This window comes from Amblyomma mixtum, chromosome 5 (assembly GCF_055824585.1).
Source record: "Amblyomma mixtum isolate Tamu chromosome 5, ASM5582458v1, whole genome shotgun sequence".
Taxonomy (NCBI): Eukaryota; Metazoa; Arthropoda; class Arachnida; order Ixodida; family Ixodidae; genus Amblyomma; species Amblyomma mixtum.
In genome coordinates, this window is record NC_143016.1 from 34,936,911 (window position 1) to 35,008,999 (window position 72,089).

At 45.7% G+C, this 72,089-nt stretch overlaps 2 protein-coding genes across 2 annotated transcripts in view; both read right to left on the reverse strand.

Moving 5' to 3' along the window:
- LOC149341731 (corticotropin-releasing hormone receptor 1-like) overlaps nt 1-3,987 on the reverse strand; it is a 44,163-nt gene extending 40,176 nt beyond the window's left edge. Inside the window, exons 1-2 of the mRNA XM_089542017.1 lie at nt 3,837-3,987; nt 2,643-2,773 (exon numbers count right to left, since the gene is read on the reverse strand). Coding sequence (XP_089398143.1) covers nt 2,643-2,773; nt 3,837-3,948 — 243 coding nt within the window. The 5' untranslated portion in view covers nt 3,949-3,987. The remainder of the gene's footprint in view (nt 1-2,642; nt 2,774-3,836) is intronic.
- Nucleotides 3,988-6,952: 2,965 nt separating this feature from the next.
- On the reverse strand, nt 6,953-56,957 carry LOC149341732 (diuretic hormone receptor-like). The gene is made up of 5 exons (XM_089546695.1): nt 56,873-56,957; nt 54,971-55,159; nt 26,410-26,495; nt 21,260-21,366; nt 6,953-7,148 (listed from the first exon to the last, which is right to left on the reverse strand). The coding sequence occupies exons 1-5, from the start codon at nt 56,955-56,957 to the stop codon at nt 6,953-6,955; spliced, it is 663 nt and encodes a 220-aa protein (XP_089402821.1).
- Nucleotides 56,958-72,089: the final 15,132 nt, after the last annotated feature.

Genomic DNA, 72,089 nt, shown 5'->3' on the forward strand with positions numbered 1-72,089 from the left:
TAAGGTTAGGCTTTCTTGAGTGCGCAGAAAGGAATCACAATCCTGTATTTGACTTAAAGTACTGCACTAGTTGAAGAGGCGAGCTGCTCCTCGGAAGACCGCTCCATTGCAGTGTTGAAGACTGGCACAGTCGCCATAACTGCTACCTGTGAGCCTCAAGAAGGCAGTGTGTGCTCAGAGTTGCAAGCCGACGGATTAGCAGCGTGCCTCTTCGCGTCCAGGCTTTTCAAATGTGCCGAGACAAAACTACTTTTCTACGCCGTAAAACAGCTGTTTCCGCGCTGGCGCCAAGAGCAAAGAGCCGCGAACAAAGAATCATAGTTCCTAGTGCGGGCCTTGACTGGACGGTGATAATGACCACGCGGTCACTTTTAGCACTGATTGCATCTCTGCTGTTTCAATGCGACAGAGCATAAAGGGACTACGAAATGGGTTCAAAGTTGCTCACAAATGTAGACTCATAGTTAGCGTGAATGCTTTTCAGCATTTACACTAACTATGAGTCGTTAGAACGTAGCCGACAATTTATTACTAATTTTTAAATACCATGTTTTTTTTTCAAAATCCGTGGGTCGGCTAGGTAAGCAAAGTAAACTGATTGCGGTGAAAAGTAAAATGGGGGTAATTAGGTGGAATTCAACTCAGAATCGAATCAAAGACTATTTTCTTTCTAGCGAAGAAAGAGGAAGCTGAAGCAAAAGGCGTGTGACGCCTGACGCCACCTCAGCTCCCTTACCCACGACCCTTGGATTGCGAGGCTGGCACGCTACGCATAGGCCACAAACACTCGTCGGTTTATGCGGGATAAAGGTGTACCTGATGAATGCGCTGTGGTCTTTGACTTGCTATGGTGCCTTGAGGACATAATGTACTGAATCATGCATAGTTAGTTATGGCAATGCTTATTAGTGATTAGGTAATTCACCCGGTTAATCCGATTTCTGAGATTGTTCGTTGTACGTGAACGGTTTGATAGGTATTTATGTGTGATGTATCGATATGTAAGGTGTTATTCGGGCATAACTAATCGAGGAAAAGAGAGAGAGGTATAAACCCACCGTAGGGCCGCCGAGTGTGCCGCCACGTGGCGATGCGATACTGATTTGACATTAGGTCTGGCCTGTCCGGCGGAAAGTCTCTATCCGACACAGAGTCCGCCGAGGGGCGCTGAGACCCCGTTCGTCTACTGTGTCTGAAAGTTATGAATTAACCATTGCTACTGGCTAGGAAGTTGTTACAAATGCATGCTTTTCCGCGCGCGGAATGCGGAGGGAGTGCACATTGCTCAGGTGAATGAGTTGTGTCGAACTCAGTAGGTCGCGAACGGCAGTAAGGCTAATGCCATCAAATTTATGCGCGTGGCTCCGCGTGAATGCCATTAGAACGTAAGGCAGTAAGCACTTGACGGCAGTAAATTTGCCCATGTGGCACGGGTATACTTCGGCCAAAGGTGGGACAAACCATCATGTTCACACTCCGCTCTAGTGAATGAGAAGTTTCTAGACACGACAATAGCGCTGAAAACGAAAGCGAAGAGTAGAGACGCCAATGAAAATGTACACCACTTGCGGACTTTTTTCAGAGGTTACGAGGGAAGAGTCGCACCGAGACAATGATACCAGTGCGTTTATGGTCTACAGAGTACATTCAACATCAACTCGAACGTCGAACGTGACGTTCCTCGCAACCAGCTCGTCGTGGCGAACACTATTTCAAGACCTCCTGAAGTGGGACCAACCACAGTAGCACTTGCAGTAGCACGCAGTTGATATTCAAGGGGAAATCCCTACGCCCGTTTTATTTCTTTTTTTTTTTTTTGGGGGGGGGGGGGGGGGGGGGGGCTTATAGTGAAGAATCCATAGTAGCAGTCGAAGCCTGCCTCTTGAACGTGGAGTTGGTAGTAACGGCAACGCCTAAGCACGTAGCTACGTGAGTTGGTGAACCTGGGATCGCATACGTCTCAAGAAATCACGAGTGAAAAAGTAAGAAACACGGAGCCTTGGTTGCTGCTAGGATAAAAGTAAATGCGCTCGTTCGTCTCTTACCATAACCACAGAGTCTAACCATAGCGAACGCTCTCGGGGCCTGGTTCAGGAACCTCTTGAAAAATGAGCATTTTAAGCACGTCTCGCGCTCACTGGAATATGATTACTGGTAGAGAGCTTCCCTGGGAGCTGGAAAGCGAACCGTCTGCTGGTCCAAGGCTTCAGGGATCTTGCTGTGATGAAAATGCAATACAAATACCAAGTCGCTCTGTGCACGACCCGAAAGTTGGAGAATGTGACGCAGAATGCCGTAAAAGGCTACGGAAAAAAAAAAAAACCGAAACTGCACAAGAGGTTTTCATTCGATCTGTTTTATTGGCAAAAGGAATCCTTAAGTTCATGGAGAAGTGGAAGACTACAACAAAGGCGTCGAACGGAGCTCGAGCGGAAATAGCAAAAAAGCCTATTCGAAAGGACTGCAACTAAAATGTCCTTGCAACCTGCCTTAGGATACAGAATGAACTTCGCAAGTAAATACTTTTAGACATTTGTTTATTTCTCAGTGTTCACGAAGAACCTCTATTCAGATCACTAATTAGCCGGAAGCTAGTGTTAACCATAACAAGTGGCACATGGACGAGAAAAAATCGCACTTACCAGTAGTGCGCCCATCATGGGTCCGCTGATAATCCAGACGAAGACCGAGTGGCCATAGCCGCGCCAGCAGTGACTGCGCATGCGCGACTCCATGATCAGGCTCCAAGCGAGCACACACAGTGCTGGCGACCCTGCGCAAAGGTAGAACGAGCTCCTTCAAGACGCTTTTCTCAGTATACCCGCCAGTACTATCCAGCCATCGATTTTTCATTATCGCCTATTCCTCTCAGGTTTGGTGACGTGGTGCAGTGGGCTGCTCTGTGATAACACCCATTCGCAACACGCGTTTTTGTCACACAACGTGTATGATAAAGGGAATAAATTAGCGTTACTAGAGGCCCTCAGTGATAGATGATATCTTGCGAATATTAAAGGCATGCTGAAACAATATCTGTGTATACAGTGGCATCATCATCTATTGCAGAGCACGACTTGCTTAAGAAAGATCGCAGAAATCACATGCCGACATTCCGTACGGCGCGCCTGTGTCCTGCCGGCCACTCGGCCAAGTTTTGTTCTCGGTTTAATGAGCTGTAGGTGATGCAGCGATATGGATGCAGAGAATGGATCGCGATTCACACGTAGCGAATTTCCGGCGATGCTGCCGGCGCAGAAATTGTGACACCTTCGCATCTTGCAGCCACATTTGGGTCGGATATGCTGAAATGAAATCCCATCGGCCCGGCGCCGGGAACTAGTGATTATTCTATATGTCTTCCCGATAGGAGCGAATTATTGCGCTGTCTCACGAAAATTCTCTGCGAACTGCATTGCCTGGGCAAGCTGTGCTCAGAAACGCTAAGGGATGGATACAACTCTTTCATTTAGACACGGTAATAGGCGTGCAAGCTAAATGCAACTTCGTATGCTACAAACCACGGTAAATATAAAGATATGACGGAGACATCTCAAATAGATTAGAAAGACTGCCTCTTTGGCAGTACAGCCAAATGTAAGTGGAGGTCCCAGGTGCCGGCATCGGCGTGGTATGTATTTCGAGCCCACTGCAATAGATGCACATTCATCGCAACATGTGGGTCGGCGAGTATATTAAAGCTTGGTTTCCATGTAATATTTCATTCTGTGGCACCCATTTGCCGCACATAAAGCGCTATTAATACACACCAAAAAGAACGGTTCGGGCGCCGTGGAAGAAAGGTTCGGGCGCCGTGGAAGAAAGCTTCGGGTGCTCACCCCATCCGATGACGTAGTAGAGTTTGAAGGGCGCGTCATGCTGGAACACGGAGACGGCGATGCGTGAGTGAAGTAGCAGGCCCTCGACGAACATCCAGTTGATGGACGCCATGGCCGCGTACAGCTTGAGAGAGAGCACGCTCTTGCACAGCCAGTCCTGCGGGGCAGTTCATTCATTCATTCATTCATTCATTCATTCATTCATTCATTCATTCATTCATTCATTCATTCATTCATTCATTCATTCATTCATTCATTCATTGTTACCATGATGCTGTATTTGTTGTGAAGGTCTTTGCAAAGCGTATATGCCCCCGTGGGTCGGGTTTCATTCAGTTTGGAGAAGAAAACGGTTTGAGCGACGAATACGGATCTGTAGTAAATAAAGCATCGTTGGGCACAGCGCAATATTTCAGACTCGGCGTCAGGGCACGCCGGGAGTCCATATGATTAAGGCAAAAAAGTAAAAGCCGCTGAAGTACCGAGATGCCTGTCGGTCGTGATGGCACTGTGTTGCTGCCCGTACTGAGAATAGCGCGAACTGCAATTAATTAATCAAGTGCATAGTCTACCGTCGGAATAGGCAAGTTCAGCTAAGCCAGTTCAGCCAGCTCAGCCTTGAATCAACTGGTTCATCTGTACGCTATTATCTATGTGCCAAAAAGAAGTACAAAAAAGTGACATCAAGACCTTTCCTTTTTCTCGTAGTGGTGTCTCCCCGACAGCGTTAGAATTACGTCATGAAATGAAATTACCCCTCGCCACAATCTTTATCACATGAAACAACAGTATGCCACCAGAATTAATCTTCTGCGTTAGTTAAAACACATTTCGTATTTTTTTAAGTATACGCGTTTATTGCTTATAGGTTTCATTGCAAAATGTATTGCGCCCCATTTTTTTTTTTCTCGCTCGCACTTCTACGACTGTTCCCTCAGAAGACCCTTAGCAGCTGTGGTTTCTTCACCCTTAAAAGGTAGTGGAAGAAAAAGTAAAATTGGGAAATGATTTAGCCTCGTCAGGCCAAATGCAACTTAAGTGCGCGAGTAGCAGCTGCTGGGCTCAGTTTAATTTTATTATTTATTTGAATTTAATGTTTAGATTCATAGATCGCTGGTAGTCCTCACACCACTCCTGACGCAGTTGTACAGCGCCTAACGGATGCGCCAATGCCGTGCGATGGCAGGTGCTGCCACTGGCGGGACTTTTAATACCCAGGTTGCTCTTCTCGAGCAACTTCACGCGACCAATCATCAAGTGAGCTCCCTAGGTCACTAGTTGAAATCACTGAACTGACAAGGTCATTAATGAAGTCACAAGGTCACGCGACTTAGGTGGCCAACCTACCGCCTGGGTGGCTCACCCGTGTTACTTATAGTCACGTAGGCTTCAGACAGAGATCGCCGAAGTCACTGAGTGCGGCCTTAAGTAGGGAACCCAAGCTCAAGTTTGGGAGCGCGGCGCCAGCGCCGCAACGGCGAGCAGCGGAAACTCGGGGGAGCCGCCGTAGCAGACGCCCTGCTAGCTTTGTGTGCACGTGCGACGGGAGAGTCGCGCGAGGCGCAATCTTCGCGCTGACAGACGCGGTCTCGGCGAAGCAAAAAGGAGGTAGTACGAACGCCGTAATGTAAAAACCAAAGCGTATGTACACGGTGCTTTACTCTTACCCGCGAACACGCGAGTATGCGGCCGCGCTCTTCGGAGAGGCAGTGAGTCTGTCCCTACCATGCACGAAAAAAGTGGCAGACGACGCGCAGGCGAGTCGCTCACTGCTCGATTTTCCAGCCTTGCGACTGCGAGTCGCAAGCCGCTGAACTAATCGGCGAGACAGTCGAGCTGTTTGCAATGACGCCGTCCGCGGACAGTCGAGCTTTCGGCAACGACGTCGCCCGCGGCCACGCCGGGCGACGTGCTGCGCTGCTCCCTCGCTGCCGTAGTCGTCGCTAAGCTTAACCATTTCGCATCGATGTTGCAGCTGAGGGCACTTCGGAACTGGCCAGCGCTGTAATAAAGGTGCCACTCGCGTCACCGTTTTACTATGTTCCTCGTCACATAATAAAACAAAGACGTGATCGATTTCCGTGATGCCTTTACCTGCGGAGCGAGGTGACAACAGGCGAGCAGCACTGGGCATCAGCAAAGCAGCTTTGGAAAAGAAATATGCTTGTATCGCAGTTATCACTTCTACCAGCAGCTCGGTATTGGCCAAAGATCCTCAAAAATGATTCATTTTTGACGTTGCTCTACTCCAGGGCTTGGTATGAACGCGAACTAGCGTATTTTTCTGACGGCGGCGGCAGGCAAACAGGTCGGCAGGCCGGCCCTGAGAAGCGCGCCGCTGCCGATGTCATCATGACGCTTGGACGACTGCGGTGCACATCAATACCGTCACGACATCCTCCTGGTCGCCGTAGTGCATTGCGAATCGCACCGAGCGCGAGTGAGGAGACGCGGTCAAAGCAGACGGAATTCTCGAAAGCGCGCAAGCAATGTTATTCCGGAGAGTTTTCGTTTCAAGCGAGAAGGAGACCCGCAGGTCGCACTTGCAAGTGTGAACAATGGTGGTCGAATGTTTAGGGGAATCCCCCAAGGTGGAGTAGAATGTTGACGAACTGTTGCCTGCTTGCATGTCCTTTCGACTCGCACGTAAGTGGATCGCCCAGCGCATCGCATGCAACAACTGACAACTACGGCCAACAAGCGTCTCGCTTTATTTCGCAGAGCTGATAGTACTTCGCATATTTCGAGCATATAATTATACAGTGGACTTACCTCTAGTTACATGTCATACAGTACGACGTTATTACTCACTCGAGAAACGCATTTTACAGTCAAATGGGCCTCCTCGTCGTCGATCGTCTGCTAATCAGTTTCCCCCCTTTAATTAAGTTTGCATTGCTGTACTGCGCGTCAGTCTGAACGATCTTATTGTGGCTCATGCAGGCGACACATCGGGACAGCGCGGGCGCGCGCACGTGCAAGAAAGCGCGCGTGCAAAGAAGCGTGGTGAAAGCAGCGCGAGCAGCGAGCAGCGCCCCAGTTTTTACTTTTCTCCCATAGATGGCGCTGCACATCAGGCGCAGCAGCGCCACCCGGCGATGCTTTGGGAGCCTGTACTAATGCACTAAAAAAGAAAAGCACGAACGCAGCGTTCTGCGCGTGTTGTCAAGTCGAAGCCTTACCACGTCGCTGTAGGTCGTCCAACGAGGTCCTAGCACGGCGGGAAATGAGATGACAGCCAGGAGTATGGAGTGAACGATCAAGGACGCCACAAGGTTTTTGTGAACACGCAGCCTGGAACACTGCAGAGACCTGCGACAGTGAAGGAAAGGCGACATCGGCCACTTCCAGTCACTTTCCTCCGCCTCTCACTGCGTTTCTCTGTTCTTGGTGCCAACCCTGTGAGCCTAATAAAACTCTTATGTGTTCAGTGCAGACACAGGACATGAAGTGTGCTGGCTGAACTTACTTATTCCGGTTACTTTCCATCTTTCTTTTGAATCATATGTAACAAAAATGTCAGCATGTTCATTGGTGTCTAACTTACGAATAAGTAGCTTCCGTCAACAACACTGTGTTTATATATAAAGATTGCTAACATGCGCATAGGGGTGCGGATGCGTTACTCGCGAAACTGTGTATGTCCCATGTAGTCGCAATTTAACTCCAACTATAGGCACAAACGAAGCCACAGGTAAAGAGAGCGCAACTGCGTGCTGCACCTCATTGCTCGGCCGTGAGAAATTTAAAACGTTTGCACAAGAGAGCGCTGCAAACAGGTTTCATCACAAGCGCAAAGTTCCTTCTGATTTTCACAGGACTGTCTACGAGGTCTGTTAGAAAAGTATCCGACTTTATTTTTTTTTACGAACACCTGATTGATTTGAAGCAAGCACGCTTGCACCAGGCTACCTTGAGCCTTCGTGCGCATGCACAAATCTTTTCTCGCCTGCCGATAGCGTCAGTCACTGGCACGCAGCGTTTAAGTGATGCAGTGCGCAGTGCTCTCGTCGGTTTTTTATTGCAAGGACAATGGCGGAGCGACAGGAGCAGCGCTACTGCATCAAAGTTTGCCAGAAACTAGGCGACAGCCAAGTGGAAACCATTCGGAATATTCAGGCGGCTTTCGGTGACAATGCTATGAGCAGGACGCAGATTAAGCAGTGGTACAAATGGTTTAAAGACGGCCGCACATCGGTGCACAGAGAGCCACGCTCCGGTCGGCCATCAACATGCCGAAATGACCAGGTCATTGCCGAAGTGAACGCTGTGGTGACGCGGGACCATCGTGTGACTATCCGAGAAATTGTGGAAGAGGTGGACATCACCAATTTTTCTGAACATTCCATTATCACCGAAAATTTGGCCATGGAGAAAGATGCGGCGAAATTCGCGCCGAAGCTGCTCACTGTGGAGCAAAAGCAGCTTCGTGTTGAAGTCTCACAGGATATGCTGGATTCCACAAACAGTGACCCCGACTTCATCAACACCATAATCGCTGGTGACGAGTCTCGGGTGTACAGGTACGACCCGGAAACCAAATCCCAGTCGTCACAATGGCAGCATTCCACGTTACCAAGACCAAAGAAGGCCCGCCAAGTGCGCAGCAATGTCAGAGTGATGCTGACTGCTTTCTTTGACTCCCTCTGTGTGGCACACCACGAGTACGCACCCCGCAAAGTAAACATTGACTAAAAGAATACTACATGGATGTCCTCCGTCGCCTGCGTGGTGCTGTGCGGCGCAAGAGGCCGAAGTTGGGGTCAACAGGAAATTGGCGCATCCATCACGACAATGCTCCTGCACATTCCTCGCACCGAATTCACACTTTTTTCGCGAAAAACCAGACTGCTGTAGTTCAGAAGACTACTTACTCTCCTGATATGGCCTCCTGTGACTTCTGGCTGTTTTCCAAAATCAAGAGGCCATTGGAAGGAGCGCGATTTCAGACAAGAGAGGACATTATGGCTGCAACGACAGCTGAGCTAAACTCCATTCCGAAAAGAGCCTTTTCGGAATACTTCCAACAATGGCAGCACCACTGGAAGAACTATGTGGAGTCCCAAGGAGCCTACTTTGAAGATGATTAGGTTTCCAAAGCTCCAGTTATGCCAGTTTTTTTTCTTCAGCAAAAGGTCGGATACTTTTCTAACAGACCTCGTATACCAGCAGCCGTGTCTTGCTTACGACATGCATGGAATCAGCTGTGTGAGAAACTCCTTTCTTTTACAGATTTCATTTTGTTCTGCACGAATGTTGGTGTTGATGTAGCCTGTAATGCACACTCTTCTGTGTTTAAGACGAAATTTGCCAAATAGTTCTCTGTAGAATTGATTGTTAGCTTTTATATTTATTCTCCCTGCGGAAATGACCGTAACAGTTATTCATCTCAAGCACGCCATGATAACGTGGGAACAAAGAATCGCAGAAAACACGTGTGTTCACTGTATTCCATTCAGCTCTCTAAAGCTATTAGCGCTATAATTACATATCCTATGAACCGATACCGCATCTGTTCTTATTCCTTAAACATTGCTACTATGCACAGGCGGCACTTCCATTGTCTTCTACCGAAAACCACTCCAATTTCCTGCTGAACTGGCATCCTACTAGGCTCTGATAGTCTGAAAACGGATCAAATCTTTCGTGCATTTATTGCTCTTCGAGTCTTGCATTTCCGACGCTATTCGAATGAAACAATTTCCAGTTAGCATTAGTGAGTCAAGAAAAGTGAGAACCATGCTTTGGCGGGCCTTAATTAATTCATAAGTAGTCTACAGGAGCCTCATTCAAAGCCTATGTCGCAAGGCCCTTTGTGAACCTCAACTTAAGCGTGGCAGTTGTGCCCACTGTAAAAGCAGTGCCACTCCAAAAACACGTTAACAATGCAAGCATTGCAGAGACCGACAACGCCCATGCGGTGAAATGAAGGATAAAGCATAAAGCATTTATTTAAGAATATAGCATCAAGTAAATGAAACTAAATTTCGCGCTTACTGATGAAATATGTACGCATACAGACGAACTCTGGCCGAGCTATCTGTCGCACAATTTCACATGAATTCAAAGTATGCGATTTGCATGAAAAAATCAGGCAGTCTTAAATTCCTTTTTATTTTTTCGAGTGGAGCAGCGCGTTGGAAATATATGACCCTGCTCGCTTCTCCTCAATCGCCCCTGTAATGCTTACCTTTAACCAGTGCCCGACAAGAACACTACTCTAAGCAAGGATTTATTACAAAAATCACTTGCGTGGGAGATGCCTGCGCTCGAATCAACCAAAAATTTTCTGAAAATGCCCAAACTTACACTGACCTGCTCTCTCTGATGCAACAGCATCAGACAGCCAGTTACCTTGCTTCTTTCTCATTTAATTTCCTTAATTTTCTTTCAGAGTTTCAATGAGGGGATTAAAAACTCTCAGTCTTTTGAAAGGAAAAAAAGACTTTCTGATAGGCTGCGTCTCCGTTATTTTTACTAGCTCGTGTCTGTTCTATAATACGTAACAAAAATGTCAGATGGAAATGTCTCGCACTTGCTACGGATCGCGCTTTATCGTAATTTTGTCCTTTTCTTTTCGCTGTGTCCAATCCACGTTTTTTTTTTTTTAGCACACGCATTTAAGAGATTGAGCATTCCAAAAACAGACATTATTTTCAGTTGACCGATGGTGCATCGTATACAGTTTCGAATACTTCTTTCTTTCCAAAGATCATCTCCAGCGCAGCATATATGGAACTCAGACATAAGTTTTCATTAAACACTTATGATTAAAGCAGTGGAAACCTTGTAAGGAAGTAAAAAAATTGCACAGACAATTACGATATATTCGGTAGTGCGAAATTTGAGTGCAGCTCTTCAGCCGGGGCAGTCGCGGCGACTAGCACCTGACACAACTGGCAGGTGGCTTGTTACGCTGGTAGCTACCCCCCAGAATCTTCCCGTGCAGTCACCTTCCGGTTGTCCATTCCTCCGCTCCCGCCATGCCAGGTGGTGTTTCGCTCTGCTACTATGTGCCAACACAGCACCTGTCACGCGCTCACACATGACACCTGTCAGATGGCGTGTTACGGCGCCGCCTCCGACGACCACGTGGAACGCAAGAACGGGCGCCAAGAGCAGCGTTCAAAAATAATTTCGGTTTCGGTGACACAACGAATGTTTATTACGAGTACCGGCACTGAGAAAAAGCAGCCATTCAGATAGGCTCAAATATGATGCCATTTTACGCTGCCTGAATTTCCAGGCTTTTTCCAGGCGTTTCATGAGTGAAAGCCTTCGTTGCTACCGGTGTGTGCACCGTCCATCCCCAGAGTGTTCGCGCGTCGCTTAGCAGTGCATGCCTATTATTCAGTGTGGTTATGGCCCGGAGTTACTGGAAATATGGCCACATGTGTTTCTCACCCTGATACAGAACAAAAACAAGAAACGCGAGCGCTAGTTTTATGATTAACTTCGTTGAGAAAAGGGGATGGAAAGAGGTGCTCGTTATGACATACATGACGGAAGCCATCAGAAACTGAAACCATGAAGCATAGGGGATGATTTGTTTTCATCAGGGGGAGATTAATAAAAAGCAGAACAGAAACCAACTACAAAAAAAGACATGCCTATGCTTTTTGATTTCGGTGACCGTTGGCTTCTGTCATGTTCTTTGAGAAAAGCAAGGCTGTCACATCGGATTCCTCTTCCGCATTCCATGCGTCCTTCTTGAAGTTAGATTAGGGTTCCTTATACTGGAAATATCTAGTTCACTTTGTTCCAATCTCGACGCACATAGTATTTGCCATGGAGCTCTCCTCTAGTTTTGCTGCAAGTGGAATACTTCCGCAAAAATGTGAACGGTGCCATTAGTGCAGTGACACGGCAAAAGTGAAGACTGACGGCGCGTGCCTTGATGATGCCATAAGCGCTCCTATGTACGATGCGAGATGAGGTTCCCTAGAGCGGTAGTTTGACATTCCTTTTAACCTAGGGCGATTCCCGCCAAGAACGACGTTAGAAAAAAAAAATAAAGTACACTTTTGAAGTATGAATAATCTAAAAAGTTCCTTTGAAGCTTCTTAGATAGCGCGACCGGCAAGACCTTTTCTGGTCTACTCAAGATTAAACGTCAGAGCTGGCTCCTGTTTTTTGTTCCACCTGAATTTGACATTTACTGCCTTTGATTTTCGCTGCCCAGTGTTTCAGAGCAAGGCGCTGTGCTCCGAAGTGACTGCAAAGAAGCAGTAGTTCTTTAGTCTATCCTAAAGGGCTTTCTTCCATTGTCCCACTGTGGCCGTGTGCATCGATAAGGTCCAGCTCATGGTACTCATGTTTATTTGTATTTTTTTTAACACTTTCCCTTGAGACTCGCGCCTACAACATTATTTCTTCAGCATATGTTCATCTTTATTAATGTATGTTCTTTTTAAGTACTGCAGACATGGTGCTGCTACTATGCTCTGGCATATTCGATGTGCTCCCTACTCTGTGAACGCTTTTTTTTTTTAAGTGTGGCGTTTCAGCTTTCCGAGAAATGTGCCACGCTTTCATTTACTTTCTTTTTTGTTGTTGTTGGTAAGCGGAAGATCTTACGAGCGCTAGTAAAGCAGGCTTCGGATTCACGAAGTCACACGCGGTTGGTTTGGTTTGGTTTATGGGGTTTAACGTCCCAAAGCAACTAAGGCTATGAGAGACGCCGTAGTGGAGGGCTCCGGAAATTTCGACCACCTGGGGTTCTTTAACGTGCACTGACATCGCACAGTACACGGGCCTCGAATTTCTCCTCCAAAGAAATTCAGCCGCCGCGACCGGGATCGAACCCGCGTCTTTCGGGCCAGCAGCCGAGCACCATAGCCACTGAGCCACCGCGGCGGCTAAGTCACACGCGGGTTTTAACGTGACTGACAGCCACGTCTTGGGCACTTCGGGAGTACCCTGGTCTCGCATCGGATTCTCTAGAATACCACGAAAGTTTCACTCACCGGTCTGAAAGCTGCATAGAACGGGTTTGTTTTTGGCCGCTGGCTTTCCGTGGACTACCGTAGGCCGCCCGCAGGTTTCTTCTTCGAACGCCAGTAGACTCCAGCTGTCAGAAAAACTGACGTTTTGCGCTGGAGACCGTACTGAAGAGTTTTAATAAATGGATTTACCGCATGCCACGGCCATTTCCGCTACCGTCAGGGGCTAGCTGCTCATGTGGAGCAGTTGCGTGTGCAGTTTCTTGCAGGTTCGAGAATAGGAGAGATAGTGCGGTGGAGGCAAGTTTGAATATTCTACTCTCGGTGAACGCGGGCAGTGCAGTACCGATTTAACGCGTTAGTGTACGGTGACGATACATGCGTACGATATCGCTGCTCTAAAATTCTCTTTACAGTTAGACTCCGAATTTTCGTGTCGAATTTTCCTCTCCCCCCACCGCGACTACAATATGCATTTAGCCTTCACAAAATATGTATTCATCGCGATGGCTCATCGCTTTTGCGGCTATACTGACACCAAGATTCGAAGGATCGAACTCCGGCCACTGTGCAGGCATTTCGATGCAGGTGAAGCTCGTGTACTTTGCAATGTGAACGCACGCTAAAGAACCCCAGGTGGTGTAAATTTTTCTGGAACCCTAAGGGTCTCTACTGCGCTCCTAGCAGCCCACGTCACACTTCCGGACGTTAGACCCCACATGCTCCTACCACCTTCACAAAGCCTCTTTGCTGGTTTCAGAGAAATTTTAACGCTTTTTTACAAAATATTACGTTGTATCTTTTTTTGGATAAACAAAAAGAGCAATCTGAACATATTTAGCCATTGAGTACCTCAAAAAGCTCGCGCTAGATATTGTTTCTGCATGATGGGGTTAATAAAATGCCCCATTTATTGAGAAAAAGTGAGTCTCAAGCAGTGTGCATACAGACCTCAGTGCACTCACCCGTGTTCGGCCGAGAGTACTGGTCTCTGCCAAATCCGGTCGCACGAATATTCCGGCAGTCGGTCTGCATAAGCGGTGCAGTAAATGCCACGCAAATGCAAGTTGACCCGTTATTGCGCACTGCATCGCTCGCCTTCATACGAATCCAATCCCTGGGAGGATTACGCGAGAAGCGAGCGATGCGGAAGAATGATTCGTCTTCCGTCGTTGCAGCCCGTGTGATCGCACCAGGCCAGCAGAGCGGCCTAACGGGAATGGTTACCACGGTATAGTGCTGCTTTCTGCGCTCCTACTAAATAGTTAGGGAAGCTGTACGAACAACTTGAGGCACAGAACTCACGCCTACGCTTCCAGTGACCGGTGCACCCCACACGAGCAGTTGGGTCATCGCTCGTGAAACAACAAGTCGGAAGTTATCCCCTGTTTCATGCTTTCTTCCACACGATGTCCACATTCACGCTCTTTATTTCCTTTTTTTTTCTGGCGTAGAGCTCGCTCGAGTCCTTTTTTAGCTAGCACACGTGGGAAAGCGGAAGAATAGAAGATGTCCCCTGCCCAACCTATCATCAACCAGGGTAAAGGGAAGAAGATAGCTGCGGAAGAATAGAATGAAAAGCTTCTGACTTCCTCGGTAAGCGAAGAAAGAGGTGGAACACGGAATCGGGTTTCCGCTGGAGTGCTCTCTGCATTTTCCTGCCCGCTGCATATACGCTTCGCTGCCGATACTCGGGCTGGCGGGACGAGCATTCGATGCCAGAGTTCGGAAAGCAGATTGCACGAAAAGACTACCGGAAAATGGTCGCTGATTTGGATACCATATTCTCGATGCACGAGTGACGGAGAAGGAAGAAAATAAAGGCAGAAAAAAGTATAGGACAAACTCAGCGGTCAAGCTGGTGAAGGGTGCGTGGTTGGTAGAGGGGAGGACGGCGGCAGCACACCCAACGCTCTTAGTAGATCACAGCGGATCGAGGAAATTTCCAGCCATCCTGCGGGCCCGGAGGCTGCACCCGCCGTAGGGTGCTCCAGAGAAGGCACCTGCCTGCCAAATTCTGGGAGTCACGTTTCCACAGAGGCCAATGCTGGGTTCCGTTTAACGACTATCACCGAAAAGAGGAAGAAATTTCTTTTTTTTTTTTTGCTTCAGCAAGAGCCCCTGAGGCTTTTGGTCTGTTGGCTGCAGGATCGCCGGTGGTGCATATTTACCTATTCTTCCCGTTTTTCTGTTTCCTTTAACTCTTTCCCAATCTATTTGGACTTTTATTTTACAAAATAAAACCTACTTTTCTCATACCCGCTGTACTATATCGATTTGTTTCAATATATATCAATGGCTTTACTTTCTCACTGCCTGCGACACAATGGTTATGCGGGGAAGACCGCCACTTTTCTGCCCGGCGGCAATCCGCCTTCTCTCTCCCTGTCTTGGTGGACATGAGTGCCCACTGTATCATTTCGGGCCATTCAAGAAGCTTCGTAATGATACCATCATTTTTAATTGCTAATGAGCACATGTTGGGTCCACAAACCTGCTGTTCAAGTGCGAATAATTTTAATGTGAAAATTAAACATACTCCAGTAAGTTTCGCCTTAGATTCACAATAATGTTTGTGTCATCACAGAACCTCTCAGGAAGCTTCGAGAACCACTGCAATGTTCCGTCCCTGAAGCCCCGAAGGACACATGAAGAACGTGCAGACAATGCCCTTTTCATTATTATAATAAACAGAAATAGGATCACGGAGACTTGATCTCACCCTCAACACCTGTTGTGGGTCCAAGTGAAACGGATGTTGTTTAGAGCGAAGTGAAACCTGCAGAACCTCATGTATCAAATCTAATAAATCGGCTTTAAAGCGAAACAGGCGGCCACATTCTCATGCCCATCTTCTCAACGTTCTTGTTAACCTCCGCGGCTGCTATTACGGCGACAACTCTTGATAACGAGATCTTACTCTGCGAAATAAACTCAGGCGGTGCTAGACTGCTAGTATTTATTTTTTCCAGATAACATGATTCTAACCAGTACCATAATGTGGCCGTTGCTAACCGACTATTGATGTAACGTTGCCAGGATCAAGGTGCCAATAACTTTAAAGCTTATTGAAGGGGTGGGTCTATAATTTTGTCCTTCTTACAGCAGCGGTGATCTAATGGTTTGAACATCCGCGTCACATGTGGGAAGTGAGAGGTTCGATCCTGAGGCCTCGGTACCCACCGGTTATTTAATGAGTACAACTCCTCCCTTGGAGTGGTTCTCGACTTAACTTGGGTGAAGTGCCTGGAAAATGGGTCTATGACCCAACCTTGTGTAGTAGAAAAAATACTTTGTGGCATGGCTCTTTTTGGCCAAAAGCTTCCCTTACGCCATGAAATCTCATCGTCATCAATTTTGTCCCTCTCTTTCTGTACGAACGCTCTTGGCAGCGCAGTGATGACCCCGCAAAGTGCTCGCGCAGTCTGCGCAGTCAGTTCGCGCAGTGTTCATGCAGTGTGCTTTGAGCGCTTACTTCATCACATATATATGATCAAGACACTCAGCTGCAGACAGAGCAAAGTGAAGACGAAAGAACAAAGGTGATTGAAGACAGGGCATGGCGGTTTGTTAATTGGTGAAGGAACTGTACTCTCAGGATTTGGGGGGCATGAGTTGCTGCGTTGAGGGGAGCATCGTTTGTCGCAAGGTTAGTGAATAATAGTAGTAAAGCAGAGCAAAAAAGCAAAGTAAAAGTGATCGAACATGCACCGCTAGAGAAATGTTTATCGTTTTCACTGCGCTGCATGTTCTTTGTTCGGAAGCCTTGATTCTCCCGTAATGTTTTGCGCCAAGTTATCATTACGGACCAACCAAAACGCCCAAGTAGTTGTACTGTGCCAAACGTGCTCATCATTTTTGGGAAGATACGGCATATATCCCTTGAATAACAGCGATGCTTATAGTGCCTGGTCCGCACACAACACAACAAAAAGTTTATTTCAAATTAAAAGCAAGGAGCTCGGCTTTCCAGTATGGGTCCCTTGCCGATTCGTTTGTATTGGGGTTGTAAAAAGTACACGTGCAATAGAAGAAACCAGGCCGTTTTCGTTTGATTCAAATACAGAGCAAAAAGAAAAATACGCTGCAAGGACACTGGCCATGATGGCCCCGTGAAACGGAACTCTTTTTAAGAAAAAAAAGATACGGCGGTAAACTGAGGCCGAAACAAAGCTTCGTGCACCTTTACTGCCGCTTTCGATCCGCCCTTGGGTTCGATTTACGGTTTGGATGTTTTCCCGCTCGCTTTCCACAGATTTTACAGAAAGCTTTAGCTGAATGTCCGGCGTCATTGAGATCGAGCGTGCTTTATTTTCCTCTCCATAGATCGTACTTACTCTGAGAGAATGTCGGAATAAAAGAGAACATTCTGCATGCGTACTTCAGGCATTCGAAACCACAACAACGTCAAGGCTGAGCGAGAATGCGAGTTTTCGGTTGTATACCAACACTGATCTGTGACGTAAGTAAAATGCGGTGAAATTGCAGTTTTCGGGTGCGCGCAACAGCTGTGGGTACAGTCTGTAGAAATTAATGTAAACAAACGTTTCAAACTAGTTTTCTCACTGTGCAGTGCACCTATGGAGTAGTTCCTTCCTTAACAATAGCCCAGTACATCCAAAAACAGAACATCAAAATGTAGGAGATCATTTCAAAACTCATGTATTTTTTCAAGACCACAATATTATTGTGTCGGAGTGATCCTGGATGGGGGAAAGGGAGGTGAGGAGTGCGGCCTATAGAAGCAAATGTAAACATGACTTTCCGAAGAACCTATCTCATTTCACAGTGCACCTAAAAAATCCGTTCGCTCATTGATAGCTGGCGAGTGCTTTTAGAAGGAGCATGAAGCATATGCAAAGCCCATTTAGTGCTAGTACTTTGTCAAACCGTCGCCATAAATGTCTTGAAATAATGTCGTACGCCAAAAAAAAGGACGAAACATGAAGGAAACACAGAACAGGAAAGAGGCGCAACTTCCAACTTTAATAACAGGAAAGGAAACCAGGCGCTCTTTTATAGCCGCTGAGCTGCATGAGGGTGCGTGAACTAAAAAACAAATGCGCTGGTGGACGAGTGATAACTGTCTTTTGTGATGCCGGACATACCCCTCAAAACATCAAAGGCATGTGGGTGTTCCTAAGCTCCTTGTGTATTTCGATATGCTCCCTGGTGGGCTAAATTTGCTCGAATATACAGCTGTTGAAGCCGGAAGCCCAGACGGCTCTACACCGAAGGCAGTTCTCAAACGGCGTGATAAGCGGACTGTGCGCCGTAAAAGGCGACGGCACACAGATACCCCCGGCCGCTCTCAATGTCGACGAGCGCTCCTTATCTTTATAAACACAGCGTTCGTCTATATTTTGCTTCTTCCGGTGTTTTTGGGCCTGCAAGCTACAGTAACAGAGCACCGAAAAAAATTTAAGAATTGCACTTCTGTCATCGAATTTTCTTGGTTTCCAGACGCCGATGAACGAGAAAGGCGATGCGCAGTAGGGTAATGGGAAAAACCACAATACCGAATACCCAGCCATGCACGAGACGCAAGGAGACACATCGATTTTTTTTTCTTCGCTAAACATTTGCTTTCTAAGTTATGGTTACAAAAAATGCTCATGAGTTGATTCCTCGAAACTGTCCACCGGGTCAAGCGGTGATGAAAGAGAGTTAGCGCTTTAGAAAAGTTAGCGCTTGAAGAAACTAAACAACTTTTTTGTTCACCTAAAAGACTCAGCAGTCTTCTAAAGGCTGTTACAAGGTGTAAAGGTTCCCAGCCAAGAATTTTCTTTCATCTCTCTTTTATTTTCGCCATTCATCTTCAAGTTATTTGTGCATGGATGCGCTATTACAACGTACAGAAGAACGTGGCTTCTCAAGTTTCAGGTGTCAAAACGTGCATATCTGCAAAAAAATACTACTGCTTTTAGTTTCGTGCATGCGAACACGAGAAAAAGAAAGCTATTTTAACTTTGGTTCGCTTTGGTATCGTTAAATCTCGTCTGCAAAAAAAATTTTACTCTGTAAAATTGAAATATACAAGAGCTTCTATGGCAGCTTCCAAGAGTGATAGGCTTCCTTCTTATATGCATTATTTCGTTGCAAACCGCTTTTTTTTTTTTAGCGAGGCTTGACACTGGTGATGCCAGAGACTTTCTTGCAGGACGGGAAAAATGACAAGCACCTTAGCATGTATTGTATCGTAGTTCACGCGGATATTCGGCGTTTTTTTCCCCATCCCCGCCTATGAACGCCGAAAACGGTTGATCGAAATGTGTAGCTTGACAAACAGAAAGAAGTCTTAGGCAGACGCTAACCAAAAAGAGACGCACAATAAAGTCGGAAAAGTGCACATAATATACCATCGCCTTGCACGTAAGCTTGCTGCGGGACACATCATGAACAATGGGGTGGAAAGTGGAATGCTGACATGGTCCCACTTGTCTTTGGACAAGATTGAGCTTATTTTATTCTTTTTCTCTTGTGTCTGAAAAAGTATTTTCTAAAAGAAAGCCTTATTACCGTGTGCCTTACTTCTTCAACTGATCTCGATCAGAACGCTTGGATAAATCTGACAAATCCATCATCCGCAGGCTCCAAGCCGATAGGATCATCACTGAAGCGGGAAAGCGGCTTCATTTGTTTCCATAAAAATGTGCTTTCATCACACGCTACCGCTGCCGTAACCTTTGAAAGTCTTTTTCTGGTTGTGCCGTGCAGAGCTGGAGAGTAAGGCTCTCGGATGGCTGCTTCATTCACTGGTGCGCAACCCTAGAATAAATTTAAGGAATGCTGACGCTGCTATGCTGCTATTATTCTAAAGGCCGTATCTCATAGGGATCATTTGCTTTTGCTTCATTTCTATTCTGAGCCCAGTTGTTCACAGTTTAAACCTCTGCAAGGTTGCTGAATGCAGCGGGGTGCGTTTATGCACCCCGACAAAATTCTCCAACGAGAGGCACATTAGGAAATTTTTGAGTATCTTCCAAAACATTGCCGCCCAAGGAACGTCAAGTTTCGGACTTCATTTAGTCTTTGTGTGAAAGATGACTGCCTGTTTTAAAAAAATCCGGATACATCACAGTTAGTTTACTTGATTTGGTCTGACGTTACACTGGATTGTAAGTGTCATCGCAGGTGGTGCTTTATTCTGTAAAAGCACTCATGTTCAATACTTTTTGAGAGCATAGCGGCACCCTATCGCTACCAAAAGAGGCCAATGGAAAGCAAGAGCCTCTTTTCATTTCAATTTCAAAATTATTTTCTCCCAGAATAACCCTAGACTGACTCCTACCCTGAAACAGTTACTCGCTAATCTTTTTCAAGTACTTGACATAGTACGTCAATTATTGTACCGCAGCCGATAGAGCGTGACGTATTTGGAGTCCAACTCTATTTTTGCTCCAGTTGGTGATTGAACTATTAATTCCGGATCCGAAACAATTGTCAGATCACATATATTTTCTTCCATGCATCCCGTACACTGCAGTGGGTTTTCGTCTCGGCATATACAAGGGTGAATTAACCAGCACGAGGAAGTGCAGTCACCACGGTGTCCGAAGGTCTCTTTGTGAACCTCTTCCCCCCTCCCTCCACAGATGCTACGGTAACGTCTATGTCTTCCCTTCGGTCACGTCCCCATCATTTCTGCAATGACAGCGTGGCGCCACCTACAACTGGCTCTCCCAAGTACAAGTTTCGCGAACACGTAAACATAATCATCGACAATTTATGTTCTCACTTTCAGTTACACTCGTTATCGTGCGTTTTTATCTTTTTCAACAAGAAAACCGGTCAATATTAAAGCGAGACAACTATCCCGCAGTATTTTCTTTCGACTGGCTAGACAGAAGCAGCTAAATATGATGGTTGTTCGAAAGAACTGCACACTGGCCTGCGAGAACTTTGCATGGATTCATTCAAGGTATCCTAAAATAATGTTTCTTCATTTCTTTCTCGTCCACAGTTTCCGCCTTACCTGTATGCATTACTATTGTTCTGGAAGGACTGGGAGCAGCCCCGGCACATATAAATAGAACATACACGCTTCTTATTCAGCCATGCATCCCATACATCCCTGTGCAGCGTCATTCCTGCCTAATTTTTCTGCCAATATGCCGCGAGTTACAAACAAGTGCTTTGTGGCCTTTTAGAACAAAGAAGGTTAGTTTATTCCTATAACATAGCGTTCACAAAATTGCATTCTAATGTTTTAAGACAAAGCTGGAAAAATAACTAAATAGGCTTGGCAGATTTGAGCAGCCACACGCAACTGTCGCACCGATTATTCCGTGTTCCCACTCGCCGCCACAAGCAACGAGTTATGCGCTGTATGCAGGTTGTGTAAAGGAAAGTGATAAGTTCCTGAACAGAGCACTGCCAACAGTAAGCAGGCGTCATTTGTCCTGCTTGCTCAGTGGAAACAATGGGGCTGCTCGTTTCCAAGCAAGCAAACAAAGTAAGGAGGATAAGGCTTCCACTTACTTGAAGTGGGTGAAGATGAAGAGCGTCACGCACAGGGCGACCAGGGATATCAGGGAGAAGACGAGCAGGATGTAGCTCGCTATGGCAGGAATGTTGCTCGACCCCGACTGCGAATGGGGAAAGGGGGGAAGAGGGAAGAGGAGGAACAGCGCATGCCGTACGATATCAGCGATTGCGAAACCGGCGTTTTTGGCTCGGCATTGGCTTTACAGAGCAAAAGAAAAAAAAATAAAAGCAACATGCTCGTGCTACCTCCGGGTAACGAATTCCGTGGGGCTGTTTATTTTTTTCCTTACCTTAATCCGTCAACAGAAAATCATTCGGTAAATTAACTTGACCAAATATGTAAGCATTAAGAAACAGGTTTTAGAGCGTAGGACTATCAGGGGACCAGCTGGTGCAGTGGGACGAACTGATTAAATTGCCAGTTACAAATTATTTAGGAAAAAAAACACCAAACATAGCAGTGCAGAGAGATGAAGAATACCAAAGCTTGACTACCGTTATAACGGAAAGCTTTAAAGCACACACTTTCAGACGGCCTTCAGCTCTTGTTATGCATTTCTAAAGACACCAACGCTGGTGCTTGCACTTTCTTCGCGGCTTCAAATGGCTTTGGGATTAGATCTGTGAACCTTAAAGCCCTTTGAGGAAACCAATTTAGCTGAAATCATCGACAAGAAGAGGAAGTTTCCTTGAGATGCCAACATTCGTGTTCCTTCCGCATTCATTCCTCAATTTATCTTATATAAAGGCCATACCGGGAGCCGATATTGAATTTTCTGTACTTGACTTCCCAAGGAGCACCATGGGATGAAGTCTCAAGCATACAGGCGAATTCTCACGCGAACATTCTTCATGCTGCAAACTTTGATCTGACTAGAGTAATTATACTGCTATCCTTGTAGGCTGATTTATGTACGATCATCCTTTGTATGCCCAGATGTCTATTCACTGATTTAGCTATGCACTGACTTGCTCACTCACTCAGCTATACAAGTTAAAGGATTTCATAAAAGCTTTCCTGTCACCGGCGGATGCCGCACAGACCAATTTTTGGAGAAAAAAGAAACGCGCCGAAGAATATAACGTTTGTTACCAATGAAGAAAAAAGTAAAAAAAAAACGCGTTTTTTTTAGCTGCTACATTCACCAAGAAAGGAGAGACCAGCAGCTATTTCAATGGTGGGCAATGAAAAGAAATAAGGCTAGAAGTTACCATGCCATAAATACGAATTATTAGCATGTTCTGCTAATGTTGTCGAAACTGAGCACTCAGATAACAGTTAGTATACAGTGGTGCAAGTAATTAGATCAATGCTAACAAAACCATTCATTAGAGCTCGAATACCCGCAATGAAAAGAGCAAAATTGATAAACCTTACTTCGCTTCAAAACCTAAAACTCGCGGAACAAAAAACTGAACGATAAAGCCAACAATGCGTTATAAAATAAAGAATATGTTAAGGCAATATTCTATTTTTATGTTTTTGATGCTTTCTGGCACTAACATTTTCCCCTTTTCCTAAGCAAGCTCAGTCATGCAAAGCTAAAACAAAATAAAGGGAAGGAGAACTGGTCATTCCAGAAAAAATATTCAAATGTCGCTGAACGTCAGAGCAGTCGTGTCATTTACATTTTTTTTTCTTGATTTCCGCAGCACGGCTTCGGCTGAAAGACTTCGCACAGAATGATTTCTTCACCTAAACTATTTTTTAGGCCATATCTGCCGGGTTACATTGCGAGTAGAAGGACAGATATGACAATAAAACCCAGAATTGCTGTAATTAGGTGCCGTTGGTCAAAGTACCCTTTATTCTTAATAGCCTTTAAGCAGTAATTTACCAACCCATCTCTCAAGTCTATAAACTGCTGCGGAAACTAGGGAGAGATTGCACTCAGTAATGTCCTCTGGCACGCGGGTGATTTAAGGCGAACACGGAATGAAAAGTACGACACGCATGCATCAAGAGGATATATCCAGTAATCAGGGGCAGCTTCTAATGGTGGATACCGAAGTAATTAGTTGAACTCGTAATGGTGGATCATTCATAGAAATTAGGAACATACAAATTAAGACAGCCATAGCTATTTAGTGAAAACCAACATGGCAAATAGGTCACAAAATCACCACTTTATGACCGCGGTTCGAAAAAAAGACAATAATTGGGGATTCAGGCAATTACTTTCCAACAGCGTGGCTTTTTGGCTTGTTGGTGCATGATCAGATCTGAGCGAGTCTGCAGCGCAGCAGGGGAAGAGGACACACGAAGAAGAAACGAAGACGAGCGCTAACTTCCAATTACTTTTCAAGTTACCGTCATATAAGGTTTTAAACTGTCTACACAATGAAATCTGCCGCTTCAAGAGAAGCTCGATGAAGAATTTTGAGAATTATTCCTAACTCACACTTTACCGTGCCTATTGAAATCGTCCAGTTCGAGCGATGGGGTAAAGTGACTGATTCTGTGTGATCCGCGCCGCTTCTGGACGATTAATGGTATCCAGTATGTTTCGTAAAACAATGCTTCAGTTTCAGATAAAGTGTTGTCATCAAGCACATGAGAAAATATTCCTAAACTTCCAGTGAAACCTGTCAACACGGAGCGATCACTGGGAGCATGGCGTCCAAAGTGGCGTCCTTGCTTCGCGCCAACACTGCTCAACAATAGTGGTGTTTTGGCGATCCTGCACCACCAGCACTTCATTTTGTAGATGGCCAGCTCGGACTATCGGCAGATGCCCATCTGTAACTTACGTTCTAGCAGTTGCCGAGGAAATTCGCTGGTTTGTGTGCCTCTCTGACGGTACTGATCATGTTCTGAACAATTCCGAGCCACCAGCTCAGTATCGGATCGAATTTTCTTCAAGACGACCAGAGATCGACCTGGGCACTACAGTGCGGAGTAAACCAACGTGCTTCGCGCAAGAAACTTATTTTTTTTTTACTGGTTGAAGAGCTTAGCATTACGAGCTCTGTAACTCTGAATAATCATTGTCAAGTAATAGCGCACAAAACTAATATTGCAGACTTTTTATTCTCCTATTCTCTGAATAAATATAGAGTTCTTTTCTTGTGTGTGTGGGAGTCTATCGAATTTTGGCAAATAAAGGATTTTTTTCTTCATAAGCAATACACATCCTGTTCTTGCTTTATGTCATTGAAAAGAGATTTCTTTTGGCTACACCATGCCCTGCAATAAAGCAATATTTTTAAATTTATCGCTGAATAAATATTTTACGCAAAACATCATGAAATTATGTGTCTTCTCGCCGTAAAGAAGGAGTTACTGAATGCGTACCGCTCCACATAGGCCAAGCATTCTAACTCTTAGTGCGAGTTAAACAAGCTTTTCGTCTAAAATACTGGGACATAAAACCATGATAGGTGATTACTTGTATCAGCACTGGTGACGTCTTCACATAAATCCACTCATACATGCACCAGAATATGTCATTTAAGTGGATAGCCTGGCTTGTGTATGCACCTTTTAACGTGCATCTCGCGTGCCCGAAGATAAGCCTGGCTATGCAGACGAAAAAAGAAGTAGCACTACAAGCCTTACGCTTTTTCGAACTACTAGCGAGGAATAGTGTGCGAGGTGATAAAGTAATCTAAAGATAGCATTTATTTAGCTGAAGCTCTAGTTTTGTTCATGGTATAGCAGCTTGGCCTAAAATTAGTGGCGTGCTGTTGGAAGCGAGAAAAGATTGCAGTATAATTTGTGTCTTCGCGGCAAACTACTCCTTCGTGGGATACATGGATGCGGCGCCTGTTTTAAAATAAAATACCTAAACAAATACCTAAACACGAAAAAATCGGAGTGTTTTTATGCACCCTATATAATGCGTATTTCTGAGAAAATTATCGCCAAATTTTTTTCTGTGGAGTATGGTTTACTTGACGGACTGAATTTCAACTGATTTAAATTCCGTTTGCCACGTAGCTGTACCTTGTCGACCGTAGTGCCTTGTTGCAGGGCATTGGGGTGGAATGATGTCAGAGACGGCGTTTTGTGTTCAATCGACTTTAGACCCTTTTTAGGCGCACGACAGACGTGGTAGTCTTGCATGCGTATTGGTAAAGATATGGACTACAGTGATGCAAGACCGCGGCTGCTAATACGTAGTCCAGCAGGCAAGGATATAATGGTTGATGCTTCTCATACCTTTTAATTTTAATCAACCAAAATCAAATTAAATCTAATCAAATATGATCAAATAACTTCCAGGTCTACTAGCGCCCGCAGAATAGCTTGAATAGAGTGCGGAGCCCTAAATCAAAACGAAAACCAAATTTCCGTCCCATAAAATTTAGTAAACAAGTGGCGCCCATTGGCAACAATGGCTGCTTCACTTCGGACTGGACCCACCTGAAAACAAAATGTTTACAGTTTCAGTGTTTTCACTCCTCATAGTTTCAGTATGCCTGGAATGCAAAGTGCGATTCACTCTAGAAGAGGTGTCCCTCCCTGATACCGATCAAACACGGGTCAGTGACATCCTAGCCGAATTCAAGAGGAAGAAGTGGGCTTGGGCGGGGCATATAATGCGAAGGCAAGATAACCGCTGGTCCTTAAGTTTAACGGAGTGGATTCCAAAGAAGGAAAGCGTAGCAGGGGGTGGCAGAAAGTTAAGTGGGCGGATGAGATTAAGAAGTATGTGGGGATAGGGTGGCCGCAGCTGGCACTGGACAGGGTTAATTGGAGAGACATGGGAGAGGTCTTTGTCCTGCAGTGGGTGTAGTCAGGCCGCTGCTGCTGCTGATGCTGCTGCTGATTATGATGATGGTGACACTAGTTCTGCACACAATTACGAGCCCCCGCGTTTATTTGCGTCTCTGTTTCGCGTTTTAGCACTGACTCCCAAGGTCATGGAATCTATTTGTGATACCAAAGCCTGCAAGGCTGACCGACAACCCATTAGTGGAAGATGGTTGGTTTAGGTTGGTTTATGCGATTTAACGTCCAAAAGCGACTAAGGCTATGAGATACGCCGTAGTAGAGGGCTCCGGAAATTTCGACCACCTGGGGTTCTTTAACGTGCACTGATATCGCACAGCACACGGGCCTCTAGAATTTCTCCTCGAAAGAAATTCAACTGCTGGCAATACGAGTGCGGTGATCTACCCGTCTTTCGACCGAGACTTACCCGGGGCAGTAGATCCAAGCACTCGGTGTAGTTGGTCCAGTTGCCATGTAACCAGGTTCCGTTGCTGCCGCACTCCCGGTGCGCTTCTGGAAAAAAATGATGATGGTGTTGATTTGCTTTCAACGGTGCATGCGCAGCTTGGTAAAACAAAACACCATTACTGAGGGGTCTTGGCAGTTGGTTATGGGGTGTACAACTCTCAGGTATGCGCCGGTCGTGACAGCCCATGTCCAAAGTGACGTTTCTTTGAGTAGAACGGCAGTATCATTAACATTGTTAAGATGATATCACCGATGACGTTATTTAGGAGCCAACTACGTACCGTTTTTGTGGGCGGGTTAAAAAAAAAGTTGGTTACGATAATACCAAATATTACTGCTCTTCAGCGGCATCCTGCGTTTCTGCAGTAATACCTAAAATAGTTGTGCAGAAACGTATTCGTTGAGAATTATTATGAGTGCATGCATTAATGGTTTTTTGTCCGACATGGGGAAGCTTTGACACGCTGGCATTGACGTATGACTTACTAACCGAGAAAGTCCATGGTAGAGAGAGGGTGCGGTAGATGGTCCTTGGCGATCACAAAATGAACAAGGGAGGGGAAAACCTCAGGTCATGGGCACTCCCTTCGCACCCACCTACGCGAACATTTTTATGAGGCTACTAGAATCTAAACTTCTAAATTCATTTCTAAAAAAACCACTCATATACCTGCGGTACATAGACGATATTTTCATGATATGGGAGCATGGGGCTGAGACCCTGAAGGCATTCGTCACACATTTCAATTCATTCCACTCCAGCATTAAATTCACCTTCAACTCCTCGAAAACGCAAGTCAATTTCCTTGACACCACTGTCTATTTAGAAAAAAGCAAGCTCAAAACCACACTTTACAGGAAGCCTACTGACCGACAACAATACTTAGATTTCACTAGCCATCATCCAAGACACTGCAAACAAGGTATATTCGTAGGACAGGCAACGAGACTAAGAAGAATATGTAGCGACGACGATGACTACCTGAAACACCTCCACTCGCTAAAAAACACACTAATCACCAGAAACCATCCACAGACAACCCTTAATAATGCGTTCCAACGAGCAACCACTTTGAAACGAGATGTAGTTCTTAAAAAACGAACAAAAGCTAACAGTCAACGACCTCCTGCACTTATAACGAAATACTCAAACGCGCTTCCAAACATAAACAATATCCTGCGGAAATACCACCCCATTTTAACTGGTAACGACCGTCTCAAGAAAATATTTCCCGACGCACCAAGGGTAACATAGAGACGCAACACAAACCTGGGGGACATCCTGGTGCATGCTAGGCTCGGTAAGAAACCACCACCGACAGTAACTTCATGCTCTCGACCTAGATGCAAGACATGCAAACATTTACAAAGGGACACTACGGTTAAAAGTACGGCAAGCGATTTCAGTTTCGATATAAAGACCAGTTTTGACTGCATATCGTCCAATATTATCTACATGCTCCAGTGCTCCTACTGCCAGAAACAATATATCGGAGAAACCGGACAAACAATGAGTGCCAGATTAAACGGGCACCGGGCTGACACAACACGGAATGAACAGAAGGCAGTGTCGACCCATTTTAATCAACGCCATCACAAATTCGACGAACTCAAATTGTTCATTCTTCAGTCAGGCTTCAAATCGACTAGGGACAGAAAATACAGAGAAGCATTCCTAATCCACAAATTTAAAACACTGCAACCAACAGGGATTAACATGTCCAGAGGAAACCTGGAATCTCTCAGGTACATTCCAGGGTCAGCATAATTTTAAATTAACAAATGTCTTGCACGTGGTCAGACTATTTCCTAGAACCTCACATAAGTATATTGTCGCTCCTTGCACCCTTCCCACGTCATATCTTCCACCACATTTCCGGCCTTGTCACCCTCTCCCTTTGTTGACCCCTTTTTTTTTTTTTTTCTCCTAATCCCCTGCTACCAGTTCTCGGAAACCATGACACTCCTGTTACCCCCTCCGCCCCCACTTTTTGGCTTTCTCTGAACACGAGCCATTTCCCCCCCTCCCCCTGCCTTGTCCTTCCTTGGAAATGCTCCCCTTCCTTTCTCCTTCCAGTGCCAGCTTATTTTTTTTTATTTTTTTTTTCCTTGTTCTCATTTCCCTGTACCACGCTGACTAATCCTTTTATCTGAGTTTTGCAGGTTCACCCAGCGCCTCCCCCCCCCCCCCCCCCCCCCCCCCCCCGTCGCAGCCCCTTCAAAGCCTTTTGTTCATTACACACCCCCCGGATATAAGTTGTTCCACTATTGCAGCCTAACGAATCATGACTCACCTCCCTCCCCTTCCTGACACGCATCCCCTCCCACACCACTTTCCTTCCCCACCCCCGGGGCCATCCTCCTCGGAGCGAAGGCCCTATTTAATCCCTGCCGATGATGAACGCTTTGCCCAGACGAAGACAAGTCCCCTTGTAGAAACGTTGCCTCTAGCAACCTGAGGTTTTCCCCTCCCTTGTTCATTTTGTGATAACCGAGAAAGTGGTTGTTAGAAAGCGACTATGATATGTTTGACGGTAGCGATATATTTACGTTACTTTTGTAATCATATAATTCTGAAATTTTGTCCCAAATACTACATGCTTTCCTTTGACGCGCTTTTGATGCGCGTTTTATTACATATGCGCTTTGTTATTAGGACCTTTGTGCACATACGCATCCTGTTCGCTGTGACTACTGGGTGAAGCAAGAGCCCTTGTCAGGCTGCGCCATTAGCTCTTGCTTTTTATTTTTCGCCTTTCTCTTGTATATACAGGATGAATAAGCTTCGAACTTCAACTTTTTATTTTTCGTCCCAATCAAATGTTTTATTTTTCCTCCCCAATTCACACTTATTGCGTCCGTGTCCCAAGAGTACCTAATAGGATTTCATGTCTGTCAGCCTCTTCCACGTTTTTACGTTATTATTTTGTTTCAGTCTGTGCCTGTCGTTTTCTAAAAGCCGAAATCAATACTTACCAGTCCACCTGGCTTTAAGCGCTAATAATAAAGTCTCTAATTAAGAAGCCCCAGTTTTTCTCAATATTTTGGAGGTTGGGCGGTGAGGGAGACTTCAAACTGTTGTTTTTCTCCTGCCGTTCGCTTAGTAAAGGTACCTGATTTAATTTAGTTTAATAGCGCGTCCATGAATCTTTGCGTTATGTTCGCAGCTAGGAAGAAAACTCACTTGCACAACGCAGATCAGTTTGACAGCAATTTTTTTTCTCATTTGTGTACGGCTTGGATTATTTTATTCTCTTGAGGATTTCTCAGCGTATTCAGAGATTTTCCTCATTACCCGCCCCAAAATACTGTTGCGCACATACCTCAATCACTTCTTTTTCACGCAGTGTACGCTCTCAGCATAGCTGTAATGTTCTCTCTTTCCATGTTTCTTAATTATTCTTGGGAAAGAAGGGGGATACATTTGTCCTTGTCCCTATTGAGCTGCATAAAAACTTAAATGCAACAGGTATAGTGCGTTAAAAATACAAAAATTGCGATCATCTGGTCTAGCACGCATCTTCAATACGCAGTCTCGCCAAGAAAATAGCAAGGCATACTCGCTAACTAGCCGCCAAGCTAGCTCTGTGGTCGTGGCGCTCTACTGCTGACGAGAAAGACCCCGGCCGCGGTGGTCGCAACATCGGTGGAGGCGAAATGCTAGAGGCCAGTGTACTGTGTGGTGTCATTAGATTTTAAAGGCCCCAGGTGGACGAAATAATCCGGAGCAATCCACTACGGCAACGCTGATATCCTCGATTGCTTCGCGACGTTGAAACACCGTACGCAATAACCCATACTCGCCAACAAACGCAGGTTGCCTGCACGGTTAGAAGCAAAATAAAAAAATCATTTTTACCTGTGGCATACGCCCACTTGGCAAATTTTTATCTCTGAATTATCAAGAACGGCTGCTGACAATGTTGTAAGCTCTTACATAGAGTGAAATACACTGAAAATAAACACCACATCATTGGGTAGAGTATGAACACAGAATATTCCACTAGCCCATGAATTTCACTTCCAGTGCCTGTCCTGCGAAGGGACGAGGGTATCATGATCTGTAGCAGTGTTTTTCATATGAGGATCATTCTGATAATAGAGGCTGTAAACGTCCATAACGTCAACTACATGCAAAACTGATCAAGCGCTCAAGAAGCAGTCGTTGTTTTAGAGTAAGGTTTATCACGGATTGCCATCTCTCATTGTAACATCGTATCCTTTGCTTTCCGACTGGTGAGAAAATCTGCATAGGCGACACTCTGCGAGAGGGCAAAGGCTAATGGCCGACGAGGGAACGTGTTTGAAGAGGCTGTGAAGGAAATTGGAGTTTTTTCGTGTATTGAATTCTTTTGCAAGAAGGTGGGTGGTTCTTTGAGACCTAGACAGACAGCTAAGTTTGCATCCTCTTTAAGAATCACGTGCTCAAAAGTTGCGCCGCAACCAAGGGCTCGCACTGACCACGTGGCGCTCGCTTCGTCTGCTAATTGAGGGTTGCCTCATGATGTAGCTACATGAACAATGAAACAGTGACTATTACGACACGGCGTTAGCGTTGAGCAACCGTCTTTGTCTTGCAAAACATCATTTGCGTGCGCAGGTTCGCTTAGTAGGTATACAATGGAACAAAAAGTTTCTCAGCCATGTCCTAAGAGAATTTAATGTTATTACCTTTTTATAAATTTGCGAATGTCAGTATTCAAAACCTTTCATGTGTTTCGTTTAGTTTCATTTTTGCATAGCTGGCGAATATTTCTACTGTCGTGATCTATTTATTTTAACAATTCGCTAGCAGTTGTACCCACTTCTACTTTTTATGCCATTGGCTCACTGAATGGACATGCTGCAAAACCGTTCCTTAGATGGCCATCCTAGAGACCGTTCCTTGTATTACATAGCTAGTTGGTGTAGATCCTGTACGCAGCTTGCTGAGGACTCCTTGGCAGTCGCATGCACGTGATTGCAACCGTGTCTCTTACCACCAAAAAGCACAGTTATAAAATTAGACTGAATGAAAATAAAAGATTGAAATCTTAGAGACGAATCATTAACAGTACCGAGTGCCCCATAAGTTCTGCGATGGGGATTGTAGCCCAGATGCGAAGCAAGCAAACACACGCCCACAGACATAATATAATTGCGTTTTTGAGTGTTTGGGCATTAAGAATGCTTAAAAAAATAAGAATTGGTTGTTAAGAATTAAATTGAAGAATTGATTAAGAAACTGATCTATCTTCGTACGCTTTACCAAGGTACTGACAGAGAAGACGGTTGATGACCTCTTCGGAACTGTAGACGTCGCACCGCAGCACAGCTGGTGATTCCAATGTTCTTCTTGCAATGCGATCACAGCGACAGCCTACTAAGAAGAGATTCCTTGCGTCGGGAGTGTCTGGTTCAGGCTGAAGCCGCACAGAAGCACCCAAATATTTATTAGGCTGAGTGTCATTCTGGTGAGCGTTTATATGGCAGAAAGAGAAGCTACTTTCGAGCACCCGGCCTCGAAAGTGAAATAAAGAGGCAGTGTTCATTCTATTGAGTTGAACTGAATAACGAACTCATAGATGTACCACAGTCTTCACATTGCTCTTGCTTAAACATTGTTTTCTCTGAGCTGAAACTGGCAATGTCAATAATATTTGACATACAGTGTTTCTTCGCCTTGCGTCGCAACCGCAGTGATTTCTGCGCGGACATGCAAAATTATGAATGAAGAGTAGGTCTGGCGCCAAGCACGAAAAGGCACCTTTACGCCCGGCTAATCTCTTTTATGCGATACTGAACACTCGTGTCTGCAGTCACTTTTGCTGCAGTGAAATTTGACTGGAGTATCACGAGCCACAACATACGCTAGTTTGGTTTGGTTTGGTTTATGGGGTTTAACGTCCCAAAGCGACTCAGGCTATGAGAGACGCTGTAGTGAGGGGCTCCGGAAATTTCGACCACCTGGGGTTCTTTAACGTGCACTGACATCGCACAGTACACGGGCCTCTAGAATTTCTCCTCCAAAGAAATTCCAGCCACCGTGGCCGGGATCGAACCCGCGTCTTTCGGGTCAGCAGCCGAGCACCATAACCGCTGAGCCACCGCGGCGGCCAACATACGCGAGTAAAATTAATGAAAGTGGTTAATATCACGCAAGTCATACGCATTTCTCACATGGTTACCGGCTGTCAATGGCTACGCAAGGAAGTTCTAGCAAACTTGACTGATAAATCAACACTGATCGACTATCCGGAGCTTTATGTTAAACACTCGTACTGCGCACTTAGACCGTGCCTCAGGTACGTAGCCACGCTGGTGACCAGTCAATCCTCTAATGCTTGGCTACTGTGCTCTGCGAGCACAAGCAATGTGAGCCAGCACACCCAATACCCAGCTCTGCATCTGCAGCGCCTGCTCCTAAATCGCATCGTCGCACACTCCTGTGGCAGGCCCAACGCGTCATGTAAATCCAGTTTCACGGTACTTACGTTAATCTCAGCACACAATACTCGCATCCCATAGCATGAAAAAGGAGTTATGACTTGCCTTCTTCGTTCCAAAGAACAGTGGTGCCACAGATAAACTACTTAGTTAGTTAGTTATATGGGGTTTTATGGCGCATAACAAACTATGGCTATCATGCGCCAAACACAAGGTTAGATGATGTTATGTCAAGTAGATAAACTACTATCACGCAGCCTATCCACGCCGCGTGTAGCAGACGACGCGCTCAATAGGAAGCAGACTTGACTACAGTTCCGTTTGCACTGGTGACCGCCACTGGGGTGGTGTTTCTGGCGTAACAGCGAAACTGGATTGTACTAGTAAGGCTGGTGAGCAGGACCTCGACTGGGCTCTTTAGTAAGTTAGGAGATACACACTGGCTCTCTGGTCACCCATTTCTCCTTACAGTGGCAAACAGCGCCTGTCCTGCAACGACACGGTCACACGATGGCTAGGGCCCACGTCGAGCTCGGGCTGTGATGTCACACAGAGGACCCTCTACACCTGGCTGGGCCAACCGGCAACTATTTTCCGATATTTTGTGTTGTAACCGACCGAAAAAATCAAGTTTGAATCCTCTCGATGAGTGTCGACTGTCTAGTGTCTAACACGCCCACTCTCGTGATAACAAAGAACTGCAGTTGCCATTCAGAGCGTTCTAGGGGTTCGTATGAAGCAGATGACGCATCGCTAGACGTATGGCTCGGCCAACTGAGATCTAACATTAAGCGGCCTACTGCCTCAGGACGTCCGAGCTTAGTCCATGGATATGGTCCGTGAAACCTTAATACACTTGTTTCCCCTCCATAAATGAAGAATACCCCAATAATCTCAGATTAGTTGATGAACCTGCCTTGTTAGCTAACTCAGGTGACGAATAGCGAAGTATGATCGAAGACCTGCACGGGCAAAGCAGAACGGTCAGTCTAAAAATTGAAATGAAGAAATCCGAAGTAATGCTCAACAGTATCAGAACTGAAAACACGAATTTATGATATACAGCGAATCATTCGAAGTAATAAAGGAGCACATCTACTTGGGGCAGGTACTGATCGCAGATCTGGGCAATAAGAATCTTGAGGAAAATGAACAATGAGGAGATTTGGACCATGAGAATAACAATGGGATGGAGTGCATTTGGCTTGTTTTTTTAGGGGATGTGTATCAATATCTCATAAGAGGAAAGCGTATCACAGCTGTCTCTTACCGATATTCACTTATGGTCAGAAACATGGAGGCTAACAAAATAACAGGACTTAAATTGAGTACAGTGCAGCGGCCTAAAGAAATGAAAATGATTGCTGTGACGTTAAGAGACATGAAGAGAGCAGAGTGGACCAACTAACAATTTCGAGTTAATTACTCCCTAGCCGAAATAAAGAAGAAACGCAGGGGAGTGCATGCAGTGCGAACAAAGGTAGCTGATGATCGTTAAATGCAATCAATTGAATTTCAACAGGACGAAAGTGTAGCAGGGGTGGTACAGTCAAGTAGGCGGATCACATAAGTTTCAGAGGATAAGGTGACCGCAGCTGGCACAGAAGAGAGTTCATTGGAAAGTTATGACCTTGCCCGCGGTGGGCGTCTTCAGGCTGATGATGATGATGATGATGACATGCGATAGTTAGCTGTAAAACGGAGGAACACATGCAGACGTTAGTCAAGGTACCGAAGCAGATGCGATTTTTTCACGCCCACGAATTATTTACATGGCTTTTGAAATCTAAAATTTACCCTTGTATGTTCAGTCTTCATCTAAGTTCTCAGTTGAAATACGCAGACACATCGCTACAGCCTAATATTATACGTGCCTTATACAGACGTCTTCGTATTGAGTAATGGCCGTGAGCTCAGCCGAAGTCCGTAAATATCAAATTTGTCGGTACGAGAAAACTCTGCACTGAGTTTGAAAGATGCATACTAGCCGCCTTGAACAGATCGGGCAATTTATGAGCATAAGCATCTGCCACCAAGCTTGCGAAACATTACTGGCGACTAAAAAGTGTAGTAGTGTTCAGAATTCAAACAACGAAAGGCGCTCGATGGGTAACGACCATGCACGAACGGTGATGCAATATCACATGAAGCTTTAAACTAGCGCCGGTTATTTAAATCTGAATGGATCTTGTGCAACAGACATGCACAGGGATTTTTTTTTTTCGATCATTATTTAAGACCCACATGGAAGCACCTTGACTCTATTCGGCGAAGAGACACTGTACTGAAATGGCTGCGCAAAAAATTTCTTCCTAAACTTATCGCTTCTCTTTCGTCAGTCATGCGTTTCCTCTCAAATCTGCGAGTAAACGAAAAATGTTTACGGGGTGTCAGAAACACAAAATACTTAAAAAAAAGGAGCGGTAGAAAAAAAGCTGAACGTAATTCGGAAAATAAATGCAGAGAACGGAGACGCTAAAGAGGGTAAAATAAGAAACAAATTAGCTGAAAGATGCAACGAGAGAGAGCGAGAGATAGGTAGCATACAGCCTCATCTCCACTCATCCACACCTCCATATTGCAGCAACAGTTGAGAATAACTCACAAGCGCAACTCAAGCAGGTCTACATTATCATGTTTGCGAAACCCTAAAAGTTATTTCGCCCCCGCATTTTACCCACAATGTTTATGCAGAAAAATTCAGGGGGGCACTTTGTTGACCTAAAGAGCGGTGAGACGAAAGCCTTAAGCGCGGTGTTGCTGCTTGTGTCAGTGATGTGTGGTTAAGATGTTAAGCTACGCCTATAAGAGTATAACGCGACACAGTCTTGCAACGCTGCCAGGGAGTCCACAGAACGCCATTGCCCCTTCGGCTCTACGCCTTGCTCTTCGGTAAATTGGTTTTTGAAGAAAGGAAATGTATCTGTCTCGCATCTCTCGGTGGACACCTGAACCTCGCTGTAACGGGAAGGGAGAAAGATGGGAGTGAACGAAGACACCGTATTAGCTAGACTCGCCTTTGTTCATTCCAAACCATCCAGCTGGCATGGCGGAGTGGTTAGCGTCCTCGTCTCGCACTCTAAAGACCCTGGTTCGATTCCCCAACTCGACCAATTTCCTACTCGGTTTTATTTATCTATCTAGTCTGACTAGAAAAGTCAATTTGGCTAATTGGTTAATTAAGCAATTAACTAAACTCATTTCCACTACTTGGAGTATCACTGTACCATCCCTTTAATTGGTTGCATGGTTACCAGCCAAAGTACAATTTGCCCCGTTTCAAATTCGTGCACTGTGACGTCACGACCATTTCGACCAATTGAAAAGCGTGACATTTCTGTCGACAACTCCTGTTTACAACGATGAGGCATTAAAGGCTCCCGCCTTAAAACTTGCACAAAACTTATCCGCGGGCGGGCACCTCTAAGGGGAAGTCTGAACACTATTCCGTCGTATCGGAAGCCATCAGCATCAGCGCGTACAAGCTATCCCGAAAGTCCCCGTCTGTTGAGCCATCGTCATCAACGCGGCTCTCTGCCACCTGATCCACATCCCTATGGGGGAGCTCGTTCACAAAAGGCAGTGTTATCACTGGGGTGCTTTCGCAATTCTCAGTACATTACTTTAAGTATGCGGTGATCTACCAGCGCAGAAAAAAACAAAAAAAAACATGTTGGTTTCTTGCTTATTTGTAGTCCCGTGATGCGTTTATTACATAAATTTCTTAGCCTTGCTTCTCTGCCTGCATGTCTTCCTTCACCACGCTCCTCTTGCAGGCGCCATATGAGTAATTAAGAGAGAAAATAAGCGGTATATAGCATCTGTACTTCTTTGGTTCTGGAATGTGCATGCCATAAGTAAGTCGATGGTATGAACGAAAGCTACATTTATTTCTGCACTTTTTTAATGCGATATCATTATAGTTGTCCAACGAAAACCCCGCCAATGTCCGGTGTGACGTAAATCGCTGACCGGTCGAGAGAGGTCACATGACCTTGTGTCGTCATCAAATGCTTCCCACTGTTGTAGGTGGCAACCTGGCCATCGAACTGTGAGCAGCCTGCCCCCTGCGGCAGGCGGGAATTTGATTTGTCGACAGAAGTCATGTGACCGTGTAACGTCATCACAACCAGCCCATCGCGTTGCGAACAACCCAGTTTTTTACAGGAACCTAGACAGAGAATCGAAATCAAAAATCGCAGAAAAATCTGATATATGCAAGTTTCAGCGCCGTAACAACATAGCTGATACCTGCTACTGCAGCTAGCAGTCCGAATATAGCGGCTGATAGACCGACAATTGTAAATGAACTGACGCAAACACACACAGAAGTTGCAACAGAAGCTGCGGCAAATGTGAAATGCAATGCTATCACATTTCACTCTTGGAACAACTTAAGCGTCCTTATAGTTCTTTTTTTTTTTACACAGCCCTCTTGCTCTTGTAATGCTTCCCATAAGCGCAGTCTCGGCACCGACCCACCCCGGCCGGCAAGTTGACAAGCTCGGCGTTCAGAACCCTGAATCGTAGTAAATACGACGGTTACCTCAGTCTTTTGAAAAACACGAGTCCTGTTGAGCTGTTCAAATTTAGAGACTTGGTGTTAACGGGTTTCAACAACGTCCCATGACGGTTCGCTGAAAGTGGAATTGTGAAATTTAAGACGCGCTAAGAGTTTCTTGCCTAGAAAATAAGCCGTGAAGCTGAGAGCCAGAGCAAACTGCAGCTTGTAAGTTGTGGGGTTTATTATCATTTGCCGTTCATCAATCCCCCCCCCCCCCCTTTCTTTAACGCTACAGACATCCTGTGTGCCTTTCTGAATAATATTCTTCTCTTTTGTATTTTAATTTGCTGTTGTGTTCTGCTTTGTTTACATCACCTCGTTCGCTCTGAATGCTGTCTTGCAGCAGAGCACACTTTTGGCTCCGCTGTGCACCGGCGATTCTTTCTCCAGTGCAGGCCACCGCTAACTTTGGCTTGATCTTGCATCAGGGATAGACGAAGCGAAGTTTCCTGCCATGCACTTCCGCACTTACGAGAGGAGAGAAGAAAAATCAGAAGAACATTTACGGCTGCGCTCTTTATCAAAGGGAAAAGAAATGGTGCGAACCATGCCTAAACATCACCATTCGGGATATCCGGCGATTCATCTTTTCTTCCTCTTTCTCTCCAAGAGTGGCGGTCTGATGATTTGAAGAAAAAAAAAAAACCTGGTAGGGATCAGGCTACGGGTGTTGTCGGCCAGGCCTCTCTTGGCTCTCTAGGGGCCCGCCAACAAGAGCAATTTCTCAGGACGCATGGCGCTGTTCGCGCAGCAGTGCTATCGGTGAGTGTCGCTTTGGGGCTCTTCAGCTACGCAAAAGCCGAGCTTTGCTTAACGGGCACCGGAACTTCGCGGCCATTTCTCACAGCAGCGCCGCGGCGCATGCAAATCAGCCGCTTCGCCAGAGTATACGCCAGTTTCAATTGATTATGCTCAGTGAGCCCAGCTCTCCCTAAGTTTTGGTTGTGCCCGAAATTAGGGATGCGTTTTGAACGACCATAAAAAACCCTAACCAGAGTTTCGTAGTAAAGCGCGAGGCGGTGGCTACGCAGAGCACTGGTCGTAAAGTCAAGCTTGGAAACTGAATCAATTCGGAACGCCTAGCTAAAGTGTGAACAATGCCGTCATGAAAACATGTGGGCCGCAACAAATACGTGCAGCATGCAGGCGTGTTAGAAGTGGCATACCTGAAGAAAGCAACGTTAGGTCTTACGTGTCTCTAAATCACTTTACCAATAAATAATCATTTTTCATTGCCGGAGTTAATTCGTCATAAGTGAGAGCCTTCACTATCAAGCATACATGATTTTTGGTCCCATTCTCGACGAAATTACTTGAAAATGTTTCGGAAGCCGCTGCGAACCTGAAGCCATTAAGGAAAACTTCAGGAAAACCATTAAGGACAGCAAAAAATTAAGGAAACCTTATCAGAAAAATTCCCACATTTTCCGTCCCAATGATATCCTGCAGAACAAATCAGTTTCAGAAAGTGTTCGGTCCCCTGATGCCTAGTGACGCAGAAATGCTGTGTGGGAACTTCTTATGGAAGATTGCAGACAAACGCAAACGTAGAGTAAATGAGGACGTTTACGCTATGTTGCGTCAGCCGCGAAACGCAGCCAGAGGACGCTTAAACTTCGCCTTTTTTTTAGAGCGAATGTTCTTCATGGGAGGATCTACGCGAAGAAGCCACGCATGACCCAGTCACGTGTTAGCGGCGTCGCCACGGGATGGTAAATCTGGGCGCTCGCTGGCAGGCGGCGAAGCACGAAAGTGAGGAGGGGTGCATAAGCCGCCGCGGTAGCGTAAACACGGCGTGGCGTATGGAGCCGAACGATTAAGTGTGGAGATGCGAATGGGTAAGCGGGGAAATGAGCCAAGTTTGGTGCTGCACTTGCTTTGTCAAGAACGAGGGGGAGAGGGAGAGGTGACGTAGACACTGAATGTGGTAATGCTTTGTGTACCAAAGAGCATTCACACAGGTCTATGCTTGCTACCCACACTTGAAGACTCGAACGAGTTTCCATGGGCACGTGAACAGGCACTAACGTTCACTGCACGAACCAAGTGGAGTAGATGTGAGAGAAAGTAGTGACGTCACGGCACGGACATAAACAAAGATGGAGAAATTGCAGACCCGAGTGAGGGGAGAGCACGGTAATAGCGTGAAGGCTGCGCAATCGTTTTATGTCTGCCTCTTTTATCTCTTTCTTAATTCCTGGTGTCGCCAACCTCTAAGGAGTTACTACTATCGCCCCTTTGCTAACTACTTATGAGCACTACACAGACTCACACGGAGCGTTCGAGAGGCATTTAGAAGCATTTGGCGTCGTCTTACGACCGCATGTCCCACCCGATAGTGACCATTGCATTGAAGAACACAAAGGCCTGGCGCTTTTGCAAACTCATAAAGTACGAGGTGGAGGCCAAGTGTGCAGTTCTGAATAATAACAAAACAGTTCCTCTTAAAATGATAATATGACCATAACACCCTGGTTTAAAAGATATCAGATTCCTGTCGAACTGTTTCACTGTTAAGCAATTGTCTTTGCAATCAGCGCCAGAGACAGTCGACAGAAAGCCGGGTAGTGATATCTGCGCTATTCAGGTGCACTGGCTCAATTTAGCAACGCCAAAGTGTATTTGCGGAAAGTACATTTTTATACCCTGGAGGCATGAATCCGCCCACTACGGCTGCCAGGCAGCGGAGTATCATTTGAGATCGAAATCAAAAGCGCGCCGGCATTGAGGCAACTCAGCAGCAATGAACTACCGGTGGGGCTGACAATCCGGACGGAAATGTTGCACCACACGCCCAGATTTTTTAATATGACATTCTTTGCGTGTGCCCATGCTTTGGTGTGAAAATACGAGCGTCTCTCATGTGACATCTTTGACAACTTCCTACTGGTTAAGCACCGGCTTCTTTGGAGTAAGCGGTCACGTTCCTAAAGATTTTCTCCATTGCTAATCAGCTACTTCAACTCTGGAACTGTAGCCGTGCCGCGCACTTCCTTCTTTTTGCGCGCACTACGATCTTCCTTTTTCCAATGTTTATCCGCCTTTGGCCTGTCCATCCCGTTTCCCTAGCGTTGGGCAGCCAATATGAAACCTCATCTGTTAGTTTTCCTTCCTTTTCGTTCCCTTTTCTTCTGAGTATCACAATTACAAGAACACACAACAAAACTTCTGGAGCTTGCAGCCCGGTTCTCAACCGCTTAATCTGTTTTGTGCAGAATGCAATCCCCCTCAGGTGAGCGCGCCATTTATGTTGTCTCACATTATTTTTCTTAGGAGAATTAGTTTCTCCAGTGGTAATACTTGCCTGTATCCCCAAGCGCTAGCATCAGTTTGCTTTTTACACTTCTACCGAAGGTCCACCTTTTTGAGGTCATCGTTTTTTTTTTGCTGTTTTGTGTTTATTGGATTTCTGTTGCATTGTTTTGTTGATTTTGTGATGTCTGTTTTATGATTCGGCGAAAGACGCTAAAAGTACGCTGCGGCGTATCAGGTCCCTACGCCTTGTTCTCTCCTTTCAGCTGTCTCATTCTGCGCTCAGCATCGGTCCCCTAAGCTGCGCAGAGGCCAGAAGAGATTGAGTTGAAGAAGTTCGGCAATTTGGGAGAGTCGGTGGTTGTTCATAAGTATAACACACACTGCACTGATAGCGCAGTGTGTGTCTTTCCTTCTTCGTTGCGTGTCCGGTAACGCTGTTTAAATAATTCTGACATTGAGTCCTTCCGGAAATAGCTGTCTGAACTGTATCTAGTTTCAGCCGTAGGTCGCTTCAAAGAGCTGTAATAGCCGGTTTAATAGTGAGTGTGAAGTGTTTTCTTGATAATTTTTTTCTGCAGAGCTTGGTATTCTGCAAAAACTGTACTGATGTGGCAAAGCGTACTTCAGGATTACAACCCTGAGTTGATTCAACGAAACACTAAAGTACTCTCGGGCGATCAATGCGATTGATGCTGAGGGGAATTCGTTAGCACGTGGGCTATGATTTCGTGAGAGCTTTGTGTTGACGAACTGAATCAATTCACACAAATGACAATTTAGGCTCTTCTTTACCCTGCTTCCGTCGTTCTGATCTCCCGCAGTTCCGTGTAACTTGCTCCATGCTCGTCAGATGGCGATTCATTGCGCCTTTCTTTGTTATAGATTAATTATTTCAGCAGAAAAGAACTAGATTGTAGAACTATATAGAAATTGAAAAAAGACGATTCAGGAGGGAATCGTTTTGTCATAACTCAAGAGACAGCGCTCGAGTCTTCGAAGCTAGATCAGAGGTCTTAGAACGCAAGGCCAGAAAAATAAATTTAACCAAGATGACACATGTGCAATGTGTGGTAATTCTGCACAAACAATTGAGCACCTTATACTACAATGTGAAAGTATCCATCTGGGTGAATGCCGATGCAGGATCACTCACTCTCCCTGAGGCTCAAGTAATTAGAGATAACAAAGGTATTTTGAAGAAACCTACTCTAGAAGTTAGCAAAAAGCAATGAGAAGATTGGTGGCTCAAAAGCAGGGTGGTGACGTAAGGTTACAAGTTGAGGATTAAAATTGTATTTAAATAAAAATGGCGAATTAATAGACAATACCACTAAGTATTACGGGTTGCCTAAAGAAAATATAGGGAAACGTGCTGAGCATGGGGGTAACTGTTCTGCCGCCCTGTTTCAGAAGTGATACTCCTAACTTCCATCCATCCCACCTGTCTGTTTAAGGGGGTTCAAGTTCCCGCGTGCTCTTGCATTTGGAGGCCCATGAAAGTTCATGAAGACGTCGATATCCAATGCAGAGCGCGAGAGGCATGGTAGAGAGTTGATAATGACCACATCCACAACGCGAGAGGCGGGCATTTTAACACGCGAGGGGAAAGGCTGCGACTACGGCCGAGTGGCCTAAAGAGGCGGCAAGCGAAGATGATCTCTTTGCGCCGCCGTGGGTTCGAAAGCCGCCCGAATCTGGGCGTTTATTTCTGCTCACGTTTTCCTCAACCCGATGCTTCACACAGATTACGGGCGGTTTTCGCCATCCAATTTGATTCCCTCCGGCTGAATCTATTGTATTCGCTGCAGATTGCATTCCCACTTTGGCGGTTGCATGCGCAGCTAAAATTCCAGGGTGAACAGAGAGAGAGAAGGACTGGAGGAACAAGAGGACAGGTTAAACGAATGGAATGCAAATGCGTCCATTGAGTGGTGGCTTCAAAAAGAATATATCAAGGGCGAACACAGAGCAGGAGAGAAGAATAGCAGGTTGCCGCATCATTTTGATTTCGTGAAAGACATGAGAGCGCAAAACGGGGACACGGACGAGGAAGGGAACAGGACGAGCGCTGCTTACATGCGGCAAGGTGTACGTTGGACAAACCGGACGTTGTCTTAATGAGCGCCTGCTTGAACACAAGAATTCTTTAAACAAGAGAGGACATCTTCCAGACCACTGCCAAGCCTGCTCGAAAGAGAAGCGTGTAGCCTGCAAGCCTCGACTATATGATTGCAAAGTGCTATTGAAAAGCCGAGATAGGACTGAACGTGAGCTTGTGGAAGCCTTCTATATCAAGAAGCGAGGTGATAGTTGTATTAGTGACACGTCAGTTGTTCTTCGCCACAGTGACATGCTGTTTCTTGATGCGTATCTGTAAGAGGCGATTGTCTGCGATCAAGAGCATGGATAACAGCAAAGGCTATTTAAACGTTCTTCTCTGAATAAATCCTGTTGAAAGTGCAGCGCTCGTCCTGTTCCCTTCCTCGTCCGTGTCCCCGTTTTGCGCTCTCATGTCTTTCACGAATATGCACCAACAAGCCCAGCTTCAAGTACTTCTTAGTCATTTTGCTTTTACTAGTTCATCTGAAATATCCCCTTAATACACCACAAGGGAAATTAACGACTTAAAGATTGCATAATTATATATCAATGCCTGTGAAATTTGCAAAAATAAATTGGCTACGACTTCATGTGTACCTTCCTACCATCCCTTACGAGGTTTAGCAGAATTTCTCGAAAATTCTCGATTCGAAAACTCGTGAAGAAACCTAAGACATCAGCCATTGAATGCATCCTACATTTAATAAAAAGTCATATGTGAAAGGAAAACATGCATTGTTTTTGAGATAAGGAATTATAATATGCAGCTAGAACCACTGTTCCACACAAATATATAGTTTATTAACCGCGTCGCTCGAGACGGAGCGGTTAGCTCACAGATTCGAGGCGTCATGGTGGCGTCACTTGTCAACATGAGGGCCTTAGTTGATACACGTATTCCCATGCACAAATTCGTGAAAACAATGCCATAATGGCTCCAGAAGGCCGTCTTATAGCGAAAAAACTCTTGTTTAAGTAGTAAATCATAGCTGTGAGATATAGATAGATACAGCGTAAATATACGTGAGGATTGAATGAAAAAGTGGAAACAGCGCTCTTCTGGTGGCTGATTTTCTTTTCGACGTTTGAAAATAAATCCTGATGAAAAAGCAAAAACGCAGAGCCCAAACAGCAACAGGTCAGAAAATTTTAACATCGGAGGGTGCGGCTATTCAAATCGAAAAGGTAATCAGTCTCGTTTGAGTTAACGCAAGCGTTTTTCGGGTGATGCCTGCGTTCTCGTAACAGCGTAAGAGTGAAACAAAACAACCGTTTCGTGGAAAACGTGTTCGCAACTCAAGGTGCGACAGTAAAGAGCGAAACAAGAACAACGAGTAGCGAGCCTGCTTCTGATGACACCGACGGCTTTTTTGGTCCAGTCTGCAGATTAGGGAAAGGTTGCGACAACCTTTTACTATGCCACGTGTGCGGCTTGGATCAGATGAACACGCCTCTGCGCTATTGCAGAAGGAGGATGACTGCTTTCGCAAGACTAAAGGTCCAATGCACTTGTTTCGAATAGCTTTCTTTCGCTCCTCTGAACAGACGACATTGTTGCGTTTTTCACAGGTTCTATATGCGCTGTCTTCTGACACTGAACCTGTTCCTCGAACGGGACGTGTGCTGTGTATTTCAGCTTGAAGTGTTTCGGGCTCAGTTGACTGTACACTTCATATCTGTGAGTAAAAAGTAGTTTGCCCTGCTTTCCGTATTGGTGGACAACTGTTTGAAAATCAAAAATAATATTGGAATATGCACTCCTGTTGCACAAGGCAATGTGAAGTGATCGTGGAGAACAAACAAATGTAGCTTTATCAAATAAGTTTTCTGTACTATCCACGTCAGATGAAACGAGAACAAGACCATCGAAGCGAGAAGAGAGAAGATTTTAGGTAAGCAATACTGATCATTAATGCTTTTGATTTTCACTACCATGGCACGGAGACGGCTGTGGTAACGTTTGAATGGCCCTGCCTGTAATTTCTGTCCAACAGTTAATATTTTTTTGCGTTTTTGAGTTGGCGTTGTTGTTGTTTTCTTCGCGTTTAATTTGCCGCTAACAGTATATCTACTGGTCCCGACTGGTACTACCATCGTAAAGGAATTCAATTATTAGGCAAATATAATGCGAAGTAAGCGTTAGCTACTCAAGCTTTACATCTACAGAATGCTTTGTGATACTTTCTCAGTCCATATTATTCCATTTTAAGCCATTGAGTACGTCAGACAACTACACCAAGCCCAAAGTTCCAAAGCTCCGAAGGTGGAGAGAGGTGAACTATTCTGTTTACTGTACTCTTCAAACTTCTAGGGTGTCATAACTGCCTGCATGCACGGTTTAAAATTGAGCGCTGTGATTTGGGCGCTCTTGTCTCGGGCCGCACGCGTATAGCTGTACATAAAAACTACACATGTATAACTATGGAAGCTATAGATGTTGATTAAAATGTCGTTTCCAGTTTAAAACGCTTAACTAGCCGACGGAGTGCCTCAGTCGTTATGGCAATCAGCTGCTGACCCTAAAGACGCAGGTTCGATCTGGTTGCGGCGGTCGAATTTCGATGGAGGCGATATTCTAGAGGCACGTGTACCGTGCGATGTCAGTGCACGTTAAAGAACATCAGGTGGTCGAAATTTCCGGAGCCCTTCACTACGGCGTCCCTCATAGCCTGAGTTGCAAACAAAACTCTTAATTCATGTATGCCGCGATGCTTTCATGTATATTAAAGTAAAATAAAAATTGAACTGCTTACGCGATCTTTAGAAATGCCTCTTCCAGAGTAGATGCTTCATTATTGCTGCTACAATTAGCAGCCTAACCTGCTTCTATCATTAACTAGGAGCGAAAATGAATAAGTCCCACTCAAACGGCGAAGTAAAACAAACGCTTCCTGTTTCTGCAAACTGCTTTCCAGCTCATGAGACTCAAAGAATAGGCAAGCTGCGCCAAACGAAAAAAATAACTTCAGAGCGAGAAGATGGAAATTGGGAACTTCCCAGGACCACCGGTAACTTCCGGTCTTTTTCATCGGCTAAAAGGCAGGCACAGAAAGCGTTACATGACTTTGACCGAACGCATCGGAAAACGACAGATCGCTTGTGCTGTTTGGCCGACATCAGAAGTGTGAAAAGAGAAACAGGAAGCGGGCACAGTAATACTGTGGTGACTCGTGGTTGTTAAAAAGGAAACAACTCGGACCTTGAACCTTGAACCGGACAACCTTGAACCTTGAACAACCTTGAACCGAAAAGGCTGTTTCACGGAGTTCACAAAATGAACAAGGGAGGGGAAAACCTCAGGTTGCTTGAGCCAACGTTTCGACAACGGGACTTGTCTTCGTCTGGGCAAAGCGTTCATCATTGGCAGGGATTAAATAGGGCCTTCGCTCCGAGGAGGGAGGCCCCGGGGGTGGGGTAGGTGAACGCTTTGCCCAGACGAAGACAAGTCGCCTTGTCGAAACGTTGGCTTAAGCAACCTGAGGTTTTCCCCTCCCTTGTTCATTTTGTGATCGCCAAGGACCATCTACCACACCCTCTCTCTACCATGTTTCATGGAGTGTTCACCATGTCCGAAATGGCATTTTATATAGCGCCACGGAATGGCTGTGTTTCTCCAAAATAAGACGTTCAGCACTTCGAAGTTAATGAGGTTAGGAACAAGTAAAGTTAACATGAGAAAACATGAAACAGAAAGGTCATCAAAGGGGACGGTGAAGCGAATGGCACCTTCTCCGGCGGGTCGAGATCACTTTAGCGTGTGCGACCGCTCAAACTGCCGGTACTTTCGGTGAAGAAACAGTCATAAGACATGTTTTTCTTTATGTACGTTTAGCCTGTACAGCTGTCTTTATGGAAGAGATGTGCTCTGCACTCTTCTTGAAGCCAACATGCTTGCGTTATGAGTATGCCTCAGGAAAACAGAGATGAAAAGAAGAACGCGCAGAAAAAAAAATTATAGAGGTCTGTAATCCAACAGTAGGCGCTATTTCTGACCTCGGGTGATTCTTGGGCACCGAAGCAAAAAATGGAAAGGAATTCTTGTGCATAAGGCTTTGTCTAATACAAGCAGGCTATGCCGAGTACAAGATCTCCTTCATCTTTCCTGCATACCCTTCCCTCTGTTGATCCACTGGGCTCTTATTTATGTACTGCTGCTGCTGCTGCAGGAGTGCCCTCTGCGAAACTGACTGCTTCATGGCAGCCACTTTAGACACAACAACAAAACAAAGCAACGAGAGGCAGCTGCTTACTGCGACAGCTGGAGCATTCTTAATGTGCTCCACTGGCGCTGGCTGAATAGAAGTTGCGGAGCTTGGCAGCAGCTTTAGGGACATGTTTCTCTGTGGCTTCTATGACTCGCACTTTCGTTGCGGCCGTTGGCGTTGTTCCGGCGCTCTTTACGCCACATAATTTAGTGACGAGGCTTTATACCAAAAATATTTTAATTTCCGCGGAAAGTATTCGAACTATGTTATGGAATACTGCACCCTTTGTTTTAAAGTGCCTTAGTTAAAAAAATAAATAAATAAATAAATAAATGTTTTTACTACTACTACTTAGTTAAAACTAATATTGTTACGAAGAAGACGAAGCTGGCAGTGGCGCGGGACGGAGCGCTCGCGCTAGGCCAGCGGCCATTAAAATCATCTCTTGTCCATCGTTCATCACGCCTCATTCTTCGGCTGGCCGCCACGTAACATTTGGTGTGAGGTGCTGGGTTCCTCATCGTCTTCCTGGTCCCTGGAGCATCGCCGCCTTCTGCTCGCCTTCGTCATTAGCCGAGGGGACCTGGACTCCGCCGCCGGCTGAACCCCAGCACGACCTGACCAGAACCGACCAGCCGCTTTCCCCCGCCACGTCCCCAGCCCCGACCACAAGACACGACGACCAGGACCACAAGCAGTACGACTCGACGACGACCCGAACCAAGACGGCATCCCCGCTCAAGCTGTCCGGCGAGTCCTTAAACCTTGACCTTCGGCTGTGGGCTACCGACCGCTGGACCTGAAGCTCCAGGGACAACTGGTCATCAGACCATCTCGTTCATCTTGGTGGCAAGCCTTTCATCTTCTTCTATCCTTTCTGATTATGGTCATCGCCACCTCACCATTCAGAATTCAAGCAATCGATCGGGACGATCGCTCGGAGGACGCGGGTCATATTACGAAGACGAAGAAGAGGGCAGTGGCGCGGGACGGAGTGCTTGCGCTGGGCCCGCAGCCATGGAATCATATCATCTGTCATCATGTCCTCATTTTCCCAGGCCTGTCACCTCGTAACAATATTGATGAGGGTAATGATAATAGCGACGATAGCGGTGATAATGCGAATGAAGAGAATAGGCTTTTATCAAGAAATGTCTGGCGCGGGCGCCTAATTTCAGAAGGGAGAAATGACGTTGGACGAAGAGAAAGCCACACAAAGATCGATTGCTGCCTCGTGCACAAAATCCCATAGGGACAATGGCGTGCCGAGGCAGACAGTTCTTATTAAGGGTTAATGGTGCAGCCATTAAAAAAATTCCTTGCTTCTTGCTGCACCCCTTAAAGAAATAGCAGCGACAACCCACACAGTGCCTGCTGCAAAATTGGTTGCTTGACTAAACAGGCACATGATAACTAGACCGTGCCGCTAAATTTGTGCAATTCGCACTACGTAGCGTGTTTCCAAAAATCTAATCGAAACCTGTGCGTTTGATAGCGGTTCGTTTTGTGCCCGAGCTATGCATTTCAACTCCAAACTCGCCATTATTATGGCAGTCACGGCAATCAGCTGCTATCTAGAAGGATGTGCGAAGAAATTTGGCCTTTGTGTACTCCGGCGTTTGCGTTTAGACCATAAATGCTGTGACATCGCAAATCACACGGACTTAAAAAGCGCCCATATGCTATGCAATATCAGTGCGCGTTAATGATACTCAGATGGTCAAAAAATGTATTATTCTAATGCTTTAATTGTATTAGTGAAGTCTGTTTAAACGTAAGAATAGCTTCCAGCAACACCATCTTGCGCTCAAAATTCTTAATTCTAAAGTAATACTGCTGCACCAACCCGACGATTTTTCAACTGTATTTTTGATCGTCTCTACTTTGAGTGGCAATGAGAATCTCCGCGAAAAAAATTTTTGTGTGCAACCTTGCTTAAGTTTCTGAAGCGTCAAAGGCAATATTTTTGCACCCATTTTCAAGGCCACCTGTTTTGCCGGAATTATGCTGCAGAGTGAAGTGGTGTTCTCGAAGCCAGCTGTGAGGACATTCCGTTACGAACACTGTTTCGGCCCTCCTAAATGCGATTTTAATCACTGATAAATCAACAATGAGTTTAAATAGGTATATCCACATTAACCTCGATTTATTTTCTTTTTCACGTCGTGAACTACATAATTTGTTCTTGAATAACATGGTTTAAGTTTCATTATGTATACATATTGCTGTTTCGTGTATTCTCCGGTGCTTCCTTGATGTGCTTGTTTTTTTTTTTTTTTTGAAATTGTATAAACTCTTGTGTTGCTTCCCTGTCAATAATTAGTATTGTAGACTCGTCAAGCTGCCCAAGGGCAGCTTTTTTCTACGATTCCTCCATCTGTAGTGCTAGATGGGAAATAAACTTTGATTTGATTTGATTTGATTTGATTTGAAATACTACGACGCCGACGGCCACATCTCTTATATAGTGAGATAACACTTCTACGGCTAACCCTTTAATATTGAAAGACGAGATTACTACACGGAGAAGTTAATTTACTGTTTTCAACGTTTTCCATTTTTATGTTCGGTAAAGTGCGTGTGGACAACAGTATTTGGATACTAACATTCACTTCACACCTTTGTTCTAACAAGTTCCCTCGTGGAGACCGCTTGCAAAGCAAAGCGTAGCATAATTAACCCGCGGCCGTTGAGGAGATGAGTGCGGCACGCCAAGCATTAATATCAAAGCTGTGAATATTTGCCGCCAGAGCGAATGCATGAGCTTCATACACTATATACGCTTGCTTCGCCCGCTTAGCATGGGCCACGCAGCTGCGAATCGTTTGTCAAGCTTAGCACCGCTTTCACATGCTTGTGCTTCTGAAACCATTCCGCCAACGACACCGCGCTCCATATTGTTTCGCTTTTTCACCGCTCTTTATCCCCATTGCAAAGAGTGAATACATTTTGTTAAGGGAGCAGACGAGCAGCCAGCTCCCACTGCGGAGCGTACTAAACACTGACGGTGAAAAAATATTATTTGTGCACTTGCTTGGTTCACGGTTTGCCGCTTTGTCGCGGACACAACAGATGAGGACGACTACGATGTTTTTGTCTTTGTGAATGTGGAAATTACAATAGCAGCCCCACTAAACCTACTCAGCACTATTCTGTAGACCACATGACTTCTCTCCGAAGTCACGTTGTTACGAAGAGGGTTTACCCAGGAGAGGGTTTCTCATACAACCACTTATGTAAAAAAAAAAAGTAATTATCATTGCCTGCGTTTTCCTCTGCCTGCTTCCCCTCGCCCGCAATCCGTAGGAACGCAATTTGCAAACGCGTGTTTGTGTGCCTGGAGCTAACGAAAGGCGGTGCTGCGGAGATGAGAAATGAGCGTTCTTTACAACAGGCAACTATATGGCGTGCGGCTGGCCTGCGACTTAGTTCAGACTTGTGGCCGCCGTTGCGGGAATTGTTTCGAAATTGGCTTCGAGACTACGCATCTCATCATTCAACCTAAACGCGGAATTCCACCTTCGCTAAAGCTAGCTCGAAGCGCCCCACCGCGCATCGTGGAAGTCAGAGGAATTGCATAGCGGCAGCCCTTTGCTTGGCTGATGTACAGCATGCGCCGCTCTAGGCTTTTCACGAAACAAGCGGGAGAAATTTTTTGAGACAGAGTTATACGAAAAGTTTTCTTTTCATGCAAGGTAAAAAAAAGAATAGTTTGAAAGATTGCAAAGTGAGGATCAATGCAACTTCTTTTCTCACCGACAAAGCAGATACTTCATTATACTGGAACGCTACACTAAGAAAATTTCCCTGCTACTGCCAACAAACAAACGGTTACGTAGGCATATCGGGATCCACAGAAGCAGCGCCGCCTTGTGCATTTCATCGAGACTAATTCTGAACATGATGGAGAACAGGTGGTTTACAATAGGTTTCCCAGCGGAGTATTCACATTAACCTGTCCGTAACGATTGCCTAGTCTGAGAACAAAGTTCATGAACTGCAAATTAACGACACAGCGTCGAGAAGGCAAACTCATGATAGAACGCCTCTTCGTACGCAATATGTCTGCATAGGGAGGTGGGTTATGATAATGACAAAAGGTCGAGATAAAACCAGATGCGGACAGCCTACTTGCTTAAGTTAATCATATCCCCACCGAAACTCTTCCGCTAAACAACAACGACACATTTATTACCCATTGGTTGCCGAAATAATGAAGCAATAAAAAATTAATACCACGATAAAAGCTAACAGCAACATTTCGTTAGCGCTGGGAAAGTTGCAGCAGTTGGCATGTCTGAAACCAGCAAAAATTAGCAGTTCATCCTTTTTGATGAGAGCAAATCGAAGGCATCGAACCAATTGGAAGATCCAGGGACAGAAAACAAGTTTATATCCAGTGAATATCTTCGCACTTCTCTCGCAAAAGTTATCAGAAAAAGAGAGACTAAGTATTTTTTTGGCGCTGGATGAAAAATCGCGCTTTCGGGCCGGCCTCCTTTTCTTCACACAGCTTGAACAAAGTGACGACAAACATTTTGACTGGTGACCTCTGGCTGCTGAGGACGCGCTGAAATCAAACTTTGTATGTAAGCCTCATTTAGGAACGAGTAAACAGCGTGAAAGTAGTACTCCGCGATTTTGCGGCACTGGTCCGCAAGCCAATAATTAGGGCAAACAGGGCGCGCCGACAGGGCGGCCGGCCCTCGTGAAACAGAGGGGTGCAGTAAAGCACTCTTCCGCACAAATATTGACGCATCTGGGAGGACAGGAGTGCTTTACTTTAACGGTTAGAAACAAATAACTTCAAGCGCTCACGTGGGCATTAAAAAAAAACGCGCAAAACACGGACTTGCCAATAACGCAGCCCTGTTTTCGGGGCGCACTCGACACTCAGCCCCATTTTGCAGGGGGATACGGGGCAAGCGGTAGAAAGCACACACATATTGAGCTGAAAGGCATCCAACCTTGTGCTTCATGTCGTTGTTTTCACGCTGTTCTTTCCTTCTGCCTTTTTTTCTCTTTTCGTTATGACTCATTTGCAGCGAGATGAGATGCTTAAAGCATTGGCTTAGTCAGCCCGTGCATGGTTTAATGCGTATAAAGGAGCCAAAAGGCACCGTCCACCGAGCTAACGAACGGGCGACTGTCGCTACTATGGCATCATATGAAAGGAGCCATCGGCAGACGTCCGGAAGTGTCTCGCCGATAGAAGCAGATTCATACGGAGTGCGCGTCATGTGTAAGGGATCGCCTGCCTCTGACACCACTGAAAAAGAAGCCAGGGAGTGGACTGTCCGAGCCCCATTCTGATGGGATCTGAAAGACGCGGCTCAGACGGGTCCTGCATCTGACTCGTGCGATGTGCTTGGTTTACTTCTGAGCATCCCAGAAACGACCTTAGGAGAAAGTGAGATATATACGGCGACGATCCGAAGTCTTCGCCTTTCATTAACCCCTTGACGCAGACGGAAACCGCCATGAGCACAAACGTAAAACTTTTTTTTTTTTTTGCTCTTAGCCTTAGGAGAACGTTCATCTATATGAACAGATCGTGTTAGTAAGCTCAAAAACATCGATGAAGTACCGGTACTTTGTTACCACACATCTAAACTTCGCAACGTTTAGGCAGGAGCACAGCTGCTAGCAGAGCTGTGCGACAGAAACAGAATGGAGAAAAAAAAACTAATTAAAATGATACCTTTCTGGCTGCGAGCACTGAGCTGTACATTCTCATTTTCTTTCGAAAAACAAACCTCAGGTGCATCGCGAGTTGTGGCGTGGCATACATGCTAAAGACGTCTGAGTCAATTTCAAGGGACGAATTTTGTCGTTTATCAGGCTCGATACAGACGGCTCGTGACCTCCGCAAGTTCGTTTCGTTGACTGAACGTCATCAAGAAAAGGATTCACCTCTCTGCCGCAATGGTCGCGACAATACCTTGGTTTTGCGCATGCAGAGAAGAATAGAACATGATAAACGCGACGCTTTTCTTTTTCTAAAATATCTCGTCTTTCAGACAGTACAACTTGATGAAGTTCAGCCGACAGCCACATATCAGCGCATGTGTCTATCTTCTTCTTCCGTCCCGTGCGTCAGCGCTGTTTCGTCGTACCATTCACCATGAACCAACCAGCCCGACTCAGCCCTCTCCTTGGACATATATCATCCTTCATGTTTTTCTTTCGTTTTTTTTTTGTAGACATCATTAGTATAAGCATCTTTCATCTTCACTTCCTTAATTTGAAATATGGGACCAGAAACCCAAACTCAAAGACGTACTACTTTGCACCGAGACGGCTTTCTTTAAAGTTACAAAAAGGCGGACCGTGAGTTTCTCTCGGAACTCAACTTGTTTTGTTTCTTGTTTTCAAAATGGCAGAAAGGAATAACAGCAGGCTGAAAATAACAGCAATTATGACAAAACCGTCTGTAGCAAAAGAAGACTGCTGAATTGATGCCGTCCTTGAGATAAAGATGTTTCAACTCAACTTCGTCGCTTATCAACACACATATTCAGATGTCGTTATTGCTGCTGTCGCTGTTGCCCATACTTCTTTTCATTTGATTTTCATCTGCTGTTGTCCTCAAGGGCGGGATGCCAAGTAAAAAAGAATGGACTTCATATTGTAGTCGGATCTCGATAATTGGAACCCAAGAGACAGTGATGTTTGGTTTTGAGCTTGGCCGAGTTGGAGTTATCGGGCTGCCAGTAATACACAACATGTAGATGAGACCATAGCTTTAGATCGAATAGCAAACGAATGAGAAAACAGCTTGCTTCAATTAACGAGATTCCACTGCACAAAAATAAGACTGGGAAACACCGCGTGAGACAAATGAATTTAACAAACAAAAAGCACAGGCACTAAGCCCAAATAAACATCCTCTAGGACTAAATAACAAAATTAATGACAGGCATAATTTGCAGCAAATGTTGTGTAGTTATTTTCTTGTACAAACAGCCGCTTGTTACTGCTCCAGCCTACCAAGAATTGTCTAGAGACTCGTGCAGTGTCCCCTAGTGGCTCATCACAGAAGTGCAGAGACTGCTCCTACTCGGAACTTCTTCGTTTCCTAAGAGGCTGAGAGATGAGCGTTCTATGTGGCCCGGTTTTTGTTAATTCGAGAATTCCCCGGCCAGAGCCGCAGATTAACGTGCCGATTGTGCTTCCGAGCGGGTCTTTGAATGCTTTGCACGTGTGGGAATTGCTGGCGCCGGATGCACATGTGTGCAGCCGCTCGTGCAATATTTAAATAACGTTGGCTTCCAACGAAACGACGCTGCGTGCGTCCACTGGGGCCGAAACTGAAGGCGCATTTGCTGCATCAAGGAATGCGTGACTGCTGGAATTAAGGGTTCTGGATTATGCCGATTAGCGCTCTCTCAAGTAGTTCTTGCCAGCCAGAATAGTTCCGCGTAATAAGCTGGAACAGGGTCCACATAAATGAACGCACGCCGTGATTAGTGTAATTTATGATAGAATATTTTAAAGATTAATTGATCGTGCGGTTTCTTTCAGAGTTTTCAACGACCTAGACCAACATGGGTAGAATTTTGGGGAGCGAAATAGGCTATTTTTCAAAGAAACATGGAAGGTTTTCCGTCTACTGCACTACACCGCTCAATACTTCTGTGTTAATTCGTTATTACATCTGCAGCTAAAAGCGATGGTACTGCGCAGAACCACTTCGCAAATCGCGCAATGTTGCTTTCGCGTATTCGGAAACCGACGAAAATGCGTTGAACTTTAGGCTCACCATATACGACAGTCTGAATTCATGGGCTTCATAGGATGTTTAAGGAACGAAACAGCGCAACTAAAACGGAGGACCAAGAAAAAGAGAGACACGAACACGCGCTGTGAAACTTCATAGGCTGCTGTGAAAGTTTTCAGACAGAGAGAACCTCCTACGGCGACTGACTGTCACCTTGCACATCAGCTGTCTTCCAGGGAAACCCACTCACCGGCTCCCCAGCGCACGTCGTGCTGCGTGTAGTTGAGCCTTCCGAAGACCTCCCGGCAGGGCAGCGTCAGGATCTTCCCGGCTTCCACGGGCGGCCAGCAGTGGATCGAGTCCCACACCGGCGGGCAGCGGGGAGGAGACAACGACGCGGCTGATGAAGATGATGATGACGACACCAGTGCCTGCGGTCCTACGGTGATAAAGAGGCAAGCCGGCGCTGCTTGAGTCAGTGAGCCACTCCTTAATCGAAAAAAAAAATGGCATGCTGGGTCATGTTTCTTCACTTTATTTTTTACTACAGTGAACCAGTCATAAGTTTTCGTTGCCACACACCGGCCCTCCTCTACATCTTCCTGAATCTGACACTTCGATGCCTTAACTTAGCGCTGGATGATCACGAGTGAAGTCTACCCTAGGAGGGGTACCGTCTCTCCGTCAACCTGCCAGCTCGCTAGCTTAGAGCGCGCCTGCCTCCTCCGCACGTTTCGCTCAGCCGCGAACAGGCTACCACGTGGAGGCGGCTGCAAACGCGGTCGGAGCCTAACCTGTGGACATAATACAATATCTTTCCGGATTTGGTAAATCCGTACTGTCAGCTATGCGGTGAGCCTGCCACCTTAGACCACATAATCTGGGACTGTACGGAGGATCCGCCTCCGGCAGATCTAGTCACATCTCCCACGCTTGAAAAATGAGAAGCTGTTCTCACTGGCCCGGAACCGGACGTTCAGCCCAGGCCCACGGCAAGAGCGCGGGAGGTCGCCGACAGACTCAAACTGCCGGCCACCTGGAGCGGCTGAAGTACCCAAGAACATCACCAACGTATTGCTGACAATAAAGTTCTCTCTCTTTCGCTCTCTCTCTCTTGCTGTGCAAGACAAACGGTTGGAAGCAGGTGGGCATGGTTGAGGTCAGTGTCTGGTTCCAGGAGAAAATGATGTGTGCCCGAGCTCTAACCTTCATTTAAAAAAATCACTTCATTTTTCTTATTTTTCTTTACAAAACTTATACGCATCATGTGTATTAGAGTTCTCGGTCGAACTGCAATCTACTTGGTAGCCTGCACTGCTTATAAGGCTATAGTTATCTCGAGAAAATGTCTCAAGAGATTGGTGCCTCGCTCAAAAGCAAAATGCGAAGCCAAATTCAAATGGAAAATTCCATGAAGCTCCAGCACTATCCAGCACTGTCCATGTGCATTTCTTCGCTGTGTGAACGCGTCTTGTTTTGCTGGCTTTGCTGGTTTTTCTATTCCTTTATAACATGCTCCTCAAGACTACTGTAGCAAAAAGCATGTGCGGTGTCAGTAAGCGCAGGAACCCTTCAATCATGTATTTGCGTTGCCTCGTGACCTTACTTTTTTATTTTTCAGCAATTGCACGCAGTGCGCATACGCGTGGTAACTCGGTGAGCACACTTCTCGGATTTGTTCGTTCTCTTAAATTCAGCCGTGGCTTAAAAATACTGCTGCCTGAGTACGACTAAATGTCAGGCCCACAAGGATAGAAGAGCAGACACCTACTCTTTACGTGCGCTCTCTGATTGCTGACGCAAAGCAACCGAAGCAACGTCCCGGAGAGAGCTCGCACATATGTCAAGACCGTGCCTGCCCACACGTTTAGTGAGCATTGTATTCCTTCATGCAGCTCTACAGCAAGCACCAAGAGCTGCATTCAGCTGGCGTGTTCTCACTGACACAGTCAGTCCAAACATCGGCCGAAGAATGAGTCCCTAGAATCCGGATACACGGAAGCTTGCCAACACAAATACTTCTTTTTGCATCGCAGAAAACAAAGCAAATAAATAGAGATCATTGGATCCTACAAAGCAGAACAATAAAAAAGGAGTGACAAATAGCCGAGCACGAAACGCAATGAAAAACACTAGGGGTGATGAAACGCACTCATCGATATTCGAATGAACCGAGGAGGGCACTCCTCCGCGAAAGTGGCGGCGATTACTTCCTCGTCAGCGTTTAGCAGCGCCATCTCCATCAAATCATCTTCTCTAGCATCGAGATCCAGCTTGCAACGAACGAGAGAGAGACATGAAAGCTCGGAGTGGGACCAAATAAAAACGCAGCTTGCTTTCTCTCTCTGTGGTCCCGCGGCTTCTTCCCCCCCTCTTCGTTCCTCGGGCCATTGTGGTTTCCATGTGGGTCACTGTTTGCCAGCGGTCTCAGCGTACACAAAGGCAACCACCCGCAGATAGGCGCCGCCATGGCGTCAGCAAGACGCTGTTGCGACAGCTCAGGTTTGTGTATATATATATATATATTTTTTTTTTCATCTACCCGGGCGGTGATGCTCTGAGCAGAACTGCGGAGCCAGCAGCTCAGTCGAAGAAGCTAACACGGGGCACGGCGGAACGAGAGTCGGATCTTACGCACAGTCTTTCTTGTTATGGACTCCCGCTGCAACTACGTAAAATCAGAAAATAAAAATAACGAAAAAGTGTCACCCCTTTGCTCCCTTCGAGGGGGTCTTTGGTTTAGGCGGTAACGCGGGATCAGTTACGAAAAACAAGGAGAGCCACGCACGTGACCTTGCTGTTACATGTTCTGCGCGTGAGATATGTGCCCCCCCCCCCCCCAGATTGGTAATAAAATAGGTGGTGATATATGGCAGGTACTCGTGGGCCGTGCACGCAGAGTTTTGAGGGCTGGCGTATTATAACTAGTCTTTATTTTCAATCAATCAATAAAAACGTCTTTAATTCACAAAGATGAAAATGGAAGGTGTGGAAAGAGCTGTACAAACGAAGTTGACCGATCCCTCCTCGCCGACAGCAGCAGTGGCAAGGGTAAACTTGATAACAAAGCAGAGAGGTCACGTAATCGGCGCAACACAATGACATGCAGACGTGCAGAGTTGGTCAAAATCTTCAGGCTCCGAGTCTGCTTTTTCACAGCATAATCGGACACTGACTCCGCCTTTGAAACTCATTTTTTTTTTTTTTTTGAAAGGCGAAGAGAAGATTCATCTCACCCCTGACTGTTCGAGTATACTGCGCAAAAGCAGACACTGCGGCCTGGTTACTTTGACAGACCCTGAGCCTATAATAGAAGTAAAAAGAATGTTTTCTTAAAAAGAGAACAAATATCTCAAATAAAAAAGCTTTCATGAATCGTTGACAACAGAGCACACAGAAAACGACGAGGATGCTTTCTGCGCGCTTTGTTGTCAAGAATAGATTAGAAACTAGCAACCCCCCCCCCCCCCCCCCCTACAACCTATTACAAACTACCCCCCCCCCCCCCCCCCCCCCGCCCATTAAGCTTGTATAGTATACACGCAGGGGTAACACAGAGAATTAAAGACGCGACAGAATGTACTCAGTCATTATCAAAAATAGCCATGATGCATCGATTATTCGAAGCCACTGCAACTTTGTCGCTCAAAATGTAATCATTGAGTATTCTAGGCGACGTGTGTGAAATGCTTTTCCGACCATAATCTGTACGCGATAATAGGATCCTCCCGAGCGCTTGATTACGACGCGGATATAAGTCAGATGTTCTCTGCAACATTGCGTAAATTTGCGAGGCATCTTGATCGCTCAGTACTGAAATTTGAAACCTATTTATTAACTTATTATCGATTTTTTGTACTGCTTTTATATTAAAAAAAAGTGGCTGTGCATGTTCCTTAAACGAAACAGTTTTTGCAGCCTGAATTACTTTTTCTGTAACAAAGTCGGCATACTAGGAAATTGTGCGATATCTCAGACAAAATGAAATACGCATTTACAAAGGAGGGCTGGAAAAAAAATGCGGCACTTTGTTAATTAATCAATGGCTTTACACACATTTAAACACGCTAAATTAACATGATGTTCAAGGAGACATCTTCAGAAAATATTACGGCGAGAGTTTTAATCGATTTATGATTCGCAATTTCAGTGTGACTTAACGTAATGGTGTCTCCAATCTCAATAACCATCTCGCGAGCCCTTCAAAGAACGAATTTAGTTTCTGGTTGGTTCAATAAGAGCCAGCATCTTAGGGCCAAGGGACCACTCATGAATCGCACAACCTCCAATCAGATATCCCCGATACCGCAAGAGACGGAAGCGACTACCGTTTTCCTTCCACCCGTTTGGAATTCTACCTCATCTGCCCACCAGGACCGAACGTACCGAAGTGCAGGCTTCTCATCATGCTTATTATATCTCCTAATTTTCACTAGCTAAGCCATCCCAGCAAAAAATCATTATTTATCTTCCTCGTACACTAACTCTCCTTAACAGCCGTTAAGGGGGTTTAACGTCCCAAAGCGACTCAGGCTATGAGGGAGGCCGTAGTGAAGGGCTTCGGAAATTTCTACTACCCCTACCAGGCTAAAAACGCCGGTTCTCGTCCGACAACCACAGTATTAGTATTACTACGAATTCACGAATCTACATGAATCAATCGATTCTGTACTCTTACAATTCGTCGCAGCGGTAACGAAAGAGTCATCTCACTTGCGAAAAGATCTAAAATAGAATAGGATTAGAATACTATTTCTATTCTGGCAACACTTTTCATCGCCAGTGTTCTGCGGACATATATCCTATTGTTTTAATAGTAAAGAAAAGTGAAGCTAAGTGCCGCAAAGAACAAGTACTCGAATGTCTGTTTCGCAGGCGAAAAGCAGAACATACTTTGTCAGTTCGCCCTCCCCCCCAGTGAGGAGAGCTATGGCAAAGCTCAGTAGAAATGTTGCTAAGATCTCAGAGCTCATTGTCCAATTTTTACGCGCAACTCGAGGCTTGTTACTTACCGCTAGGCTAATGGGTTCCAGGCCTTAAATTATAGCTAGACACCCGCGCTTATAAATCGCTTATAAGCGTATTCGAGCCGTCGGTCGAAAAGCCGTAGAAAACGGTCGCGGTGCCAACAGCGCCTCTTTTGAGCAGGAGTCTCGGCCATCTCGCGGGCCACGGTGGGCAGGCGCCTGCACAGTTCCTCTTACGCGGAACGCTGTTGTTATTCGGGCCCCCTTTTGAAGAAAGGGCTCTCATTGTTTCCACAGGAAGAAAAAATTAGTTGTCCTCTTCCAATGGGTGTTGAGAAGAACACACACTCTTCATCTCTTCTTCGTGAGTTCCTCTGCCAGAACTGTTTGCCGTTTTCAATGAAGGTGGTTTACAAACATAATCAGCAGAGATACCAGTTAAGTCAGAAAATGAAGGCGGCGCGCGTTGGAGCGCGCCACGCCGCTGACACGTCTGCGCACGGCCCGCAAAGAAAAACATTGCTTGCGATGCTAGAGAACAATGAACAAGCAGTGTAAGCAAGGAAATATTTGTCAAAGCGGTGCTTCTGTTTGATTTCAGCTAGATGGTTTTGTTTATCAATTTTCACTTCTTGTGGATCTACGTCAGAAAATGTGGTTCCCTCGAAAGTGTGGAAAATGGTGTAGCTTTGTTTGCGTTATTAGATCGGCTTACTGCCTTGCATGGACAGGAGAGAACACACGCAGCCTTGCCTAGCCTTCGTGTTCTCTTCGCCGTCAACGATAAAGTAAGTAAGCTTGCCTTCTGGCCATCCTCTCGCTTTCAAGTCATCGATGTAGTCGTTTCATGAAGTAGAGGAGTTTCTCGCACCGCAAAATTTTAAACTAATATTTACCGCGCAAACTCGCCATCAGTGCCAACATAGACACGTCACCTATCTCACGATGATGGGTCAACCATTTCCCGCGTACCCTCCTGAGTGATTTTAGGTCTTCATATCCACGCATCATCTAATCAAGCAAATCTGACTAACAATGTCAATGTTTGCTGTCAGCTAACTCAGCTTGTCCCTCGAAATGCCAACAGAGTCGCAAGAGCCGCATCCGCCGAAGCGAAGACGCTGGCTGTAACAGATACCCCCCAGACTCTCGCTACCCCCCCCCCCCCCCCCCCTCACAACCTGCAGGGCTCCGCGAGGGTCAAGTCAGACAGCTAGACCACGCATTAGCAGGCAGCAATACTCTCTAAATAGTTTCATATCTCACTTCAGCCAAACAGATGGCTGAGGTTGCACTTTATACGTTGTACGAGACCACCGTGAAAGTTCCTATATCTCAGGGTGTGCTCCCCAGAGGTCTTTTATCCCAGCAACACTTTCGGCAGTAGCATTGAGACCGGCAGATGGCCCGTCCTTCCAACACCAAACAGGAACACTGCATCTTAAACAAGCTACTTTCGTTTTCATCGATTTTCCCATTCCCTGATAACCTTCAAGCCACTTCCATTCCAAAGCATGCTGTAGACGACACCAATCCGGGAAGAGGCGTTCCTCGCGTTTACCAACACCTCAGTCTCCTTAATTAGGCCCTCGTTTCCGAAGATGCTTGACAAGCTCAGATCGAGGCTGCCGCTTGCACCACTCTGCACGACGACAAGCTAGACACAGCCAACTTCAGTAATTGCGTGGATCACCCTCATGCCGCCAACAACCTCGAGACACTCCCGCAAATCCCTCGTAAGAGGACCTCACCAAAGCACGTAACCCCTCCCTCCGGCCATGTGATATGCACTTATTCTATGCAAGCTGCATGCGCAGTCCATATGGGTCGCATTTCTGGACAACTCAGAGATAATCTACAAGAGGCGCTCCCAGACAGTCACACTGAGGTGTATTTCTCTTCGCGCAGTGATCCAATATAATGCTGTCATGCATCGCCTCACCTGCGAGCTTCAACACAGGAGGCCTTGATTCTGATCTTATACAATAACATCGGACACTACTATGCATTACAAACAGGAAATAAATATTCACTACGGCATCAGAGACTCCCTTCGTACTCTTCCTGCTGGTGACAGATCTCTCACCACCAAGCTACGCATTATTCGGTACATCCATATCAATACCCACTTTCACCCTGCCCGCTGTTTCCTCAAATGCCTCCGATCCTCTCCTGCATGCCTCAGTGGCTGCAAACTCCATGATAATCTGGAATATTCACTTTTATGCTGCTTCGTTGCTATTGAATCCATTACCTATACATCTCTCCCACAACGTGCCGGGCCTGGCTAGCCTAGGAGCTGCTCACACAGCAGTTTGCTCTGCTGACTTTTGCGCAGGATGTCCTCGACGCTTAATGCTATATCGGAATAAAGTTCTTTCTGCCCCTTTGCCTTTTCTTTCAACTCCACCCACCATCGCTCATGTATTGCTTGACTTCGCTTTCACAAGCCTCAATTAAGCAAGCAGATCATCGTAGAACACGTAGAACATAAGGCTATAACGAGGCAAAACCTTTTTTTAAGGTGTCCAGGTAAGAGATCGCAAGCCATTGAGTAAAACAGCTGCCAAAAGGCATCCAGAGTTGTTTTTTAGTTGTTTTCATTAGACCAGATTAAAGTTTACGATGTATGGGGACGGCCTTTAGTTTACCTGTGAATTTCATATGACCAGAATAAAATTTACGACGGCATGTATGGGGACGACATTTAGTTTGCTTGGGTTACTTCAATGAGTTTGGCTAGGCTGGATAAGGAATGGATTTGCTGGATAATTGGTTCTTCTAATCCACTTTTACGTGAGCTCAAAATTTCAGCTATTGAGAGCTGTTTAAAAGCCTCCTTAGAAAAAGACTCCTAGCCTGCATTTCAAACCCGTTGAAAACATAGGAATAGAATATCCTCCGCTGACGCCTAAGCGCAGTCATAAAACCACCTTTCTTTTTTTCTTTTTTTTCCGTGTTATACATCTTCTACACAGTCTCTTTTCTTGAGAAGAAGGTATCCCTCTTTATGCCGTTAACTAAAGTGGCCTTTTAATGAGTCACGAGGTCATTTTCAGAGAACATAAGCGATACCCAAACGGCCAAAAGTGCCGCAACCTCCCCGCTGACAACCCCTGGAAAGTGCGGTAAGCACAGACAGGTTCCGGAACGGGCGCTCAGATGCAGAGGACGCGAAGGACACCGCGACCCACGTGGGCAAAACGCGCACTAGCTTCTTCCCGTGCAACGCCTCATGTGAACACGTTACGCGCTCGCACCGAAGAAAACGACCACAGCATTTTTTTTTTCTGATCGTTTTTCTTCCTTTGTCTTCGCAACCTTTTTCTCCGCTCCTGCCGTTCTTTCATTCTTTTCGTCGAGGAAAGTCGCATTGACGTACGCTTCACGCGATCGATGGCTCGAAGAAGCAAATACAGTATAGAAACGAGGCTATGAGGCGAGAAAAAGACGAGGCAGCATTGAAGCCAGCTCAAGGCGCTGGGAGCGCATAGGAAATATGGGATGACAGAAGAAAGCAGTGCCTGCGAGATCTGCATGGAACGGTTGGCTGGCCGTGGTGGCGTCAACACGAATTCGATCCAGATTGAGCAATCGATCCCGCGATGGCGTCAAAGCCGAACGAAGCAAACACCGCGTAGTTCCACGTGGGCGTGCAGAAAAACCACGTGTGTGCTTGTTGTTGTTGTTGTTGTCTAACAGCACTTCGCTTTACATCTGATTTTCTTCCCGCTGGCTGCCGCACCCATACGGATTCCGATGTCCTATCCCTGCTGCATTATTAGCATACGGATCTCGCTGTGTTCCTATTCACGTCCTGTCGGCTTTACGGCGTAGACAAAAACAAGGAGATTACGGTTGTTCCACAAAGACTGTGAGGCAACTAAGACGCACCGAACAGATGGCTCAGGAGTCTCGAGCAGTCAGCGAAACAAGCCTCGGCTTTCGAGTGGCAAGCGCAAACGGAAGACGAAATGGAAAGAGGAAGTCGATGAATAATCCGGCTTTCGAGGAAACGATATGCGAGGTACGATGAAAATGTCAAATTTTCTTGTCTTGAATGAAAATAGAAACAAAAAACACACACGCAGCACTGCACAGATCTGCACAAATCATTTCGTGTCCTGTCGACTGTCCGCTTATGAAACAGGTCGCTCATCACACCGTATACCTCTGCGTGCAAGGGTTTGAATTTCCGCAACTCGCATCGCACCGGAGTGCAAACGATAGGGCTGCCGAAGATGTCCACATCATTGTTAGGCAAGCGTACGCAGAAATTGCGGGCAGTGCTACGCGTCAACTTTCGCGTGTCCAATAATAGCAGCACAACCCACGTTCGAGGTATTTTTATATTAATATCTTCCTTTCTTTTTTAAGGTTCCGTCCATTCCTTTTTGAGAGAACAACCAACTGTTTCGAATAGCCTATCTCTTTCAAGAAAGGTCGAACACATCTGGCTGTCTCGATGCATACGCCCCTTTCTTCGAGCAAGCCCAGTTGTAACTGACGCCATAGCCGCAGTAAATTGAGAATTCGCCTTGCTTTGACTACATATGACAGTTCTCTTTTCAGCCTGGGAGACACGGCACGTGTTTCACCTTCTGATCTTTAAGAAACTCCGTGACATGAACTCAAGCTAAAAAATAAACTCCTGCTACTCATAGTTTTTTTTCTTTTACTTCTGAGAATATAGCTCAAGTATTGTGTTCGTTCTGCATAGTACGTGTGTTTCGTTTGAAACCCTCTTGTTTTCTGGCTGTTTAATTTCATCTAGCCTCTTTACAGTCCGTAATGAATTACGGAGCTAGTCGAGAGTCACTGAACTTACAGCTACCTTCTGATTAACATACGAGGCGAAACTCGTTGAGCTTTGTGGCACGCGTAGAAGAACAAAGGAACCTTGGCGCAGCTAAGTGAAACAATGGGCTTAAATTTGGCGCTAAATCCTCTATCGCTTTCATACTCCTTAAACCCTACATACACTCGTGGTCTGAAGTGCGAGGACTACGGCTCATTACCTGGGAGTACCGAGAAACGCTCAAACAATCACTTATGTTCCCAGAGTCGTTTTATAAGAAGCGTCCTTGCAGCGCCCTCAAGCAGAGCTAAATAGCTAAATGTAGTTGCCTGGAAGACAAAAATGGAAAAAGCTATAATACTTCTTTAATGACTTGTAACAAGAGGGTATCACATTAGGTCGAAGGTAAGAGATTCTTTGTCACTCAGTACACATTTCTGTCTCAGTGTAATACAATATGATATCTCTTTTCCATATGCCATTTTTTCTAGTTAAGACGAGTGTATCAAAGCGTGGCATTCCATTAGCCCGAACATGATAAGAAAGAGAGCACTGCGGATCCTTCTTGACCTGAAGAAGATTTCGGACAAGATTTCTGCCGTCAATTTGAAGGACGCATGCTGGCTTTAACAGAGAGGCAAGGCAATTAACCAAGACCAATGATTCGAAAGAACGGTCGCTTCTCGATTATTGCTCTTCGCCATCGCCAAATCTTTGACGTCCTAGTGGAGAGGGGAGAAACAAGAAGCGCCAACAGGGGGCGAAAAAAAGAAAAGGGTGACTGGGCCGCACATAAAAATGCGGAATTGGAGTGACGTTTTCCTGGGGATTTCTTTTCTTAATTTTGTTTTATAGAAGAGGCGCTCGTTACCAGCCCTTTTTCATCCTATGAAAGGGCGAACCTTGAGGAGGTTTGCTCGCGACGAGAGTCGATGCGCCGCGCTTTTAATGACTGTTTGATCGTTGTAACGAGCTGTGGCTCTCTCAGATCTTGCCCATTCGCAGTAGCGATAAGAGGCCAGCAGCTTGAGCAAAAGCAATGGGTAACGAAACAGGAAGTGAATACAGGATTGTTTTGAAGTGTGTAACACCTCAGATATGCGCTGTAATCTAATGAAGAACGTTTGTAATGCACTGCCTTTGCGAAAAATATGCAGCGCACGGAGTTTTCTTCTGAGCCGTGCAGTGTAGTTCGTTTCGCATCCTCAGCAACCCTAATCGCTGGATAGCGGAAGAAACTCGCGTCCTCAACCCTTCTAAGCTTAGGAGTGCCAAATGCGCTTGAGGGCCTAACTAGACGGCTTTCGAGGAAACCCCTTCTTCTGCATATTTTGACAAAGTCTGTACGCTCGTGAAGTTCGGTGCTTCTAACGCCTCTGGTTATACATCTAATTTTTTTTCTGTCAAGAGGCTCTGTGAGCTCAGTTGGTGCGGAAGTAAGCAAAACTTCGTTCAGTTTATGCAGTTTTAACTAGTTCGCAGAGGCACTAACGTGTGAGCCACACGTATAAACCCACTTTCAAAAATAGAGGCCACAGGGAAGTACTGAACCGGCTGCTCTGCCCTGTTGAGAAGTTGTGCTCCGTCTGAACTCCTTGAAAAATGTGTTTATCATTTTTCTGCAGCTCCGGAAGGTAGTAGAGTAGCCTGCGCAGTCCCCCAGCGAAGGAAGGAATTTGATGGCGGTTCTACATGCGCCACACGGATAAAAAGATGATCGTTGCGCTCCCATTCAAATGTTGGTAGGGCACGACAGGTACTAATACACTCCAAATGTGAACGCATGGCGATGCCAGTCCTATCGGAGCAAGCTTGGGAAGGCGGCGACTTCCTTCGCGAGAAGTCCCACACGCGGGCGAGGCAAAGAAACAAGGAAGAGCCCACTACTCCATAAACAGGCTCTTGCTCATAAAATCAGAACGCAGACAACAGACAAAACAATTGACAACCTGCACATAGGGTGCAGATGGATGTCCAAATTTGTTAACTTACGTGAAGAACAAACGTTGCAAAGAGCCTAACCTAACCAGCAAAAGGCAGTGAAATGGTGAGAGCTTGAGGCAAAAACAGACGGGAAAAAAGCACGGCAGTACGACAGCGTAGTCAGCAGCTTAGCGCAGTCGTGAAAGCAGACTGCAAAATCAAAAATGAAACGTAAAGCTGCAGCAACCAAGCAAGCGCAAAAGTCGAGGAGCTTTAAAACAAGTGTAAAGATGTAGAACAAGAAAATCTCAGAAAAGGTACGCTATTACCGTCAAAGCGAACGAAGCAAAAGTTTGTTAACGTCGCGAAACAGACCTGAAAGCTAGGCTGCGCCGGCGCTGTGGACAAACACAAGAGAATCACTCGCGACGATCGGGAAAAGCAGCTTCATCCTTGGAATAGAAAAGCATCACAGGCCTTGCAATGCAACTCTACGTGCCTTTGATCAGGAATGCTGCGTCCGTTTCACAGTCCGTTTTCTTACTATTTTCATTTACAGCTTTCGGAAGTCTCCTTTCAAGTTTGCTGCAGTATGATCGCCGCTGTCTTTTCTATCTGTCATTTCATGCATATAATACCGGTCGAGTTCAGCGCACGATCATCTAATAATAAAGCGTTTCTCTTGCTGATATCTTCCTGAGACCCGGAACGTAAACAGTGCCTCTGAATTTATTCAAAAACTTTGGATGTAATAATTAGGTTTTAATAACATGAATTAAACGTGTTTTGCCGTGCTTAGTGTGTAGTACATTGAGGAACTCGTCACATTTACGAAGCAGCGCACAAAAGTGGGCTTCCACCACGGTGGCTCAGTTTAAGGCGCTCGTCTACTGAGCCGGAGTACCCGGGTTCGAACCCGACTGCGGCGGCAGCGTTTCTATGGAGGCGGAACGCAAAAGGCGCCCGTGTGCTCTGCGATGTCAGTAGACACTGAAGAACCCCAGGTGGCCGAAATTAATCCGGACCCCTACACTATGGTACCTTTATCTCTCTTTCTTCTTTCACTCCCACCTTCCTCCCTTTCCTTACGGCGCCCTTCGGGTGTCCAGCGAGATATTAGAGACAATTACTGCGTCATCTCCTGTCCTCACGAACCAATTTTCCCTTTTATTTTTCCTTCGGTGCATTGCGTGCTAATGTGTGCATGTTGCACTCTTACGAGTGCTAAGTGCTTAAAAATATATTAAGGCCAGCTGCTACGAACCACAACCACAAAGGTGTGCTCGCAGTGACTCACATCTTTGAAAACTGTTGAGGAGGAGGGGAAACATAGGATTTCAAGCAACCTGGCTAGGTGCCTAGATCCAAAAAGAAACGAAAGACGGAACTAAGCCTCATTTCATAGCTCCAGCATATTTGACTCTATTGTCTAATATATTGTACGTTTCCAACAGCTGCGTCTCAAGACGATATTTGTGGTTCCTGTGCCAGCTCTTTTCCGCGATGATTAGGATTGAAGCATGGGCCGAAACTCGCAAGTAGTCATCTCCTACTTATGTGCGTGGTTTTCACACTCTAAGATGATGTTGCTAACAGTTAATGGGTTTGTATGGACCAAAATAATGCTGTGGTTTTGTAATGCCTGCTCCAGTGAAGGGTTTCCGAGTATATAACCACCTGCGCCAACTAACGTCAGCTGAAATATTAGTACAGGGGAACAAATGCGTATCCTTCCTTCAGTGAGATGTGCAATTGTGGTCCCGATTAGATTCGGCGACTTCATGCCCAACTGCAAAACGCTGCGGCCACTGGAATGCCGCGCCGGGCGAAAGTAAAAACCGAGTATGGTAAGAGCAAGGCATAAAAATGACGCGTAACATGTCTGTGCAAAATTATCAGCTAACGTACTTGGCTTCACGTTTTCCGCAATTCAAGAAACAATAGTAGGGCACCTGGGAGCATGGAAAGTTCGTAAGAAGGATTTAGAGATAACGATGCGGCCCACGCGTTAGCCCGAGATTTCTACTTCCGGGTAACCGTAGAGCCGCCCGACTGCCAGGGGATGGACGAACGTTTGCAAACCTACACGGAAACCGTAGAGAACTGTAGGTTAGGAAGACATCTGATGCCACCACCGAATTCAAGGTTAAACAATAAAGAGGCCGTCGCCTGGCGACAATTACAGGCAGAAAATTTTGCGCACTCCTTCTGGTTTTTTCGCGCCCAGGTAGACGATAGGAAAGACGATCAATGTAAGACCTACGGAGCGAGGAGGACCCTCTGAGCGCGGGTAAATGATGCCCTCTGTGTGCACCTGTTGGCCGTGCAGGTGCACCTGTGTTGTTTTGCGGAAGCCGAATATGTTTAATACCGTATTAAATACGTGGCTTCCCCATTTTAAAAATTCTAATTGACAGGACGCAATCATATCTCATATGTAATTATCCGAGTCATCCTCTGCAGTAAGTTTCCAGATCCGAAGAAGGAAAAGGGCGGGGAAGTGTCTCCGACCGAAATTCACCCAGGATGTACAGTTTTCCGGCTGTAGATCCGGACACGCTAAACAAAAAAACGCTTTTCTTCTCTGCAGCACATTGCGCGTTGCAGGTCATGCAAGAATTGGAAAAAATGAGTGCCAATTGATCTTTATGAGGGGAAGCGAGCGCTTGAAAACCCGAAATCATGAACGAAGCTCGAGAAGAAAAGATAAGGCAGACGACAGGTCAGTCCAATCCATTTACAACACTCAAATCTCTTTCCGTCGCTGTCAAACGTTATCAACGTTTTTCTTCCACCACTCGAGCTCAGCGAACTTCCGCTGCTGCCAGCACAAATCTTCTTGTAGTCTTTACCCAATTGCACATTCGACTTCTGATCATTTTGGCATTTCGTTAGTGTTTTTCTTGGGATGTTGGAAGACTGCGGAAGGGGCCCATGCTTGTTGCAAAGGCGCCATCGGCTCGATGATAGGCGTCGGGCAACAATAAAATAATCACATTATTTTCAATGCATCTTCTCCACCCCGCTTTCACTATACTCTCTATTTGTTGATCTTTTTCCTATCCGTAGAACAAGGTAGCTTTAAACAGTATGAGCGGCTACTTTTTGCCCCCGTGCTGACAATGACAGATTTTTCTCTGCATCGTCGCTGCCTGAGAGACAAAAGTCAAAGAGAAAATAGAGAATATGTGAGATGGTCTTTAACCTCGAGTCCATAGCTTGAAGGCACCATAGCATCGAGGCCAAGAAAAATACGGTGACCACTATAAAGAATAAAATAATGATCAACTATTCCTTTTAACTGCACATTGAAAGAGCTGTTCTTTGAAATTTCATATCGAATAGCGGCAAAGAGTGAATGAACTCATCAGGCGAAACGCAAAGGGAGTTTCACGATGGTCCACCGTGCTCATGGAAGCTTACACGAGCTGTTCCTTAATGACAACGGCCTCTGACGTAGGTGCCAAATTTTGTGGGGAGAATGAATTTAAAGACACAGCCATTTCTAATGGGGTGATTTTTTTTTTTTAGTGGGACTTCGACAAAAGGTTGAGCTGCTCGCGATCTCTTCTTTTATGCAGGTCGTCGGCAAGACCACAGGGCGCATTTTTCTGCATTGTATTAAGGCGAAAGCCTTTAATGTCTCATCGTTGTAAGCAGCAGTTGTCGACAGAAATGTCACGCTTTTCAGTTGGTCGAAACGGTCGTGACGTCACAGTGCGCCAATTTCAAACGGGGCCAATTGTACTTTGGCTAGTAGCCATGCAACCAATTGAAGGGATCATATAGTGATGCTCCAAGTAAGTGGGACTGAGCTCAGTTAATTGCTTACTTAACCGATTAGTCTAATTAACCTTTCTAGTCAGACCAGATAAATAAATAAAACCGAGTAAGAAATTGGCCGAGCTTGGGAATCGAACCCCGGTCTCCGGAGTGCGAGTCGAGCACGCTACCACTCCGCCATACCAGCTCGATGGTTTGGAATGAACAAAGGTGCGTCTAGTAAATACGGTGTCTTCGTTCACTCCCATCTTCCTCCCTTCTCGTTATGGCAAGGTTTAGGTGTCCACCGAGATATGAGAGACAGATACACTTCCTTTCCTGTAAAGCCAATTTACCGACGAGCAAGGCGTATTTGTCCGCGTTTCAGATTGGTCCAAATTGTCGTGACGTCACCACGTGCGAATTTTGACGGGTGTCCACCGAAAAGACTCGTCAAGCTGCCCAAGGGCAGCTTTTTTCTACGATTCCTCCATCTGTAGTGCTAGATGGGAAATAAACTTTGATTTGATTTGATTTTGAGAGACAATTACTGCGTAATTTCCTTTCCTCAAATACAATTTTCATTTTCTTCATTACGGCCCCTTTTTCTTCTTTCACTCACATTTCCTCCCTTCCTGTACGGTGCGGCTCAGGTGTCCACCGAGATGACAGAGAATTACAGCCCCATTTCCTTTCCTCAAAAAGCGTTACTTTCAAAGGGCAACGCATCGCACCGAACGGGTGGTGGCGTTCCTTGGACTCCGTGGCAGCGCTACAACACGCTGTCGCGTTCCACTCCTAAAGGCGAAGCTTAAGCGTCATTAATTGGCAGTTAATTAATTCACCAACAAAATGTGAATTGAACAATCGCGTAGCAGAATGCAGCACTCAGGCTTTGGCCTTTCACCACTTTAGCCGCTAAAGTTCCCCGTAATTTTCTGTTTATTGAAGTTTGTTCTATGGCAAGTCCTGGACGACAAATAAAACGTTAATGAAGTTCCCTTAATGGAATTATGCGTGATATCTTAATGAACACTGTGGACTCTACAAGATTTGACCTTGTGAACATGCTGTTCTCAAGACGGAAGTCAACTAACAGAAGTTAACAGAACGGTCGTGTGATTTTTTTTTTAACGACGACTAATCAGTGTTGCTATAGAAACTTTAATTGTTACTTTGCGGTAATTCGGCTCCTTCCTATATACCTCCAGACTAGCGTAAGACCATATTTCCCGCAGAACAGTAGCACGTCACGTAAGCAACATAACATCTTGTCAGATGCGCTAGATTTTCGTATTTTCCAAGAGTCATGGCCCCACAGTTTCTGTGAATATTCACTGCCCCTCCCGAGGACGCTGTGTAGCTTCCAAATTTTACAATAATTTTGCACTACTTACTGCATAATAATTTTGCACTGCTTAGCGCACGAGTGTTGTGGAAGTAACTTTTGTTGAAATGGACATGTATTAGGATGGAGTAATGCGGATCGATGAAATAGAGATCGCTGGGAGTAACGTTACCATTTCACTCACCAGTAATAACTACAGCGTAGGGGAACTTTTCGTGCGCAGTAAGAAAGAAAAAAGAACAATTTATCGTAACTCTCCAAAGCATACCTCGATCTACCCTCACTGCCATTTTGTTAGAATATTGTATAGAAAACAATTTTCGGGGATACAGATTTTATTTCTACCTCACATAAAAACAGAGCTCTATTTCGCCTAAAAAGATATCGCGTCGTCTGTTTCACGTTTTGTTAGCCTTTGCATGTGACAACTAAAGTTTAGAGAAAATTCTTCTTGCTTTCTTCCGCGGTACGAGGAATGAGCCCTCACAATAAACAATGGATAAAAGATACTGGCCACTATTCAAGCGCCTACTCGATAACAACTCAATTTTTGTCACCTCTGACATAATCT

Coding starts and splice junctions, on each gene's coding strand:
- LOC149341732 (XM_089546695.1), bottom strand. CDS start 56,957: ATGGCGCTGCTAAACGCTGACGAGGAAGTAATCGCCGCCACTTTCGCG. Junction 55,160..56,872: donor GTTCATTCGAATATCGATGA/GTGCGTTTCATC, acceptor TTATCACCGTAG/GACCGCAGGCACTGGTGTCG. Junction 7,149..21,259: donor TTCATCTTCACCCACTTCAA/GTAAGTGGAAGC, acceptor TCACTGTCGCAG/GTCTCTGCAGTGTTCCAGGC.